The following is a 72,089-nucleotide window of genomic DNA, read 5'->3' on the forward strand; positions in this document are numbered from 1 at the left end:
TTCAAGTGATGATCTTACTTGAACTTGTTTTCGTGTCATGATTCTGCTTCAAGAACTTCGAGCCATCCAAGGATCCATTGAAGCTAGATCCATTTTTCTCTTTTCCAGTAGGTTTATCCAAGGAACTTAAGGTAGTAATGATGTTCATAACATCATTCGATTCATACATATAAAGCTATCTTATTCGAAGGTTTAAACTTGTAATCACTAGAACATAGTTTAGTTAATTCTAAACTTGTTCGCAAACAAAAGTTAATCCTTCTAACTTGACTTTTAAAATCAACTAAACACATGTTCTATATCTATATGATATGCTAACTTAATGATTTAAAACCTGGAAATACGAAAAACACCGTAAAACCGGATTTACGCCGTCGTAGTAACACCGCGGGCTGTCTTGGGTTAGTTAATTAAAAACTATGATAAACTTTAATTTAAAAGTTGTTATTCTGAGAAAATGATTTTTATTATGAACATGAAACTATATCCAAAAATTATGGTTAAACTCAAAGTGGAAGTATGTTTTCTAAAATGGTCATCTAGACGTCGTTCTTTCGACTGAAATGACTACCTTTACAAAAACGACTTGTAACTTATTTTTCCGACTATAAACCTATACTTTTTCTGTTTAGATTCATAAAATAGAGTTCAATATGAAACCATAGCAATTTGATTCACTCAAAACGGATTTAAAATGAAGAAGTTATGGGTAAAACAAGATTGGATAATTTTTCTCATTTTAGCTACGTGAAAATTGGTAACAAATCTATTCCAACCATAACTTAATCAACTTGTATTGTATATTATGTAATCTTGAGATACCATAGACACGTATACAATGTTTCGACCTATCATGTCGACACATCTATATATATTTCGGAACAACCATAGACACTCTATATGTGAATGTTGGAGTTAGCTATACAGGGTTGAGGTTGATTCCAAAATATATATAGTTTGAGTTGTGATCAATACTGAGATACGTATACACTGGGTCGTGGATTGATTCAAGATAATATTTATCGATTTATTTCTGTACATCTAACTGTGGACAACTAGTTGTAGGTTACTAACGAGGACAGCTGACTTAATAAACTTAAAACATCAAAATATATTAAAAGTGTTGTAAATATATTTTGAACATACTTTGATATATATGTATATATTGTTATAGGTTCGTGAATCAACCAGTGGCCAAGTCTTACTTCCCGACGAAGTAAAAATCTGTGAAAGTGAGTTATAGTCCCACTTTTAAAATCTAATATTTTTGGGATGAGAATACATGCAGGTTTTATAAATGATTTACAAAATAGACACAAGTACGTGAAACTACATTCTATGGTTGAATTATCGAAATCGAATATGCCCCTTTTTATTAAGTCTGGTAATCTAAGAATTAGGGAACAGACACCCTAATTGACGCGAATCCTAAAGATAGATCTATTGGGCCTAACAAACCCCATCCAAAGTACCGGATGCTTTAGTACTTCGAAATTTATATCATATCCGAAGGGTGTCCCGGAATGATGGGGATATTCTTATATATGCATCTTGTTATTGTCGGTTACCAGGTGTTCACCATATGAATGATTTTTATCTCTATGTATGGGATGTGTATTGAAATATGAAATCTTGTGGTCTATTGTTACGATTTGATATATATAGGTTAAACCTATAACTCACCAACATTTTTGTTGACGTTTAAAGCATGTTTATTCTCAGGTGAATATTAAGAGCTTCCGCTGTTGCATACTAAAATAAGGACAAGATTTGGAGTCCATGTTTGTATGATATTGTGTAAAAACTGCATTCAAGAAACTGATTTCGATGTAACATATTTGTATTGTAAACCATTATGTAATGGTCGTGTGTAAACAGGATATTTTAGATTATCATTATTTGATAATCTACGTAAAGCTTTTTAAACCTTTATTTATGAAATAAAGGTTATGGTTTGTTTTAAAAATGAATGCAGTCTTTGAAAAACGTCTCATATAGAGGTCAAAACCTCGCAACGAAATCAATTAATATGGAACGTTTTTAATCAATAAGAACGGGACATTTCAGTTGGTATCCGAGCGTTGGTCTTAGAGAACCAGAAAATTTGCATTAGTGTGTCTTATCGAGTTTGTTAGGATGCATTAGTGAGTCTGGACTTCGACCGTGTTTTCTTTAAAAATGATTGCTTAACATTTTTGTTGGAAACTATATATTTTTAACATATGAATATTATGTGATATATTAATCTCTTAACGTGTTTGATATTATGTGATAGATGTCTACCTCTAGAACAAGTCCCATTGACTCACCTAATAATAATGAAGAGTCAAATGTAAATTGGAATGATTTGTGGACTGATTCACAAGTTCCCGAAGAGGAACCGGAAGAAGAGTCGGAACCGGAAGAAGAATCGGAACCGGAAGAAGAATCGGAACCGGATGAAGAAATAGAACCGGTGGGGGAAATAATAAAACGGTTAAGTAAAAGAAAATCCTCAACCAACCGACCAAAGTTAATTATGGTCAATGGTGTTTCCGCCAAGGAAGCAAAATATTGGGAGGATTACCAATTCTCCGATGAATCGGATTCCGATGAGAATTCCGATGATGTTATAGAAATTACCCCAACTGAATTTAAAAAGGCAAAAGAAAATAATAAGGGAAAGGGCATAAAAATAGAGAAATCTAATTCCAACCCCGATGAACTTTATATGTATCGTCAACCCCCGAAATCCTTAAGTTGTAACAATGACCCGGGAACCTCTAAACCACCAGGTTTTTCTAAACCAATGTGGATCACGACGGCTCGTATTAGGGGAACATCATATATCCCTAGAAACTTGGCAAAACGAACCAAAACCGAAGAAGAAGAAACAAGCGAGTCGGAATAAGATAGTTGTATTCGTGTGGTATAATATATGTAATATAGTGTGCTTATGCTTTATGATATATGTAAAAATTGCTTGTATTAATAAGTATTTTTTTTATGAATCTAACTCTTGTCTATTTTACAGTATAAAAACACAAAATGGATAGACAACCCAATATTTTAAGAGACCTACCCGGAGACATGATTGATGAAATCTTGTCTAGAGTCGGTCAGAATTCTTCGGCACAACTATTTAAGGCGAGATCAGTTTGTAAGACATTCGAAGAACGTTCCAAGAATGCCTTGGTTTATAAAAGGCTTTCGTTCGAAAGATGGGGGATATCATATTGGGAAATCCATAAGTTACGATGTGTTTACTTTGACGCATATATTGCGGGGAACCCAAATGCTATTTTACGCAATGGGTTAAGAAATTATTTTGACTCAATATATCTTAATATTGGACTTCGTGATTTAGAAAAAGTGGCTAACATGCAACATAAAGAAGCATGTTATGCTTACGGATTAGTAATGTTCACTTCTCACCAAAGTGAGAACAAGAACATCGGGCTACAACTATTAAACAAAACGTTCCCACAAGTGACGGAGTCAGTAATTGGGGTAAGAAATGAGGTTTTTAGATTGTTACGGGACTGTTGGACATTACGTAACCCTCGTCCCTTTGACGACGTTACAACACGCTGTCTTATCAACGGCCATAACGGTTATGTTCCACAAGACCAAGGATGGGAAGTAATCCTAGTAAAACCAGAATGCATGACTTGTTTCTGGACGTATGAATTACGTGTCTTTATTGCCTTTGCTGAACGACTTGTGTACTAGCTAGAATTATCTTCACAACCATCTTGTATCAAATTTATTGTGTGCTATATTTCATGCTATATGTAAAATAAGCAGTATTGTAAGTTTGTAAAATATCGTGTAAAAGTTTGAACGCGAAATATTATTATAATCAGTTTTTCATATAGAATTGTAGTAGTTGAATTGTATATTAGCTACTAAGTATGAACTTAACGGGTAGGTACTACCCGAATTTAAACTTATAAAACGCTAATATGAAGAAAAAGCTTTTATAAATGAGTTCATATTATGCTACGAAATACTATTAACTACTCTTAATATTCTGTATGATTAACTTGTTCCATTTAACTATTTTGAAGGAAATGGCACCGACTACTCGACACACCGTGAATATGAATGAAGAGGAATTCCGTACTTTTCTAGCTTCAAACATAGCCGTATTACAGGCTGCACAACATACCAACAATAACCTTGGATCTAGCAGTACAGGAAATCGTGTAGGATGCACCTACAAAGAATTCACTGCCTGCAAACCTTTGAAATTTGATGGAACCGAAGGACCGATCGGATTGAAACGGTGGACCGAGAAGGTTGAATCGGTGTTTGCCATAAGTAAGTGTACTGAAGAGGACAAAGTGAAGTACGCTACGCATACCTTCACAGGTTCTGCGTTAACATGGTGGAATACCTATCTAGAGCAAGTGGGACAAGACAATGCGTACGCACTACCGTGGTCAGCATTCAAGCACTTGATGAACGAAAAGTACCGTCCCAGAACCGAGGTCAATAAGCTCAAGACAGAACTTAGAGGGTTACGAACCCAAGGATTTGATATTACCACGTACGAAAGACGATTCACAGAATTGTGCCTATTGTGTCCGGGAGCATTCGAAGATGAGGAAGAGAAGATCGACGCGTTTGTGAAAGGATTACCGGAAAGAATCCAAGAAGATATAAGTTCACACGAGCCCGCCTCCATACAACAGGCATGTAGAATGGCTTACAAACTAGTGAACCAGATTGAAGAAAGAATTAAAGAACAGACTGCTGAAGAGGCCAATGTGAAGCAAGTCAAAAGAAAGTGGGAGGAAAACGGTGATAAGAATCACCAATATAACAACAACAGCAATTATAACAATAATCGCAACAACTATCCTAACAATCGCAATATCAATCGCAACTACAACAAACGGCCCAACAACAACAACAACAACAACAACAACAACAACAACAGCAACCACAACAATCATCTTAACAAAAATAATAACCGCAACAACAACAACAATCAGAAGCAGCTATGCCAAAGGTGTGAAAAGTATCACTCGGGGTTCTGCACCAAATTTTGCAACAAGTGTAAAATAAATGGTCATAGCGCGGCGAAGTGTGATGTCTACGAACCAGGGGTTAACAGAACGAAAGGAACAAATGGTGTCGGAACGAGTAATGGCGGAGCAAGTAGTGTCGGAGCAAGTTATGCCAATGTAGTTTGTTATAAATGTGGAAAACCGGGCCACATTATTAGAAATTGCCCAAACCAGGAGAACACGAATGGACAAGGCCGCGGAAGAGTTTTCAATATTAATGCGGCAGAGGCACAGGAAGACCCGGAGCTTGTTACGGGTACGTTTCTTATTGACAATAAATCTGCTTACGTTTTATTTGATTCGGATGCGGATAGAAGCTATATGAGTAGAGATTTTTGTGCTAAATTAAGTTGTCCATTGACGCCTTTGGATCGTAAATTTTTACTCGAATTAGCAAATGGTAAATTAATTTCAGCAGATAATATATGTCGGAATCGAGAAATTAAACTGGTTAGCGAAACATTTAAGATTGATTTGATACCAGTAGAGTTAGGGAGTTTTGATGTGATAATCGGTATGGACTGGTTGAAAGAAGTGAAAGCAAAGATCGTTTGTTACAAAAATGCAATTCGCATTATACGAGAAAAAGGAAAACCCTTAATGGTGTACGGAGAAAAGGGCAACACGAAGCTACATCTTATTAGTAATTTGAAGGCACAAAAACTAATAAGAAAAGGTTGATATGCTATTCTAGCACACGTCGAGAAAGTACAAACTGAAGAAAAGAGCATCAATGATGTTCCCATTGCAAAAGAATTTCCCGATGTATTTCCGAAAGAATTACCGGGATTACCCCCACATCGATCCGTTGAATTTCAAATAGATCTTGTACCAGGAGCTGCACCAATAGCTCGTGCTCCTTACAGACTCGCACCCAGCGAGATGAAAGAACTACAAAGCCAATTACAAGAACTTTTAGAGCGTGGTTTTATTCGACCAAGCACATCACCGTGGGGAGCTCCAGTTTTGTTTGTCAAGAAGAAAGATGGTACATTCAGGTTGTGTATCGACTACCGAGAGTTGAACAAACTTACCATCAAGAACCGCTACCCACTACCGAGAATCGATGACTTATTTGATCAACTACAAGGCTCGTCTGTTTATTCAAAGATTGACTTACGTTCCGGGTATCATCAAATGCGGGTGAAAGAAGATGATATTCTAAAGACTGCTTTCAGAACACGTTACGGTCATTACGAGTTTATGGTCATGCCGTTTGGTTTAACTAATGCACCAGCTGTGTTCATGGACCTTATGAACCGAGTGTGTGGACCATACCTTAACAAGTTTGTCATTGTTTTCTTTGATGACATACTTATTTACTCAAAGAATGACCAAGAACACGGTGAACATTTGAGAAAGGTGTTAGAAGTATTGAGAAAGGAAGAATTGTACGCTAAGTTTTCAAAGTGTGCATTTTGGTTGAAAGAAGTTCAATTCCTCGGTCACATAGTGAACAAAGAAGGTATTAAGGTGGATCCTGCAAAGATAGAAACTGTTGAAAAGTGGGAAACCCCGAAAACTCCAAAACACATACGCCAGTTTTTAGGACTAGCTGGTTACTACAGAAGGTTCATCCAAGACTTTTCCAGAATAGCAAAACCCTTGACTGCATTAATGCATAAAGGGAAGAAATTTGAATGGAATGATGAACAAGAGAAAGCGTTTCAGTTATTGAAGAAAAAGCTAACTACGGCACCTATATTGTCATTGCCTGAAGGGAATGATGATTTTGTGATTTATTGTGATGCATCAAAGCAAGGTCTCGGTTGTGTATTAATGCAACGAATGAAGGTGATTGCTTATGCGTCTAGACAATTGAAGATTCACGAACAAAATTATACGACGCATTATTTGGAATTAGGCGCGGTTGTTTTTGCATTAAAGACTTGGAGGCACTACTTATATGGGGTCAAAAGTATTATATATACCGACCACAAAAGTCTTCAACACATATTTAATCAGAAACAACTGAATATGAGGCAGCGTAGGTGGATTGAATTATTGAATGATTACGACTTTGAGATTCGTTACCACCCGGGGAAGGCAAATGTGGTAGCCGATGCCTTGAGCAGGAAGGACAGAGAACCCATTCGAGTAAAATCTATGAATATAATGATCCATAATAACATTACTACTCAAATAAAGGAGGCGCAACAAGGAGTTTTAAAAGAGGGAAATTTAAAGGATGAAATACCCAAAGGATCGGAGAAGCATCTTAATATTCGGGAAGACGGAACCCGGTATAGGGCTGAAAGGATTTGGGTACCAAAATTTGGAGATATGAGAGAAATGGTACTTAGAGAAGCTCATAAAACCAGATACTCAATAAATCCTGGAACGGGGAAGATGTACAAGGATCTCAAGAAACATTTTTGGTGGCCGGGTATGAAAGCCGATGTTGCTAAATACGTAGGAGAATGTTTGACGTGTTCTAAGGTCAAAGCTGAGCATCAAAAACCATCAGGTCTACTTCAACAACCCGAAATCCCAGAATGGAAATGGGAAAACATTACCATGGATTTCATCACTAAATTGCCAAGGACTGCAAGTGGTTTTGATACTATTTGGGTAATAGTTGATCGTCTCACCAAATCAGCACACTTCCTGCCAATAAGAGAAGATGACAAGATAGAGAAGTTAGCACGACTGTATTTGAAGGAAGTCGTCTCCAGACATGGAATACCAATCTCTATTATCTCTGATAGGGATGGCAGATTTATTTCAAGATTCTGGCAGACATTACAGCAAGCATTAGGAACTCGTCTAGACATGAGTACTGCCTATCATCCACAAACTGATGGGCAGAGCGAAAGAACGATACAAACGCTTGAAGACATGCTACGAGCATGTGTTATTGATTTCGGAAACAGTTGGGATCGACATCTACCATTAGCAGAATTTTCCTACAACAACAGCTACCATTCAAGCATTGAGATGGCGCCGTTTGAAGCACTTTATGGTAGAAAGTGCAGGTCTCCGATTTGTTGGAGTGAAGTGGGGGATAGACAGATTACGGGTCCGGAGATTATACAAGAAACTACCGAGAAGATCATCCAAATTCAACAACGGTTGAAAACCGCCCAAAGTCGACAAAAGAGCTACGCTGACATTAAAAGAAAAGATATAGAATTTGAAATTGGAGAGATGGTCATGCTTAAAGTTGCACCTTGGAAAGGCGTTGTTCGATTTGGTAAACGAGGGAAATTAAATCCAAGGTATATTGGACCATTCAAGATTATTGATCGTGTCGGACCAGTAGCTTACCGACTAGAGTTACCTCAACAACTCGCGGCTGTACATAACACTTTCCACGTCTCGAATTTAAAGAAATGTTTTGCTAAAGAAGATCTCACTATTCCGTTAGATGAAATCCAAATCAACGAAAAACTTCAATTCATCGAAGAACCCGTCGAAATAATGGATCGTGAGGTTAAAAGACTTAAGCAAAACAAGATACCAATTGTTAAGGTTCGATGGAATGCTCGTAGAGGACCCGAGTTCACCTGGGAGCGTGAAGATCAGATGAAGAAGAAATACCCGCATCTATTTCCAGAAGATTCGTCAACACCTTCAACAGCTTAAAATTTCGGGACGAAATTTATTTAACGGGTAGGTACTGTAGTGACCCGAACTTTTCCATGTTTATATATATTAATTGAGATTGATATTTACATGATTAAATGTTTCCAACATGTTAAGCAATCAAACTTGTTAAGACTTGATTAATTGAAATATGTTTCATATAGACAATTGACCACCCAAGTTGACCGGTGATTCACGAACGTTAAAACTTGTAAAAACTATATGATGACATATATATGGATATATATATATAGTTAACATGATACTATGATAAGTAAACATATCATTAAGTATATTAACAATGAACTACATATGTAAAAACAAGACTACTAACTTAATGATTTTTAAACGAGACATATATGTAACGATTATCGTTGTAAAGACATTTAATGTATATATATCATATTAAGAGATATTCATACATGATAATATCATGATAATATAATAATTTAAAATCTCATTTGATATTATAAACATTGGGTTAACAACATTTAACAAGACCGTTAACCTAAAGGTTTAAAAACAACACTTACATGTAACGACTAACGATGACTTAACGACTCAGTTAAAATGTATATACATGTAGTGTTTTAATATGTATTTATACACTTTTGAAAGACTTCAATACACTTATCAAAATACTTCTACTTAACAAAAATGCTTACAATTACATCCTCGTTCAGTTTCATCAACAATTCTACTCGTATGCACCCGTATTCGTACTCGTACAATACACAGCTTTTAGATGTATGTACTATTGGTATATACACTCCAATGATCAGCTCTTAGCAGCCCATGTGAGTCACCTAACACATGTGGGAACCATCATTTGGCAACTAGCATGAAATATCTCATAAAATTACAAAAATATGAGTAATCATTCATGACTTATTTACATGAAAACAAAATTACATATCCTTTATATCTAATCCATACACCAACGACCAAAAACACCTACAAACACTTTCATTCTTAAATTTTCTTCATCTAATTGATCTCTCTCAAGTTCTATCTTCAAGTTCTAAGTGTTCTTCATATATTCTACAAGTTCTAGTTACATAAAATCAAGAATACTTTCAAGTTTGCTAGCTCACTTCCAATCTTGTAAGGTGATCATCCAACCTCAAGAAATCTTTGTTTCTTACAGTAAGTTATCATTCTAATACAAGTTAATAATCATATTCAAACTTTGGTTCAATTTCTATAACTATAACAATCTTATTTCAAGTGATGATCTTACTTGAACTTGTTTTCGTGTCATGATTCTGCTTCAAGAACTTCGAGCCATCCAAGGATCCATTGAAGCTAGATCCATTTTTCTCTTTTCCAGTAGGTTTATCCAAGGAACTTAAGGTAGTAATGATGTTCATAACATCATTCGATTCATACATATAAAGCTATCTTATTCGAAGGTTTAAACTTGTAATCACTAGAACATAGTTTAGTTAATTCTAAACTTGTTCGCAAACAAAAGTTAATCCTTCTAACTTGACTTTTAAAATCAACTAAACACATGTTCTATATCTATATGATATGCTAACTTAATGATTTAAAACCTGGAAATACGAAAAACACCGTAAAACCGGATTTACGCCGTCGTAGTAACACCGCGGGCTGTTTTGGGTTAGTTAATTAAAAACTATGATAAACTTTAATTTAAAAGTTGTTATTCTGAGAAAATTATTTTTATTATGAACATGAAACTATATCCAAAAATTATGGTTAAACTCAAAGTGGAAGTATGTTTTCTAAAATGGTCATCTAGACGTCGTTCTTTCGACTGAAATGACTACCTTTACAAAAACGACTTGTAACTTATTTTTCCGACTATAAACCTATACTTTTTCTGTTTAGATTCATAAAATAGAGTTCAATATGAAACCATAGCAATTTGATTCACTCAAAACGGATTTAAAATGAAGAAGTTATGGGTAAAACAAGATTGGATAATTTTTCTCATTTTAGCTACGTGAAAATTGGTAACAAATCTATTCCAACCATAACTTAATCAACTTGTATTGTATATTATGTAATCTTGAGATACCATAGACACGTATACAATGTTTCGACCTATCATGTCGACACATCTATATATATTTCGGAACAACCATAGACACTCTATATGTGAATGTTGGAGTTAGCTATACAGGGTTGAGGTTGATTCCAAAATATATATAGTTTGAGTTGTGATCAATACTGAGATACGTATACACTGGGTCGTGGATTGATTCAAGATAATATTTATCGATTTATTTCTGTACATCTAACTGTGGACAACTAGTTGTAGGTTACTAACGAGGACAGCTGACTTAATAAACTTAAAACATCAAAATATATTAAAAGTGTTGTAAATATATTTTGAATATACTTTGATATATATGTATATATTGTTATAGGTTCGTGAATCAACCAGTGGCCAAGTCTTACTTCCCGACGAAGTAAAAATCTGTGAAAGTGAGTTATAGTCCCACTTTTAAAATCTAATATTTTTGGGATGAGAATACATGCAGGTTTTATAAATGATTTACAAAATAGACACAAGTACGTGAAACTACATTCTATGGTTGAATTATCGAAATCGAATATGCCCCTTTTTATTAAGTCTGGTAATCTAAGAATTAGGGAACAGACACCCTAATTGACGCGAATCCTAAAGATAGATCTATTGGGCCTAACAAACCCCATCCAAAGTACCGGATGCTTTAGTACTTCGAAATTTATATCATATCCGAAGGGTGTCCCGGAATGATGGGGATATTCTTATATATGCATCTTGTTATTGTCGGTTACCAGGTGTTCACCATATGAATGATTTTTATCTCTATGTATGGGATGTGTATTGAAATATGAAATCTTGTGGTCTATTGTTACGATTTGATATATATAGGTTAAACCTATAACTCACCAACATTTTTGTTGACGTTTAAAGCATGTTTATTCTCAGGTGAATATTAAGAGCTTCCGCTGTTGCATACTAAAATAAGGACAAGATTTGGAGTCCATGTTTGTATGATATTGTGTAAAAACTGCATTCAAGAAACTGATTTCGATGTAACATATTTGTATTGTAAACCATTATGTAATGGTCGTGTGTAAACATGATATTTTAGATTATCATTATTTGATAATCTACGTAAAGCTTTTTAAACCTTTATTTATGAAATAAAGGTTATGGTTTGTTTTAAAAATGAATGCAGTCTTTGAAAAACGTCTCATATAGAGGTCAAAACCTCGCAACGAAATCAATTAATATGGAACGTTTTTAATCAATAAGAACGGGACATTTCAAAAAAGACCTTCTTTGGTGCGAGAAAAGAAATACCCAGAAACGAATTTAAGTGACCCAAATCCTTCATTGCAAATTCCTTACCAAGAAGAACAAGAAGTGAGTTTCGAAGAGAATCAGTCGATGTTACCAAGATAATGTCATCTACATATAAAAGTAGATAAGTCGTGAGCTCGCCATGCCGATATACAAATAAAGAGTGGTTACATTTACTATGTACAAACCCGATAGTTTCAACAAATTCGGCAAACCGTTAATACCAAGCGTGATGCGCTTGTTGTAATCCATATAAGGAACGTTTCAATAAACAAACATGATTGGGATGCTTTGGATCACGAAATCCCAATGGTTGGTGCATGTAAACAGTTTCGGATAAATTTCCATGTAAAAAGGCGTTCTTAACATCAAGTTGGTGAATCGACCAATTATTAGAAACTGCGATGCTTTATGAATAGTAGCGGGCTTAACAACGGGGCTAAATGTTTCATGACAATCGATCCCTAGTTGTTGAGCCCGGACGTCGCCAACTAGGCGAGCTTTATATCATTCAAACGTACCATTAGAACGTGCTTTGTGCCTAAATATCCACATAGAATGAATAACATGCATGTGTGATTGATGCAAGACAAGGGTCCACGTCTCATTATCCAAAAAGGCCTTGTATTCATTGGTCATGGCACGGTACCAGTTAGGATCGGAAAGAGCAATTTTAGGATTTAATGGGATGGGAGAGATGGTGGTAGTAGTAGTAGTAGTAGACGATAGGTTGAAGGGTGTTTTAGGCTTGACAATGCCTGCTTTACCTCTTGTGGTCATTGGGTGAGTGGAGTGAATAGAAGAAGTATTAGGAGATTGTGTTTGATTATTACTACTAGAAGCTGTTTGATTATTTAAAATTGGACTAGTGTTGGGTGATACAGTAGGCGAGCTAGAATGGTGGGGTTGGTTAACCGTAGATGGGATGGGGCCTGGAGAGTGGTTCTTGGATATGGGTGACTGAGGTGGAGAAGTGGAAGTGTTCGGCCCATATGCGTTTGTTGGGCTAGAAGAGAAGAATGGGCTGGGTTGTGCAAGAACAGTAGAGAAGCGGGAATGTCAACAGAAGGTGAATTTGTATACGAGATTGGTGAGATTTTATTATAGGAAATAGGATGAAGTCCAGTAGATAGAAATCTGTAATCAGATTGATGAGAGTTTGAGGTTGTAAAAGGGAATGTATTTTCGTTAAATATGACATGACTTGAGATTATTATTTTATGTGTGGTCATATCATAACATTTGTATCCCCGATGGTGTTTGGGATATCCTAAAAATACACATGGTTTGGAACGAGGCTCGAGTTTGTTGAGAGTGGAAGATGGTAATAATGGGTAACAAAGGCATTCGAAAATACGAAGTGTGTCGTAGGATGGTGTGCGATGATAGAGAAGTTGAGTGGGTGAATAATTGTTAGAGTGTTTGTTTGGAAGTATGTTCAAAAGATACGTGGCGGTTTCAAGTGCATGAGGCCATAAGTTAGCAGGAACAGATGATTGAGCAAGAATAGTATGCATTATGTTATTTATAGCACGGATCTTGCGCTCAGCTTTATCATTTTGAGAAGAGGTATAAGGACATGAGAAGCGAAAAAGCATGCCATTTTGTGAACATAGTGGAATTGATGGTTATTATATTCGGTTCCATTGTCGCATTGAATTGTTTTCATAATTGTACCAATTGTGTTTGTATCATCTTGTAAAAAGCACTAAAAATGGTGAAGACTTGTGATTTATTTGCAATGGGAATAGTCCATAGAAAATTTGTAAAGTTGTCAAGAAACAATATATAGTATTTATGACCACCACAACTAGTTATCGGAGAAGTCCATAAATCGCTATGAACAATATCAAAAGGTGCAATAGTATTTGTAGAAGATGAGATGTTTGTCAAAAATGCAAGATTGACAAAATGTACGTTTATTACTAGAATTGTAATGAATTCAATTTTTATTCCTAAGAGACATTATGATATTCACGCCCGGATGTCCTAAGCGCTTGTGCCATAAGTCTTGAGAACAAGCTGAAAAAGCAGAGTGATTTGTTGTTGGCAGCAGTGTGGAAGGTGTGAAAGGATAGAGATCACCGGTGCTGTTGCACCGCATTAGAGGGGTTCCCTTCAGAACGTCCTTCAAAGTAAAACCAAACAGATCAAATTCAATAGATAAATTATTGTCAGTAGTTAAGCGACGTACAGATATAAGATTTTTAATTAATGATGGAGAGTGAAGAATGTTTTAAAGATAAAGTGGACGATTGCAATTAGTATGTGAAGTGGAAGAGCCGTAGCCCTAGATAGGAAGCCCGTGACCATTACCGACTATAATACGTGAAGGTAACCTCGTTGGATAATAAAAAGTAAGATTACCTTGTTTACCTGTCATGTGAGATGTAGCTCCGGTATCCATGTACCAATTTTCATCAGGAGGATTTAGCGTCATGGTATGTAAATCCTCTTCAATATCAGTTGGTGCAACAAAGTGAGCATAGTTGTGCTGTGGTCATGGGCGAAGGAGTCTAGGTTGATTGGTGGAGTTATTGGGCCAAGCCCAATTCATTATCGGATATGGGCAGGGTGGAACATCCCAGGTTGGAGTCTGCCATGTATTTGGTCCATAGGTCCACTGAGATGAGTTGTTACCATTAGGGTTGGGATTGTAGCTGTGTTAGTAACTCATTCGGCCACGCCCACTGTTTGCAAATCCATGGCCACGGCCATTGCATCTGTAATTAGTACAACCTCGATTGGAGTTATTTTGATTGAAGAAGTGATTCGGTGCCGCAACTCTTGGTAGTGGTGAAGATGCAGTAGTAACAAGGACGGCATGATTAGGCACAGGCGATTGTTTAGCCGTTCTTGTTTCTTCAAGAATTAACATGGAGCGAGCTTCATAAAAGGTAGGAAGCTTTTTGGCATGAGAGATTAGAGAGGCAACAATATCATAGCTATCGCTCAGTCCTGTGATGAGTTGGAGAACGAGACAATCTTCCTTAACTTTGGGACCAATGTTGCCTAATTGATCGGCAATATGCTTCATCTCTTGACAGTAGGCTGACATTGAGGAGAATGCTTCAAGCTTGGTATTGGCAAATTGATTTGTGAGGTGGACTGCCAGTGAGTTTTGGTTGTCATAAAAAATTCCCTTAAGACGATCCCATGCTTGTTGAGCAGTGGAATATGGAGATAGGATGTTGAGAAGAAGTTCGTTGGTTATGGTGCCATAAATCCATTGAAGAACAATGGCGTCGAGTTTTGCCCAATTTTTGGGAGGTGTTTGAGAAGTGGTTTGTGAGGTTTGCGATGATTGAGAGGAAGAATCAGGAATAATGTGGTCAAGAACATCAAAAGCACGACAGTGTATTTTAAAAAAGCTCAGTCCATGAAGCGTATTGACTGGTAGTGAGTTCAAGAGTGATGGGGATGAAGTTCTTGATATTGCTAACAGTGATGGCAGGGTGTAATTTGTTGGAAGCCATGGATGTGGATCGAAGAAGATTGTAGAAGATGAATTCGTGGAGGGTTTTAAGGAGAGAAAAAGCCTGATACCATGAAAGTGTGTAAATCTGTTGTGTATTTTATTCATCAGACGTGAGTATAGATACAGAGTACATGATTCTTATCTTTGATAATCTACAACTAACCATCCACAATATTAGGAGCTAACTATGATACATATGAAAACGTGATTAACTAATGTATACATATAATAAAACGTGTTGTATTGTAAGTGTACAGTTGAGACTCTATTACTGTTCGTTCCATCTAACTAATGTGCTTGCTATATAAGTAAGGGTTAAAGCCAAAAATAGGCTACAAACTTACACAAATGTACCGATGTCGCCCACAAACCCATTTCCGTCCTACTGTCGCCTACAAACTTTCAAAAAGTGTACCAATGTAAACAAAAACTTTTAAAAAGTGTACCAATGTAAACAAAAATGACTTGCTACCGGTTAAACTGGTTAAAATCAACACGTATCGTTCGTGGATTGGATCTAAATTCTAAAAAAAGAAAGAAAAAAATTTTTATTAGGTCAAAATTAGTATGTAACAGGTCAAAACTATAAAATGTTGATATTAGTACATTTTTGAAAGTTTGTAGGCCACAATAGAACGGAAATAGATTTGTGGACGACATCACCATCGGTACATTTGTGTAAGTTTGTAGGCTATTTTTTACTTTAACCCTATAAGTAATGTAACTAACGGTATAAAATAGCCTTTTGCCTTACAATACTTTGATATCAATTTAAGTTTATTAGTTTCAAAAATATATATGCATATCGTACATATTAAACAAAAACAATTTGTATGGTACGGTTAAGACATCGATATGGGTAACCAATTTTACAACGAAAACTAGAATTGGTCGATCTTTCTCTAATTTTACAACGTATTCACAAATCTATATCTAGTAAATACTTATCGATACAATTTTGTAAGTATAACGAAGTCGCATTCTCATATTATTGAGGCTAACAAAGAATTTAAATGTATATCTTCAAACACCTCAAGTTGTTTTGCTAAATGAATCAAACATTCATTTACTTCACAATATTGAGGGTGTGATTTGTCCCTAACAATGAACTCGTAAACATTTCCATTGACCTCAATTGAACTACAACCGGGTGTCTTGTCTACTCGTTGTGATCTCATCAACTTTCGCACTTCCCTAGCTTTATCAAACATCTTCGCTTCCCAATACATATTCGCTAACAAAACATAGGTCCCACCATCACCCGGGTCCAATTCAAGAAGTTTAAAAGCCGCACGTTCACCCATCTCAACGTTCATATGAACTCTACATGCAAAAAACAACGCTCCCCAAACAATTTCGTCTGGTTTTGTTGGCATACTTTTAATGAGTTCTTCGGCTTCTTCTAGTAATCCCGCCCTACCAAGAAGATCAATCATACAAGAGTAATGTTTATTTTCGAGCAAAACATTAAATCTTGTTGACATTTGAGAAAAAATCTTTCGACCCTCGTTTACTAAACCACTATGACAACAAGCTGATAAGACACCTAGAAATGTAATCTCATCCGGCGTTAATCCAACGTTAACCATCTCCCAGAAGTACAATATGGCCTTATGAGACTTGCCGTGCTTAGCAAGACCGTTAATTATAACGGTCCATGTTAAAGAATTTCGACTAGGCATTTCATCGAACACTTGGAGTGCCTTTTTCATGTTGCCACATTTGGCATACATATCGACTAACGTTGTACCTAAACCAACATTTACATTAAGATTGTGTTTTGTAATGTAATGATGAATCCAGATTCCAAAATCAAGGGCACCGAGTTGTGAACATGCCGACAAACAATAAACCATGGTCACCTCGTCGGGTTTAATCTTCATATCTTGCATTGCATGAAATAAAGCTAACGCATCTTTATAACGTTCGGCTTGAATGTAACCACCAATCATAGCATTACACGAAACCACATTTCTTTCAGGCATTTTATCAAACAGTTTCTTGGCAACATCCATACACCCGTATCTACCATAACCAACCACCATAATGGTCCACGACACAATCGACTTTTTAACCATCTTATCGAATAAATTCCTAGCATTATCCATATCCCCACATTTCATATACATGTCCATTAACGCGTTACCAAGTGGTACCGTTACCTTTACTTGATTTTCTTCTATATATCGATGAAATTCCCTCCCAAAATTCAAGTTTTCGAGTTGAGCACACGACGATACAACTCCTATCATCGTAACTTCGTCCGGCTTTATTCCGTCAGCCAACATACGCTCGTACAGTCTCAACGCCTCACTTGGCTTCCCACTTTTAACATATCCATTGATAATAGAATTCCAAGCTACCAAATCTCTCACAGAACTTTCATCGAACACCTTGTGTGCGTCAACCAATCTCCCACATGATACCAACAAATGAATAACAGCATTATTCACATACAAATCGGAACCAAAACCTAAACAAATTACATGCCCAATTACTGCCAAACCCATCCATGTCAACGACAACTTGCTACAACATTTAAGCAACAAAGGATACGTGTGATTATCGGGACGCAATCCGTTACCCCTTCTTAACATCTCCCTATACAAGAAGACACTTTCTTCTGGTTTTTCGATCTCGCAGTAACCCCTAATCATAACATTCCATGAAAACACATTCGTGTTCCGTAAATTGTTTAGTATCATTTTACAGTAATCAAGATCTCTTGAATCTGAAATTGCACAGAATGCAATTAATCGACTTGCAGCTAATCCATCCGAGATTAATCCTGTAACAATCATTCGTGCCTGAATTTGTTTCAACTGAGTCATTGATTTGCATTTTTCCAATAGTATTAAGAGCGGGTTTGATAGGATGAAAGTGTGAGTTGTATTCCAGTTTTTCGGCTCGTTTTGGTACGGCGAAAGTGATCGTGTTTGGAAGGACAACATATGTATCAGATACGTACGAGGTTTATGAGTACAGCAACGAAACCTCAAGTTAGAAACAATCATCACATATCAAATTATTGGCATACACAACTCGTCTATTCCATGCTGATGTCATCGACACATATCAGAAGCATTTTTCCATTTCTGGTTAAGCCAGCTAAAGGCATTACATCAAACACTTGGTGGGCACATAAGAATTCACACACAACCACCATTTGATTTGTCCATTTCAATATGATCACACATACGCATTGTGAATCATTAGTTTATAGCTTTAATTACATACATGCAATTTAGTTGAGGAGTTCAATCTAAGAATGCTAGCGTTTGTACTCAATTCGATATTTTGCTCGTAATGAAGAGAAAGCTCAATTCATGATCAACAGGTTCATAAAACACAAAGTACAACAGGGTTGCTGGTGCTGTGAGTAAAAAAGGGAAGAATGAAAGTATAATTAGAAAATTTACAGATTTAACGATCTAACTTCTTAAATAATCACAACCAGCCCCTCAATTTATATTCCAACAAACAAATAAGCAATGTTGAAAAAGGCGCGAGACGAAGTCGAGGCGGTCGGGACCTTAAAGGGTCGAGACGGACGTTGACTTATTTTGACTTTTAACATATAAATATATCTACATATATTTTAAAGCCAGAAAAACTTGCGTTGACCGTTTTATACCTATAATTGTTAGTACAGCTAATATAATACAAGAAAGTAACACTACACTATGTCAATTTTGTTTAATTTGACCGACTTTAACCGAAATTTTGACTTTCGACTAACGTTGACCCGACTTTTCCCGCTTTTGACCTGACTTTTGATCATTTACCAATTTATTAGAAAGATTTTTTTACCATATTATGCTGAGACGGATCGAGACGGCCTAGCCACCAAAACGCAACATAACAGACGCATTTGCAAACAAGTAAATAACTATGCAATTATTCAAAACACTATGAGTTGACATTTTATCAAGCAAGGTTAATAATTCGAATTCAAAACTACAATTACATGATTTTTTTACAATAAAAACAAAAATTACACAATACACTTTATTAAAAAAAAAAAAAAACTGATGTTCTTCACATATGCAACTATAATTATCTAGAGTAAACAAATGGCTTCTGATAAGTTTGCAACAACAATGAAGAACAAACAACATGCAAATTAGTTTATAGCTTTAATTACATACATGCAAATTAGTTGTGGAGTTCAAGCAATGAGAATATGCTATCAGCAAATTAACTTATAGCTCTAAAATGCTCATACGTACAGATTGTAACATACTGACCCAAGCGAAAGATAAAGGAGCAAATTTATAAATTTTACCTTTTGAGTTAATATAATAATGCTAGCGTTTGTGCTTAATTGGATATTTGGTTCGTAATGAAGAGGAAGCTCAATTCATGATCAACAGGTTCATAAAACACAAAGTACACCAGGGTTACTGGTGCTGTGAGTAAAATAAAGGAAGAAAGAAATATAATTAGAAAATTTACAGATTTGGCCTTCTAACTTCTTTAAATGATCACAACCAGCCCCTCAACTAATATTCCAACAAACAAATAAGCAAGGTTGAAAAAGACATAGACGAAGTCGAGGCGGTCGGGACCTTAAAGGGTCGAGACGGACGTTGACCTACATTGACTTTTTAACATATAAATATCTACACATATTTTATTTTAAAGCCAGAAAAACTTTCGTTGCCCGTTTTGTACCTATATAATACAACAAGAAAGTAACACTACACTACGTCAATTTTGAATTATTTAACTGACTTTAACCGAAATTTTAACTTTTGACAGGCGTTGACCCGACTTTTCCTGCTTTTGATCCGAAATTTCGTTTACTGACTTATTAGATGCTGAGACGGAACGAGACGAACTAGTCACCAAAACGCGAGATAATGGACGGCTTTTGCAAATAAGTAGATAACTATGCATTGTTCAAAACAGTATGAGTTGACATTTTGACAAGCATGGTTAATAATTCGAATTCAAAACTACAATTACATGATTTTTTTTACAATGTGACACCACAAAGAACAAAAATTACACAATACACTTTATTAAAAAAAAACTGTTGTTCTTAACATATGCAACTATAATTATCTAGAGTAAACAAATGGTTTCTTATAAATTTGCAACAACAATGAAGAACAAACAACACTAACTGAAGAAGCAGCCATACAAGCTCCAGCCAACCACGGCGGCAATCGAACACCGATAAACGGAAACAATATCCCAGCAGCAACAGGCACACCAAGTAAATTATACCCAAGTGCCCAAACATAATTCAAATAAATTCTCGAAATCGTCTTTTTCGACAAATGAATAGCAGTAATCACATCTTCTAAATCACTTTTTATCAAAACTATATCAGCTGCTTCAATTGCTACATCTGTTCCTGCACCAATTGCCATACCAACGTTTGCTGCAACGAGCGCAGGCGAATCGTTGATTCCATCTCCAACCATCGCTACAATCATACCTTTCGATTGTAGTTCTTTTATCTTATCTGCTTTACCTAAAGGTGATTCTTCAGCAAACACGTGTTCGATTTTGAGTTGTGTTGCTATTGAGGTTGCAGTTGACCAGTTATCACCGGTTACCATTATTGTTTTTATGTTCATTGAGTGTAGATATGATATAACACGCGCAGCTTCTGGTTTTACTGGATCGGTTACTGCAACTGCACCAACGATTTTGTTGTCTATTGCGAGTAGTACACATGTGCGGGCTAGTTTTTCGTTATCTGAAAAGTAGGTTTCTACTTCAGGGTTGATGTGGATGTTGAATGATCTCATTAATTTCTTGTTTCCAAATAAGACTGTTTTGGGTCCTAATTTGCATTCAACTCCAGCTCCTGGGTGCACCTCGAAGTCCTTCACCGTTGACCCGTTTGTAGTTGCGATTCTGTGGTTTGGTAGTCGGTTCTTGGCGTGTTCTACAACTGCTTTTGCTATTGGGTGTTCGCTATTCGCCTTAAAAACAAACATGTATAGGATTTGAGAATTTTAGCAACATCAATTAGAAAATTGTGTAGAGTAACATGTCAAGTAAACGGGTTGATATTGTCACATCTAACCACATATTAAGGGGGTGTCTGCGTTTAGAATAAAACTCTTTGATTATTACATTTTGAAATCGTAAATAACTAATAAATTGTGTTTGGCAACATTAAACTCAAAAATCAATTAATTGCGATTTGAGAGACTCAAAACATGAAAATGAAAAAGCAGGTCACCCGCAGCAAAACGTGGTAATCAATTTTCTCTTTACCATCTATTTTTCTCCCTAATTACTTGTTGATTTATCAGATAATTTGATTTACCAAGTACTTAAAAACCTGATTATTTGATTATTGCATTATCAAATAGTGTAATCAAATCCAAACACAATTAATTTATAGCACGTTTTGCTAAAGCTGATAATTTGATTTTGATTATCTAAAATGCATAATCAATTTTCAAAACGCAAATCCAAACACCCCTAAATGAAAACTTAAACTAACCTCTATAGCAATTGCAGTACTACAAAACTCCTCCATTGAAATTCTGGAAAAGAGTACTGCACTAACAACTTCTGGTTTTCCAACAGTTAACGTTCCTGTTTTATCGAACACAACTGTGTTAACCTACAAAAATTCAAATAACGTTAAAATAATACGATACAAAACCAGTAATCTATAAACATTGGTTCACAAAATTATACCTTGTGTGCCTTTTCGAGTGCATTTCCACCCTTAATGAGTACCCCTTGTGACGCACCTTTACCAGTTGCAACCATAACCGCTGTTGGAGTGGCTAGACCTAAAGCACATGGGCATGCTACAACCAAAACCGATATACCAAACTGTAATGCAAGCTCAAATTCATCCATTGCCTTTGGTATCCAGCTTTTAGGATACAATCCGGCTACACCAGGAATGAACCATCCTAACCATGTCACAACAGCAGCCACAACCACCTGAAATTTATAATATTAATACTGTTACATGTGGCAATCTTGATCAAATATTTAAATACATATTAAGCATTCACAAATATACTAAGTACAGCCCGAACCATGCACATTTGGACCACATTAAGAAGTCACAAATATATTTTATACATCTATTTGGTAAAAAGTGATAACTTTAAATTGCTGAACAATCAAGACTAACATAAATATGATCCGAACAACTCACCGCAGGTACAAAGAACTTTGATATCTGATCAGCGAGCTTCTGCACAGGTGCTCGTGCAAGTTGAGCAGCCTCAACTATTTGAACTATTTGTGAAAGTGCTGTTTCTGAACCAACATGAGTTGCCTTTATTAACAAACATCCATTCTCATTCACAGTTCCACCAATAACCTATTAAAAAAAATTCAAGTATCTTTAGCAGCCAATTATAATTGTAATTGTTCTAATTAAATTATAATTAGAATTTAGAATTAGAATAATACTAAAAATAAAATAAAAAATGGGTGTACCCTGTCGTCAACGCTTTTAGCAACGGGTGTGGCTTCCCCTGTAATCATACTTTCATTTACATACCCCTGACCATTAACAACAATACCATCAACAGGAAATTTCGAACCCGGAAAGATCTTTAAAATGTCGTTTCGTTCAATAAGTTGTGTGTTTATTTCTGTTTCTGAAAGAATGGTTCCTTCATCATTAATTGTCAAAAGGCAAGCTGTATCTGGAGCAAGATCAACGAGCTTTGCTAACGCATCGGATGTTTTTCCTTTGGCCATAGATTCTAAATATTTTCCTAAGAGAATAAAAGATACCAACATCGTACTCGTCTCAAAAAAATCTTGGCCTTCGAATTTATCTGAAAGCAATGCTTTTATTACTGTGTATACAGAATAAAAGTATGCTGCATTTGTCCCTAGTGCAACCAAAACATCCATATTGGCAGATCTTCGCTTTAGTGCATGATATGATCCCACATAAAACCTGAATAAGAATTTACAAACGATTAACAGAAAAAAAATAATGAAAAAATGTTTTTTTTTTTTTGCAGCTAATAACACGAAGCCTTGTGTGCTGTTATGAAAGAAAGTGAGATCAATTGTGTAACAATAATAATAATAATAAGGATGTTGCTAAAGGCGGTTGTTAAGACGCTTTAAACGGTTGTACATGCGGTTAGCGGTGGTTACATGAAGGTACAACCATTTAAAGTGCGTTATAGACAGCACTAAGGATTGTCGTTAACACGCTTTAAATAGTTGTACGTAGGGGTTACTTATTAATTTAGTGGTGGCAGTTACATCAAAGTACAACTATTTAAATCGTGTTAACGACAGCCGTAATTAGCAAAATCCCATAAGGATTTTAATAAAAATAATAATTTAACAATAAAAGATGGTGCTTTAAGGATATAAATAGTTCATTACCTTCGACCAATGATGAACTGTACAGGCGTACATAGTACCCATCTCAAAACCATGCCGATAGTAAGCATGTTATGAATTTTATAACCTAACCAATTCCCATAAGGCGGTATCATAGGAAGTGCCATAGAGAAAATAAAAACCGGGATTGAAAACAAACAACTCCAGAAAAACTGATTTCTATATGTTTTAATCTCATGGTTTCGATCAGTATCCCTTTGTTTTTCTGGGACATATAAACTCACTCGAAAATGAGTAGACTCGGTGCAAGAATCTTGAATAAACGATATGATTGATCTTGGACCAGTCAAATCTAGATCATATGTAACAATCACTTTAGCTTCTTTTAAATCTATTTCAACATGATTGACACCATTCATCGACTCTAACGATTGCTTGATTGCAATCATATCTTCAGAAGATATGTTACCTTCTAGTTTTATATGAACTTTGTTTGCATCATTTTCAGATCTCATAAGATCAGCTCCGAAACCAGCATCTTCAACAGCTTTAATGATACGAGTTGTGTTTGTAATATTTGGATCAAAGTTTACTTTTGCTTCTTCGAGAGCTAAACCAACTACCGCCTTTTTTACACCTTCAACCGTTAAAAGAGAGCTTTCGATTGATTCAGAACAATTTGTGCATGACATCCCCTTGATTTTAAGGCGACATACCGCTATGTCTTGCTCTATTAATTCATTTACTTTAAATCCTGCAGCTTCAATCGTTTCTTTGATTGTTTTGGGCTATAAAAACAAAAAGTTGTCATGTAAAAATATATATACACATAATATACACAAAACATCACGTTTGCATAATCAAAAAATTAATAAACAAAACAGACTTTATGTTGTCATAGGACATCAGATAATTAGAATAAAATTTGTTGCAACTAATCGTGAGATAATTTTTTGACCCCCTAAATAGTCACTTTAGTTTGAATATGTTAAAATCTGATAATCACTTCTAAAACAAATCCCAAAACACGCCCAACAATAAGAAGGAATTAAAATACTTAATTGAATTAAAATACTTAATTGTGACTTACGCTGACAAGATTGGATAGATATCTAACTACAGCTTGACCTTGAAATGGTGAAACGATAATGCTCTCGACACCTTTCAATTTCTGAAGGATGGATTCAATGGATATCGAACAGGATTCAAATCCGCCAATTTTAAACGTAACTGTAGAAACACCTTGATCTAATTCAACAACATTAGGTTGTTGCAAAAATGGTATTTTCAGTTCTTCACTTGAATTATCCCCCATTCCTACAGTACAATACAAAATTTGAAAATTTAAAAATCCAACAACCATAACAAATACTACATTTGAAGCTAAATACAACGTTTGATTGCGAAAATGGATTAGCATGGAATCCTAACATTAAGTAATCCTTGTGTATTTGAACTAAAATTGCAAACCCTAACATTTTGCGGAGGGTATAATAGCAATAAATAAATTGATTACTTCGTGTAGCTAAATGAATGTGAAGATGTTTCGAAATCTAAAATCTATATAACTAGAATTACGATAAATTAATCGAAATGATTAAAAACATGCATGGAGAGATTAAGATGCTAAATTAAGGTTTTACCTATTTGCTTTATGTTGATGATTAGGGTTTTTATGCCCAGTAGAGGCAGAATTAGGAATGAGGTTTTGGAATCATGTAAATTATTTTTGAATGAGTATATATAGCCAACCAAATGGTTACTGCAGTCTTCTAAAAAGCCGCCAATTAGTTCCGGGAAACAAATTTAAAATTCTTATTTGTAGTTTATCGTGTCAAACTGTAATCATCATATCGTCATATTGTATTACTCCCTCAGTCACGATTAGGATCTTAGAGTGTCGCAACTCACAATGGTTAAAACGGAGTCGAGATTAATATTGACCAACATTGACATTTTATATATATTTCAAACATAAATAAACATTTCAGACATAAATATGTAAAACTAAAAGTAAATATCTATATTTAGGGGATGTTTAGGTTTGCGTTTTAAAAGTTGATTATGCGTTTATGATACTTATAATAAAATAATCAGCTGTATCAAAACGTGCTATAAATTAATAGTGTTTGAATTTGATTATACTGTTTGGTAAATTTGATTATTCGTTAAATTGACAAGGAAAGTGTAATAATCTGATAATCATGTTTTCCTGCAGTAAGAGTGATTTGTTTTTTCATTTCCAAGTTTTGAGTCTCTCAAATTGCAAATAATTGATTTTTTTGTTTAACTTGCCAAACATTAAAAATTGATTATTTACGATTAGAAAAAGTGATAATCAAATAATCAATTTCTAAACGCAAAGACAAACACCAAATAATATATATGTCTGAAATACATAATAGAAGTCAACACTGGTCAAATCCATCTCGACCCCTTCTCAACCCGTCTTTATCATTTTCGAAGGTTTTTGACTGTTTATTACCATTGTTGACCGTTGTTTTAATGTTGGTCGTTTTTTACTCGTTTTTATATCCGTTGCGACGGTACACAAGTAAATCCGTTGCGACATTATTAATAAATTCTACAAATTCTACAATACACGGAGTCACGGAGTAGTATGTTAATGTACATTTGTGATGAATTTGTAGATGTGGATTAATAATTTCAGATTGAAAAACATGAGGGGTAAAAACTATAAAAATGACAAAGCTTATACGAGTACTACCAAATTTCAACGTTTGATAAATGACAAATCTTCCTAGTTGAATACAATATTTCTTAAACAACATTGTACATAATTTTAAAAATATCAGAAAAAGGGAAGGAAAACTATTAAATTTGAAAGAATTGTTTCTTTTTGGTTTCCATCGGCATGGGATGTATTGGACTATCCTTTATCTTTTATTAAAAATTCCCATCAAAGATGATAACGTTCATTTTGGCCACTTTTTATATGGCTAACTTTTTATCGTACTTTGCTGGTGCATGAATCCCCAGCCGTAGATTGATTCGTTGTTTGATACATTCGGTTATGTAATAATGTTTACTTGTGACTATTGATTACGTTTGTGATTGTGCGTGCTTAATTTGTTAAACAATCAATAAGTTAAACTGCACACACAGTCGACCGAGTATGTCCACACACTCGACCGACTGTGTTACACAGTCGACCGACTGAGAGACACACTCGACCGAGTGTGTCTGATATGTAGTATATATACGGGTTGAGACTTCTTTGTTGAGGTTACTCATCCCATTTACCCTAATCGACAGGTTTTCGTCTCTGCCGAACTCTAACACCAAATACCACCGAAATACTTCGTTTAGGCGTCGATCTAATCTAGTATTTGTCCTAGGTTTGATCTATTCGATCCCGATACGACCCATATCTCGGTTAAACCCAATTCTAGTGTATTCCGCCTCTAGGATTGTTAACCCAATTCTAATTTTTATTGATATATTTGAAAGTTATTCCGTTTATGCTATAAAATGAGTGAATCATGTCAACGTAGTTCAGTTCTGATCCCCGGATCAAAAGATTAAATCAATTTGATATGTCAACTCACACAAATATGTGTTATGCTCCTCGTAGTGTGATTCATGATAAGCTGTATCACTTGTTTTCATGCTAATAACATCATTTATATGCTTACGCTATCGTTTAATGAAATTGATGTTAGAAGGTGAATTATTACAGACCTGTAAGGTTAAATGTTATTTACTATGTCTGTCGTAATACTGTTGATCATGACACGCTAGATCTTGTACAGTTGTTCGCTTTGTATATTTGCATGTGCATACATATCTGAAAAATCAAAAATATTTGCATTCATAAGTTAGTTGCGTGTGCATTTCTGTTTTGTGTATTAAGCTTAGCAACTCAGTTCTCGGAAAGGTTTACTGTGAAAGGAATCATATGTTTTACGTTAAACTTGAAAATAAGTTGTTCGGATCTTAAAGGAACAAAGCGTGTTTGTTTTTATACTGTAGAGATCAGTCCCAGGGGGAGTGGACAGGAAAAGTCAGTGAAGTTAAACGTTAAAGTTTTTAAGTGTTAAAGCTAAAAGACAGTCGGCCGAGTGAGTATACACACACAACCGTGTGACTCTCTCACACGACCGATTGAGTTGGTAAAATAATGTGTTTCGTTTTATAAACACACTTGGCCGAGTATGTATACTCACACGGCCGAGTGAGTGACACACTCGACCGAGTGTGTCTGAGGGTATAAAAAGGTTTGAGTCACGAACGGCTCAGAACACTTGGTGATTTTGAGTCGAATTTTACCTAGATTTTTCGTTATTAAGGAAGGAGGTTTTGATTCAGTATTCTAGATACAACTTTCTCTTGTGATTCCAGCGCCAGTAACGAGGTAATCTAACTCGTTTTCATGTGCCCTAAATCTTTGATTTTATGTTCGATGTGTAAAACTCTAATCGAGTTCTTTTTAGACTTAAACTATTAAAACTGATGATATAAGTGTGTTGATCAGCCTATTTAGAGGCTAATGTGACCAGGAATTGAACCAAAAACAACAGATTTGATCGATTTGAAAAGTTTGGTGAACACAGATATGAACACACTCGACCGAGTGTGTGACACACTCGAACGAGTGAGTTCACACACTCGATCGTGTGTCGACACACACGACCGTGTGTGTATACACACTCGACCGAGTGTATAGAAACCCTAATTGTTGAATTTTGCTGTTTTTGATTATTTTGTTGAATTCATGCCATATTATTCTGAATGTTCTGTATAGTATTGTGTAAGAATATCAGGTGGTTCTTTTGTTGGACAATGAATGTTTGACATTGAGCGTAGGAGAATTCTAGCTAGTAATTGACGCATTCTAGTGGAATAGAAAGTCATTGCGACTCGATTGACCTATGCTCCTTGGGAACAAATTGAGTGTCAGGCATTCCTAGATATTGGAGATTACTTTTGTCCAGTATTGGTGCGTGAATTCTATGCCAATGTGGCATTAGAAGATGGTAAGAAGAAGTTTATTCATTCCACACTGTTTGAGCAACAGTACAAATGGACCATGGAGGAATTTTCAACTTTGTTGAATGTTCCTCACACTGGTGTCAAGATACTGTATCATAGCAAGAACATGAGAAAGATTCCCAACAAGTTCAACCTGTCTGAGCTAATTGCAAAGATATGTAAGCCAGGGAAAGAAGTTAGTTCTGGTAGGATTGAGATTAGTGACGACGAGGTGTTACCTCAACTTGAACTTCACCTAAGGATAATCAAGCAAAATGTCACTTTTAAGAATTATGAAGACAATTTATTGAGCGGTACTGAAGCTCTGCTATTGTATTGCTTACTAGAGGGTATTCAGGTGAATATGGGTCACTTTCCCATTAATGTGATGAAAGATTTTCTTTAGATGGAAGAACCATTTCCCTATGAAGCCTTATTACATAACTTGTTTAAAAAACTTGGCGTGGTATGAGTTTCAGTTTTTATGCTTAGTTTGGTATAATGTGTAATTTGATAAGGCTAGTCTGTTAGCCTTGGAACTATGGTTTGTAATAAACGATAACCTCTGAACGATGTATTTGTGCGTTTCTTAGTTAAGGTGCTTATTATGTTTGTTTATCAACGGATTCATGAAATTAACTTGATACCCCATGATTCATGGTGGTAAACACTTAATATTTGTATTGTTTGAGTTTCGTACAGATTATTTGAGATGTCTCAAGAACAACAACATATAGAAGAGGAAGTAGAAGAACAACAGATCCCGCTATCATCTGAACTACTAGGTCTAATCGGACGAGAAGATACTAATGTGCTCGCTTGTGTTGATGACACCGGAACGGAAGCTCAAAGAGGAGGTTTTGGTCCAATTATCGCATTTCTGAAGCGGTCCAGAATCTTTAAGGCAATTACAGCTGAGTGCACTCCATACTATTCACATCAGAGAAAGTTTTGGGAAGTTGCTAGCATTGTTATTGAGAACAATCGGCAGGTGATTCTAAGCTCAGTCAACAATACCATTGTTCGGATCTCTGCTCAGACTATCAAAGAAGATTTGGGGTTCCCGGATGATGATGATATGCCAACTTCTTTACCAGTTCTGAAGGTAAGAAAGTGTTTGAAGAGATGTGGTTATGCTGGTGATATAACCAAGGCTGTGAAACGTACTAAGCTCCCAAGGTTGTACAGATACTTTACGTACATTCTTCTGAGGTGCTTGAGCCCGATGCAGGGTGGTTTCGATGAGATGACTGCAAAATATAGTTCTATGTTTGTTGCGTTGGTCTTGAATGCTGATTTTAACTTTTCTCAAGTTATATTTGATGGAATGGTTCTGAATGTTAAAAGGAAGGTACATCTGGTGTTTCCGAGGTTTCTTCAGATTATGCTAGAGAAGCAAGTTCAAGGGTTAGTGAAAATTCCTCAGGATGAACTGAAGCAGAATCATTTGAATGATCAGTCCTTCAATAGGTTTTTGCACAATAGGGTTGAGGTTCCGGAGAAGAGGTTGATCGGCCATCTGGCTAATGAAAAGTACGTGTGTCCGAAAGGTTTAAGCTGCCGACATGAAAATAGTACTTCTGGAGATGAGACCGACATTACTATCGAAGGTGAAGAATAGGTAAATCAGCCTCCATCGAAGCACACTGGTCCTCGATTAGTTGATGAAGAGGATGTGACTGCGCTTGATGACAGACAAGTTGATTTGGTTAAAAGAAAGTTAGCTGAAGCTCCTAAGGTGTCAACCAGACAGAGATAGAAGCGTTTGAAGATCTTGGTTAAGGACGGAAGCTCATCCTCCACAACAAAGTCTCAACCGAAGGTTGCTCTGACTGTTCAAGCTACTGGTGATGCTGGCGTTTCTACTCAAGTGCCACCCACTCAACAACAACAAACTCCATCTACTCAATAAGTCCAAACTACTCAGTGTCCTGAAGGTGTTACGGGTGATCTGACAGGAATAGTTAATCGGAGATTGATTCAATTGACTGCTGATTTTGCTAAATTTCAAAAGGCTGTTGATGAAGATAAGCAAAGAAGGGAAACTGAAATTTCTGCGTTGAGGGAGTTAGTTGATCGACAACAGTTGAAAATTGAGGAACTTGAGAAAAATGTGGGAAGTCAGGCTGGAGAAATTTTGACTCTTCAGACTCAAAATCAAGAATTGACTGAGAGGTTAAACGAATGGGAGAAGAAAATAGTAATTAAAGAAGAGGAGGAGGGTCCAGATCCTTTTGGTACCCTAGGTAATGAGGAGGACATGGCAGTTGAGATTGCTAAAGGTTACACTGAGGATAACCCACTGTATGTAACTCCACTTCAAGTTATAACTGTATCTAACTTTTTAGCTATGCGGGATTGACTTAATCATTCTACTATTTATACTGATTTAGAAGAAGGGGAGATCCCTCCAAATCTCACTGAGACTGAACAGGAATTGATGGAGCATCTAGAGCGACAAGCTAAGGAATCTGCTGAAAGGCCTCGACTGAAGCTTCGACTTTAGGGGCTCATATTTTTGATGATGAGTTAAGTGATACAGAAGTTGTTGATGAAAGTGATAATAGTTTTGATGAGGTGATTATTGAGGATGAGCCGACAGAGCCGTATCCACGTTATGAAGGTTTTGCTGATAATGATCTTCCAACTTTTGCTGATTACTTTCAAATGAATGATGAACTTTTGAATAGAAAGTGCAAGGAAAAAGAACAAAAAGAACAGGAAAGTGTGTTGCCAGAAGGGTTTTTGCCGGTGAAAATCAACAAAGAAAAGGTTGAAGTTTTGGAAGAAGAATGGAAGATCTTGATGCGAATTAGGCAGTATGTTATGAAGCCTAAGGTGGAGACGCAGTTTTTGAAGTTTATCGAGCACTGTGAAAGTTTACGTGCTCAGGGAAAGGTAATAGCCCGGGCTTATATAAAAGAGTTTGATATATATGCGATCAAGAAAGAACACGGAGTGGATTATATCAAGTATGCACACGAGTTCAAATCGTTACCATATTTTGAGTTTATACAGGTGGCCAGGCTTAAGATGTTGTATCAGGATTATTATGGAATTCCTAACATTTTGGTTCGTAAGATAAGAAGATCATTTCGGTCACCTAATTTTATAGGCTTTCTACCACAATTTCCAAAGATCTCTTACAGGATGAACAGGAAAACAGGGGTAAGAAGGAAGATAGTAAAATATCAACCTGTGAAGTATATGCGAAAGGTTCCTTTGCGGAAGATGCCGCAGCACTTCAGTCCTCTTTTTCGTTGGTAGTATTACGATGAACGCTCGGAGGAAGCGGTTATTGTGTTAGACAAAGATGGAGGAGATGAAAATGATAGTATAAGGGTTTTGGACCAGTTTGGTTGAGGAACTGCTGTGAGGAAGATATGTTCACCTTATACTACAACCGGATGCTGTATCGTCCAGAAAATCGTGTGCAGGCTGAACAGTACTGCAGAGTTGTGAAACTATGCTATCTGAAGAACTGGGTGACAGATCCGTTTACTGATTGATAACTGAATTGTTTATGTTCTACGGCTAGGTCTTAGGGGAGTTTGTTGGTGCATGAATCCCCAGCCGTAGATTGATTCGTTGTTTGATACATTCGGTTATGTAATAATGTTTACTTGTGACTACTGATTACGTTTGTGATTGTGCGTGCTTAATTTGTTAAACAATCAATAAGTTAAACTGCACACACAGTCGACCAAGTATGTCCACACACTCGACCGACTGTATTACACAGTCGACCGACTGAGAGACACACTCGACCGAGTGTGTCTGATATGCAGTATATATACGGGTTGAGACTTCTTTGTTGAGGTTACTCATCCCATTTACCCTAATCGACAGGTTTTCGTCTCTGCCGAACTCTAACACCAAATACCACCGAAATACTTCGTTTAGGCGTCGATCTAATCTAGTATTGGTCCTAGGTTTGATCTATTCGATCCCGATACGACCCATATCTCGATTTAACCCAATTTTTGTGTATTCCGCCTCTAGGATTGTTAGCAAGCGACCTAAGATCCTTAAATCTTCGTCTACATACTTTTTAACAAATCTGTATCCGATTAGTTAATGTTAACATACAGATCTTTAAGTTATTAATTTATTTTATATTAACACAATTTACCTAAACAACGATTAACATAAATAACGACATTTTGTGATAATCTATAGCTCAAATCACCATGAAATTTCTCCTCTTAACGATACATTAAGATACCGGCCTTGATGTTTTTCTTTTGAAGCTATGAATTGATAGATGCATCGTATGTCTGAATATGTGATGTATGTCCCGAATATCATACGTAATAAATAGTATATGTTTGTGTGTAGAATGTTAAATAGGAAAACGAACAACCGTAGACTGAATAAATACAGTCATTTTAATATTTTGTTATTAAGTCAACCGTAGACTGAAAATTTAAGTTTTACCAGCAATTAAGTTCACACATACTTATATCACTGAAATGTGCACGGAAGCGGCTTTACAGAAAGAACTTAGAGATTTATCTCTTTGCTCTGCCATACCTATTCCTGGTTATTATGATAGGCCTAGAAAGAAGTATGGAATTCGTAAATCTAAAACATACAAAGGAATCGTTTACAGGTGGTGAAGACACATGGGACTAGAACATAGGGAACGAGGTTGGTTATTCGGTGACTTCCACAAGACAGTTGATTGATGAAAGTGTTCTCCCTGCTTCTAATATTTATACTCGATGGGTCAAGGAATTACCGCGGAAGATTAATATCTTTTTGTGGAGAGTTGCTCATGACCGGCTTCCTACTCGTATTAATCTTTCGAGGCGAGGTATTGAAATTAATTAGATTGAATGTATTTTATGTTCACATGGTGTGGAGTCGTTGCAACATATTTTATTCGATTGCGCATTGGCTAACTGTTTATGGCGAAGAGTGAAGATATGGGTGGACATCGATATGCCATGCTTTTCGGAGTGGAACGATTTGATTTCTTGGTTTGATGACTGACAGGCTTCGAGTCAATTGAAGATAAAGTTATACACAATCATCGCATCTTTGATTTGGCGCGTTTGGAGGTTCGGAATAGCGAGTTATTTTAAGCACACAAGATGAAGAAGGATTGTCTTTTTAATTCTATTTGTTTATTTGCTTTTAATTGGCTAAAAAGTAGAGGTAATTCGACTATAAATTGGAACGTTTGGCGTTTGAAGACTTTGTAATTTCCCGGCTTTTCTAGCTCCTCGCTAGGAAGTTTGATTTTTTTTAATAAAGTTTGGTTGTTCCAAAAAAGCCAACAAGCCTAAGAGCACTATAAGTGGTACGTCGTCATTGAAGTTTTCATAGTGGAATGTCCAGATCCCAACCTTCCACAACCCCAAGTCGGCGTTCCACCCGTCGTTTCCAGGGGTGGTACTTAAGGTACTCCGGAGGAGGAGCTCGCTCCATCTGGTTTTTTCAGAAAAAAATTACACTAAAGAAAAAAAAAATTACTAAAAAATAAGATTTTTTTAGTGTTTACCCCTCCGCTCACTAATTTACTCCATTGTAGTTGGGTTCAAGTTCCGCCACTGATCGTTCTCTCACGTTTCGACTCCAGCGTCCATTTTGAGACTTAAAAAATTGACAATTAATTTGTTTCTTAGTCTTCTGACGAATACTTTTGTTTGTAACTTTTTATTATTAAATTATTCTATAATACTATACAACTATATCCTTATATTCCCACAAACTAATTCTTTTTTTAACTACAATATTTTTTTCAAAAACAAACATTCACCCCAAACGAGAAGCTAGGAAGAGAAGGACATTACAACGAGTTACAATGACTTCATGAGCCATGAATCTCAACAAAAATTACATGAACTTCTGCTACTAATCCAATTAAAAGAAACCAATTGAATCGAGTCGAATAATAATTCTTTTCTCGTTGACATATTAGCAAATAAGACGTTGTTACGGTACCTCCAAAGATGCCATAACATGAGTGTGATTATAACATACACAACATCTTTCGATTGCACAAGCAACATCAAACCTTCGAACCAAATTAAGCAAGCTGACCATGAAACGAATATAGGAAACTTTAACTCCAACCATACCTTTACCTTCGTCCACAAAGCGGCAGCCACTGAACGAGAGAATAATACGTGATCTATTGATTCCACCTGATAGTCACATAACAGGCACGCAAGCTATCCTATCAATTTCCATCCCCTGTCTCGAGAGACTAAGCCTAGATAGAAGGCAATCCGGGCTAGTCTCCATATGAAAATATTCACCTTCCTTGGAATTCAGTGTGACCATCTCGTAGGAATCTCTGAAACCGATAAGATCACCTCGTCGATACGAGAATGAGTTGAACTAACCTAAAAAAAACCTTTCAATCCAATGCTTCATTTCCAAGAATTTCGAGTGTCGGACAAGGTCATCTCTCCTACGTGACATATGAAAATATGCACTTTGTAAAATTTCGTAAAGTTTAACATGACATCTTTTCAGACATATGTGACATATCCCAAATTACGTAAGATGGACGTCACTTCTAAAACCGTAATACAACTCGGTACTGTTAGGTTGAAGATGTTAAACGAAATAAAATGAAAAAATAGATGTTGAAGACCTCGCGGATCGCGAGCATGAGCTCGCAAAATGCAAACCTGATGATTTTTCGAAAGATCAATCCCTGGAGGTATTTTCGCGTTTGAAGAATAGTTTAGAGTTTTGAGGAGCTCGCAAAACGCTAGCCTGTTCGTGTTCAGTAAGTTTTTTGTTTTGGAAATGATTCGTTTTTTGCCCTATATATTGTAACCCTATTCTCATTGTATTTGTAACACTGATATCGGCTAAAAAGTCACGTTTTTACCCCCGATATTGGGCTCTAAAATCCATAAAGTTCCAAACTTTATCGCAAAAATAATCACTTTGTCCGTTGATTTTGTAGAATAAGTAATTACGAAGGCGATGCAAAAAGAATCAAGTAAAACGGAGCTAAAACGAAGAATCTAGAGCGAAAACGGTGAAGGACAAGAAATCAAGTTACGATCCAGTGAAACCAGCTGACCAGGCAATCCAAACAGCCTGCCAAACGCCCAGATCAAATGGCCACATTAAACAGCCTGGCCTGGCAAACGGCCCCTGCAAACGGCCTGCCAAACGGCTTGCCAAACGGCCTGCCAGCCGTTTGCAGGCAAAACTCAAGTCTATTTAAAGGGCTCTCTCCATCCATTTCAACACACACTCAATTTACAATTCATTTTATATTTTCAAGTTTTAGTTAGTTTTTAGTAGTAGTTAGCTTAGCTTTTATTTTTCGGAGGATATCCCGGCGAGTCCCTGCAATCTCGGGCAGATTTCTTCAGCCTTTTCAGGTTTTTATCCGAAACGCTTGTCTTTTGTATTAAACATGTATTCTTACCTTTTATATTTAATAATGCATTCCGATATTACCATGTTAGCTTAATTAATCTGTATGTTGCCATGATAGAAGTTTGGGTTAGCGTAGTTATGTTAAATTAGTACGGTTACTGTCATTATGCTATGCTAGCATCTTGAGGATTTGACCAACCTAGGTTGTGATCAGGACTTGTCCACTTATATGAACTTAGCTACTTCATAGGATTAAGACCCCTGGTTATATCGTATCTGAAGATTCTATGAACTCGGTATAGCCGGAGTTCCCGAGAGGCATCTAATGGCTTTTGAGACACGGAACTTAGAAATTGAGACATGAATGACCTAGTATGCCTATTAACTGTTCCAAGGAGACCTCTTAGGAGCTGTTAACATCTAGCTAGTGCCTTAAATGTATGACCTAAACCTATTGCATGTTCTTGTTTGATTGTTGCCCTAGGATTAAGTCTTATCAACTGTTTAGGTATCTGCTAGGTTTCTATCTACTTTACTTTCAGTATATCAACTGTAATGCTGTATAATATTTGATTTGGTTTGATCTCATTAGTATGATGAAATGGTTTTTAGTTTTCATTTAAGGTTTTGTCAACTTAACCCGACGGACTCCTTTCGTTTGTGATCAGTGTTCAATCAACACGGCACGTTGTTATTCAGTTAACTAAACTTATAACGAGGGTTAGGATTAGAACTCAACTCACTAATTAACCTAGTACTTTACTAAGGATCACCTCCAAGGTATGGTTATATTTCAATTATACAACCAAGTAACATACTTTTCACTACTCAACGAGAACTCTGAGAGTCTAGAGATAAGTAGGTCTGTGTAATTGGCTCATCCAACCAGATCTACACCATTTCAATCATAGCCTTAATATCGACATAATTATCTTACCCTAGCCCAAACTAATATCTTGGTCAACATTTCTCTGATCTGCATACTCCGGATATCCTTCCACTTTATTCACTTTTCCGTAATTAGGGCCTTTAGCTTTGTAAGACCCAAATATTTATTGTACATAATGTATTTATGGTGTACGATACGTGTATGAAGTGTACGAAGCATGTACGTGTTGTTTGCTCGAACGTCGAAGGAAACTGGACGTTGTCTGAAGTGACAAGGTGTGTACGTATCTTTTCAACCCCAAATAAAGTTTATGTTAATGTTTCAAAGCCTTACCATTGGAAAGGAAATCTTATTACATTTCCAACGATATTTGATTCATCGAAAACGGAGCTACGGTCAAAAAGTTATGGCCAAAACAAGTTTCTGAAAACTGACCTGCAGGTTGGAGCGGCGCTCCACCTTTTGGAGCGGCGCGCCGATTGCTGCTGATGCAATTTTCAGCCTTTTTAAAAGGCTTAAATGAGGGGTACTTTGGTCTTTTCATTTAGGGTCGGTTTAGGGTCACCAAAACTGATCTAGAACTCCATTGGAGCTCATTTCTCACCCACACAAACACTCTCATCCACATCTAGAGAGAGAGGAAGAGTTCTAGAGTGAGAGAGCTTGAATTGGAGAAGAAGGAGCTTGAATTGATCAAAGTCTCGGGTTTTAAAGTTATTCACCTCGTTCCTAGCTACGTTTTGGTTGTTGTGGTAAGTTCTAACTCCGAATTTCATTGTTTGATTTGATATTCAAAGTTAGGGTTTGAACTTAAATTGTTAAGAAACCCATTTAAACTCATGAAGTGAGTTTAGTGATGCTAGTAATCGGGTTTATTGTTAGTATTGGTGGATTTCGGGTTGGTGAATAAATTGGCCTTGATTAGGACTTGTAATTGGGTTTAATCACTAGGTTTAGTGATTATGGAAGTGTTGAAACACTTTTAGGTGTGTTTGGTTGACTAATTTTGACTAGAGTCAAAATTAGGGTTTGGTGATGATTATGACCCAATTGTCGATTTAATAAGGTTTATAAACTTAAAATGGATTAAGTTGAAGTATAAAACTGGGTTAAAAATGTTTTAGTGTCAAAACTTGTAATTGGTGAGATTTTGACTTTATGGGTCAAAATTAGGGTTTATGGGCGATTTTGAGAACGATAAGTGTTTAACACTTGTGTTCGGGTTTAATTGGCATATTAGGACCATTCTCACTTGTGTTAGTGATAATTGGTTAGTTTGGGCACGGTTTGTGCTTAGAAGTACATTTGGGTCGAAATTGCACTAGTTGTCAATTTGAGTTGATTTGTATATCCACCCTAATTGTGTTACTTGTTATGTGATAAATGGATTAGGTACATTCCATCGGCGATTGCGGATTATTCGGTAGCATTCTTCAAGGCGACAAGGTGAGTGTTAATATCCTATATGCATATGTATGTGTAGGATGGGTGCGGGTCGGGAGAAGGGGTTCTCGCTTGTAGAGATCGCTTCTCGTATAGGTGGAATTGTTGGACTTGTGTATAGGTCCAATTGGCACGGTTGTGCGTTTTGGTTGACCACGTTGGCGAGGTGCACACTTTGTGTGTACGTTATCACAGGGGCGTATGATGTGGACTTATATAACCCCAATGATGAAGGGTTAATATAGTGAGTGGAATAATTATATGTGTAGGTATATAATGTATCTATTTGTTGTAGCATTAAATGCGTAGTGTCGAGGTGTTAAGACACCACGTTTCACGTGATGAGTGAAGGGGGTGAAGCATCGAGGTGTTAAGATGCCACCTAGGGGTGTAGTGTCGAGGTGTTAAGACACCACTCCGTAAAATAATGAGTGAAGCATCGAGGTGTTAAGATGCCACTCGGGGTGAAGTGCCGAGGTGTTAAGGTGCCACCTAGGGGTGTAGTGTCGAGGTGTTAAGACACCACTCCGTAAATTAATGAGTGAAGCATCGAGGTGTTAAGATGCCACTCGGGGTGAAGTGCCGAGGTGTTAAGGTGCCACCCTAGGGGTTAGTGATACGAGGTGTTAAGTACCCTAACGGATGTTATGAACATCGATGACTTGTTTCGCGAAGTCATTCCCTTGCGAAGATTTGGTTAACCATGGTTATTGTGTTGTAAGCGTAAGCAAATTATGTTATTCGATATATATATATATATATATATATATATATATATATATATATATATATATATATATATATATATATATATATATTGTATACATATAATGTTGTATTGTCGTGATGTAGCTAACCCTCCGGGTGTAGCTTATTGGCATTGTTCACATCGTTGTTGGTGAACTTATATTTTGTTGATGTATCTTTAGCTCGTTGCTTAGTGATCTTACGGTATGCTTAGACTAGCTTGCCTTTATGCTTGGATGCTCCGGTTTGCGGTATTTGGTTTTGTGTGGCGTGTCCATTTTATGCATATATATGTATGTAGTATATTCTCACTCACTAAGCGTTAGCTTACCCTCTCGTTGTTTACCTTTTTATAGATTTTCATGGATGCGGTGGCTCGGGTAAGCGTGAGACTAGTGGACTCGCGTAGTTGCTTTAGAAGGCTTGCTTTTGGATTGATTAGGATTGGGTAGCGTATCCCCAATCGCCATGCTCGGCCTTTATTTTGTATTACAAATCATGTGGTTGAAAACTTATATTTTCGTACGAAAGTCGTAAAACGGCCTATGTGGGCCCGGTCTTCGTAAGACTAATTTTATTAATGGAACGTGTTAGTTCTACATATATTAATGTATGGTTAAAAGCGTTTTGTCTAAATACGTCGGGAAGTGGTTAAACATTTTCGCATTTCATGACTTTTTGGACAGGCCACTTTGGCGCGCCGCGCGGCCATATGGCGCGCCGCGCCATATGCTGTTCCAGCAAAAAAAAAAAGTTTTATCCGCGTTATTGGTTGGTTAATGGGTTGGGTTGTTACAAGTGGTATCAGAGCATGGTCTAAGGGATTTAGGTGACTTGAGATAGGTGCCTAGACTTAGACTTTTGTGTGTGCTAAATTTGTTGCGGGACTCGTAGGATTACGGGTCGGAATGGGTTTAGTTAGTGCCTTGTTTGTAAGTGGACTAACGTTTATATTAGTAATGCGGATATTATTAATATACTTTTGTGTTGTGATAATAATTCTCGCGTGTGTTTATATCGCGTAGAATTTTATTTGTGTTTGTTTATATCATCGAGCGAGGCGGTCGTTGTACTAACAAGTTGATACGGCGTGTATGCGTAATAAGGACTTGCAAACCTTATTACGGGTGCAAATCATGTCTAACAAGTGATGTACGACGAGTGTTTAGCAAGATGGGACGGTGTTGTACGTGTGGTCTATACGTTCGTGATCTAATCGTTTGCATCCCTTAGAATGAAAACGGAAGATGGATGCGGAACGAGTGAGCCTATTCACGAAGGGAAGGATGAGTTAACGTTAAAGATTGAGGCCGTGTTTGAACAATATGTCTCGGTTTTCACCGGCAAAGTTAGAGAAGTAATCAAGGAGTTGGTCGAAGGACAAATGACGGAAATGGTCCGAGACCAAGTGACTAAAGTTGTAAAGGAAGAGTTTGAAAAGAGGTTTCTCAAACCTCGAGGTAGCGATGATGAAGATGTACTTGCAAGGTTAGGACTACATGGTGCTCATGTTAAGAGGGCACGAAGTACGCCTGAAGGCGTCGGGAATGTGAAGAAGAAGAGTAAGAAGGGTTACAAGCTCACGTGCTTTAAGTGTGGGGAACGGGGTCATTTGGCACAAGATTATACGGTGGTGCCTTTAGGTTCAATCAGGTGTTTCATTTGCCGAATGGAGGGACACCGGAAGTCAGAGTGTTCCGAATCGCATGACGATCGGGTCAGGAGGTTAGAGCGCGAATACATGATGGGTAGTGGAGCGCGGAAGCCCAACAGCGCTACATCAGGTACTTTTAGTACGAAATTATATGTTGTTCGTTTGTAATAACATACGGTATGTGCGTAAGTCTTAGCTAAACTCTATTCTCCGTTGGAGATAATTCGTAGCAAGCGGGCGGTTTATGTTTATGGCTCTGGTTTGCTCTCAGTAGAGCGTATAAGTGGTGTGTTGTGCCTTGACTCTATGGTGCGAATCCTTGGGCGCTTAGGCATTTTGGTTGGTACCGGGTCGTTAAGCTCGTTCGAGTGAGACCCTTAAGGTCTCAATTGTGTTGTGCATGTTATTGATATGGGTGACGTTCCTAATAGAAGTACTCTATGGTGACTTTGGATTGTCGGTCGAAGGGCATAAGACTTGGTGCAACCAAGTATCCCTTAGTATTTGAGAAATGTTTCTACCAAACCATGGAAATGGGTTTTGGTGTTCGGTCGTTAAGCGCGTGTTCGCTTTTGCGTAGAAGTTAATGAACCATGAGGTTCGTCGGGTGGATTGAAATTCTTGAAATCGAGTGTTGATCTCGATGCATGTTGGTAAAGGAGTCTACGTGACGCGACATTAGGTGCCTTTTCATACCTACTAGCATGGTGTTCGACTCCGATTGTGTTGCGGTTACATTGTACTTAGGGTACCGAAGTGAAACCCTTAGGTTCATGAGTGATCGGGTGAAATTCGACAAAATAAAGCAATTGGATGATTGCGAGTGTATAGTTCGTGTAATTTGTGGTACACTTTTCGTTCTAAGTGTTTGAGGATAGGTTAGGATCCTTGGTATGCTCAAAGTTGGAGCAAGACATGGTGATGGGCCGTGTGAACCCAATTATTGGTAAAGTCTACCTTTGGTAGCATTGTACGGGTGTACGAGATGCGGTTATGGAACGTAATTCCAAGTGGGGGAGTTACACTCCCGCACGCGGAGGTTTTAGTGTGAGATTTCAGACAATGCTTTTGGTAGATCCGAAATTTGTGTCGGGACCTAGATTTGGTCGATTTGTGGTAGAGTACAATTTCGGTTAAATTGTACCTATGATTTAGGATTTGAATTATCACCAAGGTGGTAATGTGGTAAATCTCGTTGAGAGATAATGGACGGGTATGGCGAGCAAGGTAAAATCCCTCGGTTAAGGGATGTGCGTATCGGATCCTCTTTTAGAGATTAATGTTTTGTGCCTATGTTTGATATAGGTGGTTCTTGCTTGATTGTGTGAATGGTTAGTGGTATCCGTTAGGATTCACTATGGCGTAGCAGAGCGCGATGTTACGCTACTCGTCGTTCGAGGCCAAAAGGGCGTTGATTGATGAAGCATGACCTTCGGGGTCCGCTGACTTCATCATGGTATTGGTGATTGATGAAGCATGACCTTCAGGGTCCGCTGACTTCATCATGAGATCGTTGATTGGTGAAGCATGACCTTCGGGGTCCGCTGACTTCATCATGGGTGTAGTGTTATATCGATGAAGCATGACCGTTGACGGGGTCCGCTGACTTCATCCGGTGTTGAGATTTGAGAAGTGGGTCGCGTGTAGTTTTCTGCCAGCCTTCATGTTGTTGGATATGTGATCTATTGGTTGTTTTATACGCCAATGGTGGGGTCGTAAGGACCACGTTGTGTGAACTAACGGTAGTTTTATACGCCGATGGTGGGGTCGTGGGGACCATGTCGTGGGATTAGTGAGGCGATAGCCGTGTTTCGCTCACATGTTGTTACGGGTGTGACAATAGTCGATTTTGTACACCTTAGGTTTAGCGTTGCCATAGTCGTTTTGGGCGCTTTTGGTTTTAGCCGTTGCTTATGATGTTAGGATAGTGGCATATTGGTTGTATTGCGCACTACAAAGGATGTTTAGTGGTAAGTGTAATCCGTAATGATTCATGTGGTTCGATCTTCAAACGTTCGGATCATTGACTTTAGGTTGAGACTTGGTCACTTTTAGCGTTGTCCTTGGTAAAGGTACGCTAAGGAATTGATATCTCGGTACGAGATTGGTTGAGTTTTTCCCGATATGGGGAAAAGAGCAGGTTTTAGTGCTCGGATAGTGGTTTTGATAAATCGCGGGTGACGATTTTGTTGTTAAAGGTGATTCATTGGGAAGAATTGTCTAGGAAAGTTGGGATTGGAACTTAGGATTGAGGGCCGTTGAGTAGTTCCGGATTGGTTAAGTGGAGAAGATCACGAGGACGTGATCGAGTTTAAGTGGGGGAGAGTTGTAAGACCCAAATATTTATTGTACATAAGGTATTTATGGTGTACGATACGTGTATGAAGTGTACGAAGCATGTACGTGTTGTTTGCTCGAACGTCGAAGGAAACTGGACGTTGTCTGAAGTGACAAGGTGTGTACGTATCTTTTCAACCCCAAATAAAGTTTGTGTTGATGTTTCAAAGCCTTACCATTGGAAAGGAAATCTTATTACGTTTCCAACGATATTTGATTCATCGAAAACGGAGCTACGGTCAAAAAGTTATGGCCAAAACAAGTTTCTGAAAACTGACCTGCAGGTTGGAGCGGCGCTCCACCTTTTGGTGCGGCACGCCGATTGCCGCTGATGCAATTTTCAGCCTTTTTAAAAGGCTTAAATGAGGGGTACTTTGGTCTTTTCATTTAGGGTCGGTTTAGGGTCACCAAAACTGATCTAGAACTCCATTGGAGCTCATTTCTCACCCACACAAACACTCTCATCCACATCTAGAGAGAGAGGAAGAGTTCTAGAGTGAGAGAGCTTGAATTGGAGAAGAAGGAGCTTGAATTGATCAAAGTCTCGGGTTTTAAAGTTATTCACCTCGTTCCTAGCTACATTTTGGTTGTTGTGGTAAGTTCTAACTCTGAATTTCATTGTTTGATTTGATATTCAAAGTTAGGGTTTGAACTTAAATTGTTAAGAAACCCATTTAAACTCATGAAGTGAGTTTAGTGATGCTAGTAATCGGGTTTATTGTTAGTGTTGGTGGATTTCGGGTTGTGAACAAATTGGCCTTGATTAGGACTTGTAATTGGGTTTAATCACTAGGTTTAGTGATTATGGAAGTGTTGAAACACTTTTAGGTGTGTTTGGTTGACTAATTTTGACTAGAGTCAAAATTAGGGTTTGGTGATGATTATGACCCAATTGTCGATTTAATAAGGTTTATAAACTTAAAATGGATTAAGTTGAAGTATAAAACCGGGATAAATATGTTTTGGTGTCAAAACTTGTAATTGGTGAGATTTTGACTTTATGGGTCAAAATTAGGGTTTATGGGCGATTTTGAGAACGATAAGTGTTTAACACTTGTGTTCGGGTTTAATTGGCATATTAGGACCATTCTCACTTGTGTTAGTGATAATTGGTTAGTTTGGGCACGGTTTGTGCTTAGAAGTGCATTTGGGTCGAAATTGCACTAGTTGTCAATTTGGGTTGATTTGTATATCCACCCTAATTGTGTTACTTGTTATGTGATAAATGGATTAGGTACATTCCATTGGCGATTGCGGATTATCCGGTAGCATTCTTCAAGGCGACAAAGTGAGTGTTAATATCCTATATGCATATGTATGTGTAGGATGGGTGCGGGTCGGGAGAAGGGGTTCTCGCTTGTAGAGATCGCTTCTCGTATAGGTGGAATTGTTGGACTTGTGTATAGGTCCAATTGGCACGGTTGTGCATTTTGGTTGACCACGTTGGCGAGGTGCACACTTTGTGTGTACGTTATCACATGGGCGTATGATGTGGACTTATATAACCCCAATGACGAAGGGTTAATATAGTGAGTGGAATAATTATATGTGTAGGTATATAATGTATCTATTTGTTGTAGCGTGAAATGCGTAGTGTCGAGGTGTTAAGACACCACGTTTCACGTGACGAGTGAAGCATCGAGGTGTTAAGATGCCACTCGGGGTGAAGCATCGAGGTGTTAAGATGCCACCTAGGGGTGTAGTGTCGAGGTGTTAAGACACCACTCCGTAAAATAATGAGTGAAGCATCGAGGTGTTAAGATGCCACTCTGGGTGAAGTGACGAGGTGTTAAGGTGCCACCTAGGGGTGTAGTGTCGAGGTGTTAAGACACCACTCCGTAAATTAATGAGTGAAGCATCGAGGTGTTAAGATGCCACTCGGGGTGAAGTGCCGAGGTGTTAAGGTGCCACCCTAGGGGTTAGTGATACGAGGTGTTAAGTACCCTAACGGATGTTATGAACATCGATGACTTGTTTCTCGAAGTCATTCCTTTGCGAAGATTTGGTTAACCATCGTTATTGTGTTGTAAGCGTAAGCAAATTATGTTATTCGAGATATATATATATATATATATATATATATATATATATATATATATATATATATATATATATATATATATATATATATATATATATTGTATACATATAATGTTGTATTGTCGTGATGTAGCTAACCCTCCGGGTGTAGTGACCCGAACTTTTCCATGTTTATATATATTAATTGAGATTGATATTTACATGATTAAATGTTTCCAACATGTTAAGCAATCAAACTTGTTAAGACTTGATTAATTGAAATATGTTTCATATAGACAATTGACCACCCAAGTTGACCGGTGATTCACGAACGTTAAAACTTGTAAAAACTATATGATGACATATATATGGATATATATATAGTTAACATGATACTATGATAAGTAAACATATCATTAAGTATATTAACAATGAACTACATATGTAAAAACAAGACTACTAACTTAATGATTTTTAAACGAGACATATATGTAACGATTATCGTTGTAAAGACATTTAATGTATATATATCATATTAAGAGATATTCATACATGATAATATCATGATAATATAATAATTTAAAATCTCATTTGATATTATAAACATTGGGTTAACAACATTTAACAAGACCGTTAACCTAAAGGTTAAAAAACAACACTTACATGTAACGACTAACGATGACTTAACGACTCAGTTAAAATGTATATACATGTAGTGTTTTAATATGTATTTATACACTTTTGAAAGACTTCAATACACTTATCAAAATACTTCTACTTAACAAAAATGCTTACAATTACATCCTCGTTCAGTTTCATCAACAATTCTACTCGTATGCACCCGTATTCGTACTCGTACAATACACAGCTTTTAGATGTATGTACTATTGGTATATACACTCCAATGATCAGCTCTTAGCAGCCCATGTGAGTCACCTAACACATGTGAGAACCATCATTTGGCAACTAGCATGAAATATCTCATAAAATTACAAAAATATGAGTAATCATTCATGACTTATTTACATGAAAACAAAATTACATATCCTTTATATCTAATCCATACACCAACGACCAAAAACACCTACAAACACTTTCATTCTTAAATTTTCTTCATCTAATTGATCTCTCTCAAGTTCTATCTTCAAGTTCTAAGTGTTCTTCATATATTCTACAAGTTCTAGTTACATAAAATCAAGAATACTTTCAAGTTTGCTAGCTCACTTCCAATCTTGTAAGGTGATCATCCAACCTCAAGAAATCTTTGTTTCTTACAGTAAGTTATCATTCTAATACAAGTTAATAATCATATTCAAACTTTGGTTCAATTTCTATAACTATAACAATCTTATTTCAAGTGATGATCTTACTTGAACTTGTTTTCGTGTCATGATTCTGCTTCAAGAACTTCGAGCCATCCAAGGATCCGTTGAAGCTAGATCCATTTTTCTATTTTCCAGTAGGTTTATCCAAGGAACTTAAGGTAGTAATGATGTTCATAACATCATTCGATTCATACATATAAAGCTATCTTATTCGAAGGTTTAAACTTGTAATCACTAGAACATAGTTTAGTTAATTCTAAACTTGTTCGCAAACAAAAGTTAATCCTTCTAACTTGACTTTTAAAATCAATTAAACACATGTTCTATATCTATATGATATGCTAACTTAATGATTTAAAACCTGGAAACACGAAAAACACCGTAAAACCGGATTTACGCCGTCGTAGTAACACCGCGGGCTGTTTTGGGTTAGTTAATTAAAAACTATGATAAACTTTGATTTAAAAGTTGTTATTCTGAGAAAATGATTTTTATTATGAACATGAAACTATATCCAAAAATTATGGTTAAACTCAAAGTGGAAGTATGTTTTCTAAAATGGTCATCTAGACGTCGTTCTTTCGACTGAAATGACTACCTTTACAAAAACGACTTGTAACTTATTTTTCCGACTATAAACCTATACTTTTTCTGTTTAGATTCATAAAATAGAGTTCAATATAAAACCATAGCAATTTGATTCACTCAAAACGGATTTAAAATGAAGAAGTTATGGGTAAAACAAGATTGGATAATTTTTCTCATTTTAGCTACGTGAAAATTGGTAACAAATCTATTCCAACCATAACTTAATCAACTTGTATTGTATATTATGTAATCTTGAGATAACATAGACACGTATACAATGTTTCGACCTATCATGTCGACACATCTATATATATTTCGGAACAACCATAGACACTCTATATGTGAATGTTGGAGTTAGCTATACAGGGTTGAGGTTGATTCCAAAATATATATAGTTTGAGTTGTGATCAATACTGAGATACGTATACACTGGGTCGTGGATTGATTCAAGATAATATTTATAGATTTATTTCTGTACATCTAACTGTGGACAACTAGTTGTAGGTTACTAACGAGGACAGCTGACTTAATAAACTTAAAACATCAAAATATATTAAAAGTGTTGTAAATATATTTTGAACATACTTTGATATATATGTATATATTGTTATAGGTTCATGAATCAACCAGTGGCCAAGTCTTACTTCCCGACGAAGTAAAAATCTGTGAAAGTGAGTTATAGTCCCACTTTTAAAATCTAATATTTTTGGGATGAGAATACATGCAGGTTTTATAAATGATTTACAAAATAGACACAAGTACGTGAAACTACATTCTATGGTTGAATTATCGAAATCGAATATGCCCCTTTTTATTAAGTCTGGTAATCTAAGAATTAGGGAACAGACACCCTAATTGACGCGAATCCTAAAGATAGATCTATTGGGCCTAACAAACCCCATCCAAAGTACCGGATGCTTTAGTACTTCGAAATTTATATCATATCCGAAGGGTGTCCCGGAATGATGGGGATATTCTTATATATGCATCTTGTTATTGTCGGTTACCAGGTGTTCACCATATGAATGATTTTTATCTCTATGTATGGGATGTGTATTGAAATATGAAATCTTGTGGTCTATTGTTACGATTTGATATATATAGGTTAAACCTATAACTCACCAACATTTTTGTTGACGTTTAAAGCATGTTTATTCTCAGGTGAATATTAAGAGCTTCCGCTGTTGCATACTAAAATAAGGACAAGATTTGGAGTCCATGTTTGTATGATATTGTGTAAAAACTGCATTCAAGAAACTGATTTCGATGTAACATATTTGTATTGTAAACCATTATGTAATGGTCGTGTGTAAACAGGATATTTTAGATTATCATTATTTGATAATCTACGTAAAGCTTTTTAAACCTTTATTTATGAAATAAAGGTTATGGTTTGTTTTAAAAATGAATGCAGTCTTTGAAAAACGTCTCATATAGAGGTCAAAACCTCGCAACGAAATCAATTAATATGGAACGTTTTTAATCAATAAGAACGGGACATTTCAGTTGGTATCCGAGCGTTGGTCTTAGAGAACCAGAAAATTTGCATTAGTGTGTCTTATCGAGTTTGTTAGGATGCATTAGTGAGTCTGGACTTCGACCGTGTTTTCTTTAAAAATGATTGCTTAACATTTTTGTTGGAAACTATATATTTTTAACATATGAATATTATGTGATATATTAATCTCTTAACGTGTTTGATATTATGTGATAGATGTCTACCTCTAGAACAAGTCCCATTGACTCACCTAATAATAATGAAGAGTCAAATGTAAATTGGAATGATTTGTGGACTGATTCACAAGTTCCCGAAGAGGAACCGGAAGAAGAGTCGGAACCGGAAGAAGAATCGGAACCGGAAGAAGAATCGGAACCGGATGAAGAAATAGAACCGGTGGGGGAAATAATAAAACGGTTAAGTAAAAGAAAATCCTCAACCAACCGACCAAAGTTAATTATGGTCAATGGTGTTTCCGCCAAGGAAGCAAAATATTGGGAGGATTACCAATTCTCCGATGAATCGGATTCCGATGAGAATTCCGATGATGTTATAGAAATTACCCCAACTGAATTTAAAAAGGCAAAAGAAAATAATAAGGGAAAGGGCATAAAAATAGAGAAATCTAATTCCAACCCCGATGAACTTTATATGTATCGTCAACCCCCGAAGTCCTTAGGTTGTAACAATGACCCGGGAACCTCTAAACCACCAGGTTTTTCTAAACCAATGTGGACAATGACGGCTCGTATTAGGGGAACATCATATATCCCTAGAAACTTGGCAAAACGAACCAAAACCGAACAAGAAGAAACGAGCGAGTCAGAATAAGATAGTTGTATTCGTGTGGTGTAATATATGTAATATAGTGTGCTTATGCTTTATGATATATGTAAAAATTACTTGTATTAATAAGTATTTTTTTTATGAATCTAACTCTTGTCTATTTTACAGTTTAAAAACACAAAATGGATAGACAACCCAATATTTTAAGAGACCTACCCGGAGACATGATTGATGAAATCTTGTCTAGAGTCGGTCAGAATTCCTCGGCACAACTATTTAAGGCGAGATCAGTTTGTAAGACATTCGAAGAACGTTCCAAGAATGTCTTGGTTTATAAGAGACTTTCGTTTGAAAGATGGGGGATATCACATTGGGAAACCCATAAGTTACGATGTGTTTACTTTGACGCATATATTGCGGGGAACCCAAATGCTATTTTACGCAACGGGTTAAGAAATTATTTTGACTCAATATATCCGAATATTGGACTTCGTGATTTAGAAAAAGCGTCTAACATGCAACATAAAGAAGCATGTTATGCTTACGGGTTAGTAATGTTCGCTTCTCACCAAAGTGAGAAAAAGAACATCGGGCTACAGCTATTAAACAAAACGTTCCCACAAGTGACGGAGTCGGTAATTGGGGTAAGAAATGAGGTTTTTAGATTATTACGGGACTGTTGGACATTACGTAACCCTCGTCCCTTTGATGACGTTACAACACGCTGTCTTATCAATGGCCATAACGGTTATGTTGCACAAGACCAAGGATGGGAAGTAGTCCTAGTAAAACCAGAATGCATGACTTGTTTCTGGACGTATGAATTACGTGTCTTTATTGCCTTTGCTGAACGACTTGTGTACTAGCTAGAATTGTCTTCACAACTATCTTGTATCAAAGTTATTGTGTGCTATATTTCATGCTTTATGTAAAATAAGCGGTATTGTAAGTTTGTAAAATATTGTATAAAAGTTTGAACGCGAAATATTATTACAATCAGTTTTTCATATAGAATTGTAGTAGTTGAATTGTATATTAGCTACTAAGTATGAACTTAACGGGTAGGTACTACCCGAATTTAAACTTATAAAACGCTAATATGAAGAAAAAGCTTTTATAAATGAGTTCATATTATGCTACGAAATACTATTAACTACTCTTAATATTCTGTATGATTAACTTGTTCCATTTAACTATTTTGAAGGAAATGGCACCGACTACTCGACACACCGTGAATATGAATGAAGAGGAATTCCGTACTTTTCTAGCTTCAAACATAGCCGCAGTACAGGCTGCGCTACATACCAACAATAACCTTGGATCTAGTAGTACAGGAAATCGTGTAGGATGCACCTACAAAGAATTCACTGCCTGCAAACCTTTGGAATTTGATGGAACCGAAGGACCGATCGGATTGAAACGGTGGACCGAGAAGGTTGAATCGGTGTTTGCCATAAGTAAGTGTACTGAAGAGGACAAAGTGAAGTACGCTACGCATACCTTCACAGGTTCTGCGTTAACATGGTGGAATACCTATCTAGAGCAAGTGGGACAAGATGATGCGTACGCACTACCGTGGTCAGCATTCAAGCACTTGATGAACGAGAAGTACCGTCCCAGAACCGAGGTCAATAAGCTCAAGACAGAACTTAGAGGGTTACGAACCCAAGGATTTGATATTACCACGTACGAAAGACGATTCACAGAATTGTGCCTATTGTGTCCGGGAGCATTCGAAGATGAGGAAGAGAAGATCGACGCGTTTGTGAAAGGATTACCGGAAAGAATCCAAGAAGATATAAGTTCACACGAGCCCGCCTCCATACAACAGGCATGTAGAATGGCTCACAAACTAGTGAACCAGATTGAAGAAAGAATTAAAGAACAGACTGCTGAAGAGGCTAATGTGAAGCAAGTCAAAAGAAAGTGGGAGGAAAACGGTGATAAGAATCACCAATACAACAACAACAGCAATTACAACAATAATCGCAACAATTATCCCAACAATCGCAACATCAATCGCAACTACAACAAACGGCCCAACAACAACAACAACAACAGCAATTACAACAATCATCCCAACAACAATAATAACCGCAACAACAACAACAATCAGAAGCAGCTATGCCAAAGGTGTGAAAAGAATCACTCGGGGTTCTGCACCAAATTTTGCAACAAGTGTAAAAGAAATGGTCATAGCGCGGTGAAGTGTGAGGTCTACAGACCAGGGGTTAATAGAACGAAAGGAACAAATGGTGTCGGAACGAGTAATGGCGGAGCAAGTAGTGTCGGAGCAAGTTATGCCAATGTAGTTTGTTATAAATGTGGAAAACCAGGCCACATTATTAGAAATTGCCCGAACCAGGAGAACACGAATGGACAAGGCCGTGGAAGAGTTTTCAATATTAATGCGGTAGAGGCACAGGAAGACCCGGAGCTTGTTACGGGTACGTTTCTTATTGACAATAAATCTGCTTACGTTTTATTTGATTCGGGTGCGGATAGAAGCTATATGAGTAGAGATTTTTGTGCTAAATTAAGTTGTCCATTGACGCCTTTGGATAGTAAATTTTTACTCGAATTAGCAAATGGTAAATTAATTTCAGCAGATAATATATGTCGGAATCGAGAAATTAAACTGGTTAGCGAAACATTTAAGATTGATTTGATACCAGTAGAGTTAGGGAGTTTTGATGTGATAATCGGTATGGACTGGTTGAAAGAAGTGAAAGCGGAGATCGTTTGTTACAAAAATGCAATTCGCATTATACGAGAAAAAGGAAAACCCTTAATGGTGTACGGAGAAAAGGGCAACACGAAGCTACATCTTATTAGAAATTTGAAGGCACAAAAACTAATAAGAAAAGGTTGCTATGCTGTTCTAGCACACGTCGAGAAAGTACAAACTGAAGAAAAGAGCATCAATGATGTTCCCATTGCAAAAGAATTTCCCGATGTATTTCCGAAAGAATTACCGGGATTACCCCCACATCGATCCGTTGAATTTCAAATAGATCTTGTACCAGGAGCTGCACCAATAGCTCGTGCTCCTTACAGACTCGCACCCAGCGAGATGAAAGAACTGCAAAGCCAATTACAAGAACTTTTAGAGCGTGGTTTCATTCGACCAAGCACATCACCGTGGGGAGCTCCTGTTTTGTTTGTCAAGAAGAAAGATGGTACATTCAGGTTGTGTATCGACTACCGAGAGTTGAACAAACTTACCATCAAGAACCGCTACCCACTACCGAGAATCGACGACTTATTTGATCAACTACAAGGCTCGTCTGTTTATTCAAAGATTGACTTACGTTCCGGGTATCATCAAATGCGGGTGAAAGAAGATGATATTCCAAAGACTGCTTTCAGAACACGTTACGGTCATTACGAGTTTATGGTCATGCCGTTTGGTTTAACTAATGCACCAGCTGTGTTCATGGACCTTATGAACCGAGTGTGTGGACCATACCTTGACAAGTTTGTCATTGTTTTCATTGATGACATACTTATTTACTCAAAGAATGACCAAGAACACGGTGAACATTTGAGAAAGGTGTTAGAAGTATTGAGGAAGGAAGAATTGTACGCTAAGTTTTCAAAGTGTGCATTTTGGTTGGAAGAAGTTCAATTCCTCGGTCACATAGTGAACAAAGAAGGTATTAAGGTGGATCCGGCAAAGATAGAAACTGTTGAAAAGTGGGAAACCCCGAAAACTCCGAAACACATACGCCAGTTTTTAGGACTAGCTGGTTACTACAGAAGGTTCATCCAAGACTTTTCCAGAATAGCAAAACCCTTGACTGCATTAACGCATAAAGGGAAGAAATTTGAATGGAATGATGAACAAGAGAAAGCGTTTCAGTTATTGAAGAAAAAGCTAACTACGGCACCTATATTGTCATTGCCTGAAGGGAATGATGATTTTGTGATTTATTGTGATGCATCAAAGCAAGGTCTCGGTTGTGTATTAATGCAACGAACGAAGGTGATTGCTTATGCGTCTAGACAATTGAAGATTCACGAACAAAATTATACGACGCATGATTTGGAATTAGGCGCGGTTGTTTTTGCATTAAAGACTTGGAGGCACTACTTATATGGGGTCAAAAGTATTATATATACCGACCACAAAAGTCTTCAACACATATTTAATCAGAAACAACTGAATATGAGGCAGCGTAGGTGGATTGAATTATTGAATGATTACGACTTTGAGATTCGTTACCGCCCGGGGAAGGCAAATGTGGTAGCCGATGCCTTGAGCAGGAAGGACAGAGAACCCATTCGAGTAAAATCTATGAATATAATGATTCATAATAACCTTACTACTTAAATAAAGGAGGCGCAACAAGGAGTTTTAAAAGAGGGAAATTTAAAGGATGAAATACCCAAAGGATCGGAGAAGCATCTTAATATTCGGGAAGACGGATCCCGGTATAGGGCTGAAAGGATTTGGGTACCAAAATTTGGAGATATGAGAGAAATGGTACTTAGAGAAGCTCATAAAACCAGATACTCAATACATCCTGGAACGGGGAAGATGTACAAGGATCTCAAGAAACATTTTTGGTGGCCGGGTATGAAAGCCGATGTTGCTAAATACGTAGGAGAATGTTTGACTTGCTCTAAGGTCAAAGCTGAGCATCAAAAACCATCAGGTCTACTTCAACAACCCGAAATCCCAGAATGGAAATGGGAAAACATTACCATGGATTTCATCACTAAATTGCCAAGGACTGCAAGTGGTTTTGATACTATTTGGGTAATAGTTGATCGTCTCACCAAATCAGCACACTTCCTGCCAATAAGAGAAGATGACAAGATGGAGAAGTTAGCACGACTGTATTTGAAGGAAGTCGTCTCCAGACATGGAATACCAATCTCTATTATCTCTGATAGGGATGGCAGATTTATTTCAAGATTCTGGCAGACATTACAGCAAGCATTAGGAACTCGTCTAGACATGAGTACTGCCTATCATCCACAAACTGATGGGCAGAGCGAAAGAACGATACAAACGCTTGAAGACATGCTACGAGCATGTGTTATTGATTTCGGAAACAGTTGGGATCGACATCTACCATTAGCAGAATTTTCCTACAACAACAGCTACCATTCAAGCATTGAGATGGCGCCGTTTGAAGCACTTTATGGTAGAAAGTGCAGGTCTCCGATTTGTTGGAGTGAAGTGGGGGATAGACAGATTACGGGTCCGGAGATTATACAAGAAACTACCGAGAAGATCATCCAAATTCAACAACGGTTGAAAACCGCCCAAAGTCGACAAAAGAGCTACGCTGACATTAAAAGAAAAGATATAGAATTTGAAATTGGAGAGATGGTCATGCTTAAAGTTGCACCTTGGAAAGGCGTTGTTCGATTTGGTAAACGAGGGAAATTAAATCCAAGGTATATTGGACCATTCAAGATTATTGATCGTGTCGGACCAGTAGCTTACCGACTAGAGTTACCTCAACAACTCGCGGCTGTACATAACACTTTCCACGTCTCGAATTTAAAGAAATGTTTTGCTAAAGAAGATCTCACTATTCCGTTAGATGAAATCCAAATCAACGAAAAACTTCAATTCATCGAAGAACCCGTCGAAATAATGGATCGTGAGGTTAAAAGACTTAAGCAAAACAAGATACCAATTGTTAAGGTTCGATGGAATGCTCGTAGAGGACCCGAGTTCACCTGGGAGCGTGAAGATCAGATGAAGAAGAAATACCCGCATCTATTTCCAGAAGATTCGTCAACACCTTCAACAGCTTAAAATTTCGGGACGAAATTTATTTAACGGGTAGGTACTGTAGTGACCCGAACTTTTCCATGTTTATATATATTAATTGAGATTGATATTTACATGATTAAATGTTTCCAACATGTTAAGCAATCAAACTTGTTAAGACTTGATTAATTGAAATATGTTTCATATAGACAATTGACCACCCAAGTTGACCGGTGATTCACGAACGTTAAAACTTGTAAAAACTATATGATGACATATATATGGATATATATATAGTTAACATGATACTATGATAAGTAAACATATCATTAAGTATATTAACAATGAACTACATATGTAAAAACAAGACTACTAACTTAATGATTTTTAAACGAGACATATATGTAACGATTATCGTTGTAAAGACATTTAATGTATATATATCATATTAAGAGATATTCATACATGATAATATCATGATAATATAATAATTTAAAATCTCATTTGATATTATAAACATTGGGTTAACAACATTTAACAAGACCGTTAACCTAAAGGTTTAAAAACAACACTTACATGTAACGACTAACGATGACTTAACGACTCAGTTAAAATGTATATACATGTAGTGTTTTAATATGTATTTATACACTTTTGAAAGACTTCAATACACTTATCAAAATACTTCTACTTAACAAAAATGCTTACAATTACATCCTCGTTCAGTTTCATCAACAATTCTACTCGTATGCACCCGTATTCGTACTCGTACAATACACAGCTTTTAGATGTATGTACTATTGGTATATACACTCCAATGATCAGCTCTTAGCAGCCCATGTGAGTCACCTAACACATGTGGGAACCATCATTTGGCAACTAGCATGAAATATCTCATAAAATTACAAAAATATGAGTAATCATTCATGACTTATTTACATGAAAACAAAATTACATATCCTTTATATCTAATCCATACACCAATGACCAAAAACACCTACAAACACTTTCATTCTTAAATTTTCTTCATCTAATTGATCTCTCTCAAGTTCTATCTTCAAGTTCTAAGTGTTCTTCATATATTCTACAAGTTCTAGTTACATAAAATCAAGAATACTTTCAAGTTTGCTAGCTCACTTCCAATCTTGTAAGGTGATCATCCAACCTCAAGAAATCTTTGTTTCTTACAGTAAGTTATCATTCTAATACAAGTTAATAATCATATTCAAACTTTGGTTCAATTTCTATAACTATAACAATCTTATTTCAAGTGATGATCTTACTTGAACTTGTTTTCGTGTCATGATTCTGCTTCAAGAACTTCGAGCCATCCAAGGATCCGTTGAAGCTAGATCCATTTTTCTCTTTTCCAGTAGGTTTATCCAAGGAACTTAAGGTAGTAATGATGTTCATAACATCATTCGATTCATACATATAAAGCTATCTTATTCGAAGGTTTAAACTTGTAATCACTAGAACATAGTTTAGTTAATTCTAAACTTGTTCTCAAACAAAAGTTAATCCTTCTAACTTGACTTTTAAAATCAACTAAACACATGTTCTATATCTATATGATATGCTAACTTAATGATTTAAAACCTGGAAACACGAAAAACACCGTAAAACCGGATTTACGCCGTCGTAGTAACACCGCGGGCTGTCTTGGGTTAGTTAATTAAAAACTATGATAAACTTTGATTTAAAAGTTGTTATTCTGAGAAAATGATTTTTATTATGAACATGAAACTATATCCAAAAATTATGGTTAAACTCAAAGTGGAAGTATGTTTTCTAAAATGGTCATCTAGACGTCGTTCTTTCGACTGAAATGACTACCTTTACAAAAACGACTTGTAACTTATTTTTCCGACTATAAACCTATACTTTTTCTGTTTAGATTCATAAAATAGAGTTCAATATGAAACCATAGCAATTTGATTCACTCAAAACGGATTTAAAATGAAGAAGTTATGGGTAAAACAAGATTGGATAATTTTTCTCATTTTAGCTACGTGAAAATTGGTAACAAATCTATTCCAACCATAACTTAATCAACTTGTATTGTATATTATGTAATCTTGAGATACCATAGACACGTATACAATGTTTCGACCTATCATGTCGACACATCTATATATATTTCGGAACAACCATAGACACTCTATATGTGAATGTTGGAGTTAGCTATACAGGGTTGAGGTTGATTCCAAAATATATATAGTTTGAGTTGTGATCAATACTGAGATACGTATACACTGGATCGTGGATTGATTCAAGATAATATTTATCGATTTATTTCTGTACATCTAACTGTGGACAACTAGTTGTAGGTTACTAACGAGGACAGCTGACTTAATAAACTTAAAACATCAAAATATATTAAAAGTGTTGTAAATATATTTTGAACATACTTTGATATATATGTATATATTGTTATAGGTTCGTGAATCAACCAGTGGCCAAGTCTTACTTCCCGACGAAGTAAAAATCTGTGAAAGTGAGTTATAGTCCCACTTTTAAAATCTAATATTTTTGGGATGAGAATACATGCAGGTTTTATAAATGATTTACAAAATAGACACAAGTACGTGAAACTACATTCTATGGTTGAATTATCGAAATCGAATATGCCCCTTTTTATTAAGTCTGGTAATCTAAGAATTAGGGAACAGACACCCTAATTGACGCGAATCCTAAAGATAGATCTATTGGGCCTAACAAACCCCATCCAAAGTACCGGATGCTTTAGTACTTCGAAATTTATATCATATCCGAAGGGTGTCCCGGAATGATGGGGATATTCTTATATATGCATCTTGTTATTGTCGGTTACCAGGTGTTCACCATATGAATGATTTTTATCTCTATGTATGGGATGTGTATTGAAATATGAAATCTTGTGGTCTATTGTTACGATTTGATATATATAGGTTAAACCTATAACTCACCAACATTTTTGTTGACGTTTAAAGCATGTTTATTCTCAGGTGAATATTAAGAGCTTCCGCTGTTGCATACTAAAATAAGGACAAGATTTGGAGTCCATGTTTGTATGATATTGTGTAAAAACTGCATTCAAGAAACTGATTTCGATGTAACATATTTGTATTGTAAACCATTATGTAATGGTCGTGTGTAAACAGGATATTTTAGATTATCATTATTTGATAATCTACGTAAAGCTTTTTAAACCTTTATTTATGAAATAAAGGTTATGGTTTGTTTTAAAAATGAATGCAGTCTTTGAAAAACGTCTCATATAGAGGTCAAAACCTCGCAACGAAATCAATTAATATGGAACGTTTTTAATCAATAAGAACGGGACATTTCACCGGGTGTAGCTTATTGGCATTGTTCACATCGTTGTTGGTGAACTTATATTTTGTTGATGTATCTTTAGCTCGTTGCTTAGTGATCTTACGGTATGCTTAGACTAGCTTGCCTTTATGCTTGGATGCTCCGGTATGCGGTATTTGGTTTTGTGTGGCGTGTCCATTTTATGCATGTATATGTATGTAGTATATTCTCACTCACTAAGCGTTAGCTTACCCTCTCGTTGTTTACCTTTTTATAGATTTGCATGGATGCGGTGGCTCGGGTAAGCGTGGGACTAGTGGACTCGAGTAGTTTCTTTAGAAGGCTTGCTTTTGGATTGATTAGGATTGGGTAGCGTATCCCCAATCGCCATGCTCGGCCTTTATTTTGTATTACAAATCATGTGGTTGAAAACTTGTATTTTCGTACGAAAGTCGTAAAACGGACGATGTGGGCCCGTTCTTCGTAAGACTAATTTTATTAATGGAACGTGTTAGTTCTACATATATTAATGTATGGTTAAAAGCGTTTTGTCTAAATACGTCGGGAAGTGGTCAAACATTTTCGCATTTCATGACTTTTTGGACAGGCCACTTTGGCGCGCCGCGCCATATGCTGTTCCAGTAAAAAAAAATTTTATCCGTGTTATTGGTTGGTTAACGGGTTGGGTTGTTACAAGCTTAAACCAACTACTATCCTTTTATCCAGGTAATTTAAATAAAAGACAATTATCCACTTGATCTTCAATTCGTTAAACCATTCAAAAACACGACCCTAGGTTAACTTACACCTTCTACATTAGAAAGTTAAAAGTAAATTTAGGCCCCACAAAATATAAATAAAATAAACCCCTGTCTGCTACCCTGATCAACTGAATCTGACGAGTTGCGGCCTAACGACACCGAATCAATAAAATCGTCCGTTTCGGTCATATCATTATGGAGACAAGTTTTCTGGCTCCGCTGCCGGGGATCGAATATTATGATTGAGAAAGATTTTTTGAAAGGACCCGTTCATATACATTATAAACGATTCACAATAGTTGATTACATTGCGAGGTATTTGACCTCTATATGATACATTTTACAAACATTGCATTCGTTTTTAATAGACAATCTTTCTTTACATCAAAAATTGACAGGCATGCATACCATTTCATAATATCCACTATCCAACTATAAATTGATTTAATAATAATCTTTGATGAACTCAATGACTCGAATGCAACGTTCTTCGAAATATGCTATGAAAGACTCCAAGTAATATCTTTAAAATGAGCAAATGCACAGCGGAAGATTTCTTTAACACCTGAGAATAAACATGCTTTAAAGTGTCAACCAAAAGGTTGGTGAGTTCATTAGTTTATCATAATCATTTATTTCCATCATTTTAATAGACCACAAGAATTTCATTTCCAGTTCTCATAAATATACGTCCCATGCATAGAGACAAAAAATAATCATTCATATGGTGAACACCTGTTAACCGACATTAACTAGATACATATAAGAATATCCCCTATCATTCCGGGATCCTCCTTCGGACATGATATAATTTTGAAGTACTAAAGCATCCGGTACTTTGGATGGGGTTTATTAGGCCCAATAGATCTATCTTTAGGATTCACGTCAATTAGGGTGTCTGTTCCCTAATTCTTAGATTACCAGACTTAATAAAAAGGGGCATATTCGATTTCGATAATTCAACCATATAATGTAGTTTCAATTACTTGTGTCTATTTTGTAAAACATTTATAAAAGTTGCGCATGTATTCTCAGCCCAAAAATATAAAGGGGTAAAAAAGGCAAATGAAACTCACCATACTGTATTTCGTAGTAAAAATACATATAACGTCATTGAACAAGTGCAAGGTTGGCCTCGGATTCACGAACCTAAATTAATTATATATATTTATGTGTTGGTCAATATTTGTCTAACAAATTTGGTCAAGTCATAGTGTACCACAATCCTAATGCTCGAGACTAATATGCAAAAGTCAAAAAAAGTAAATTTGACTCAAAATAATTTCCAAAAATCTATACATGATTAATATATAGTTTAAATATCGTCGTTTTATATTTTTAAATATTTTTAAAAGATTTATTAGAGTAAATAATATAATTTATTTATTAATAAATAAAATTTTATATTATATTTATATAATAAAATATACTTTTATATATATTAAGTAATAAAATTTATAGGGTTCATTTAATATTATAAAGATAATATGATAGGTATTATTAAAATAAGCTATTACACGTAGTAAAATATGTTTGTATCAAATATTTATTTGATAAAATAATATCTATAATGATAGTAAGTAAAAGTTGTATTATTTTGTAATAATAATTATTATTATAAAAATATCAATATTTATAATTACTAAGATGACATTATGATAAAACGATAATTCTAATTATGATAACTTTAATATTTACGATAATTTTTAATATTATCTTTAAAATAATAATTCTATTTAAAATAATAATAATAATAATAATGATATTTTATAGTAACAATGACATTTCTATTAAAATGATAATTTTTGTTAAAATGATAGTTTTAATACAAATGATAATTTTAATAATAATAGTAATGATAAAAATAATAAGAACGATAATTTTATCTAAATCAATATCTTATAATATTTTAATTTCATCATGATACTCTTACCCATTATTTCCTAATCGTTTTGTTTAATTGCTTTTAATCGTCTTTTATATCGTGTTCGTAATAATGATAATAATAGTAATCAAAATAATTAGGTGTTACAAATATTTGTTTTAATTACACTAATATTAATAATAATAGTTACTATAACATTATTAACGATAATACTAATAATTATCTTAATGATAATATAGTAATAATAATATTAACAATAACAATAACCATTTTTAAATAATGATATATATATTAATAATGATAATAATAATAATAATACCAATAATAATAATAATAATAATAATAATAATAATAATAATAATAATAATAATAATAATAATAATAATAATAATAATAATAATTGGATAATAATAATAAAACTAATTATAACTTTAACGATAATAACGATAGTAATAATAAAAAAAAATAACAATTTTTTTTAATGATAAATCCTTTTATTGATAAAGATAATAATAATAATAATAAGATAAAACTAGAACGACGATAATAACGACGATAATAATAATCATTTTTAATAATAATACAAAAATTCGATGGACTATAACTTCAAATCCGTTCATCGAAATCATTCGATATCTAAATGATATCTTAGAATTTCTAATATCAGAGGATGATGAAGAATATTGTCTGTAAGGGTTTAGTGTGAGGAGCAAGGTATTCGTTAATGAATTCAGCAGACACTGAATCATTTGGATTCTTTGAAGGCAGGTTCAGTCTTTGTGATTTGTCCACAGCCTCCTTCATACTTTGCTCAATCCGCTTTCCAGTTCCAAAACTTCTCTATTTCTGAGCTTTGTTAATACACTAATCTTTATCATCAAACTTTTTACTGCTAAGGTCATTTACAGTTTTTGTTGCTTCATCATCATTTCGAGAACTAGTTCGCGGTTCAGAGTGTTTTTCAGAAACTTCACATTCGAAGTATGTAAGCCTTGGAAATAGACGTTATGTATAACTGTTGGCGTCAACATGCTGTGAGATTTCAAAATACTGATTGTTAATTACCAATGATTCGTATGGCAATTCTCGTTACAAGAGGCAGATGAGTAAATGATGAGGTTTCGATAAATATAAAGATTCTTCGGAATGCCCAAGATCAGTGAAGTTGTTGGTAAGTTTATTGCTAATGTGGTGGAAAGGTTCTCCAGTAACAAAAGGGTAATCACATATATCAAAATTATGGTAAGGCTACTCCGAATGAAAAAATCGAAGTTGTCTTGCTGGAGCTGTGATATAATTTGCTACTTTGCAAAGGAATTGCAAGGTTATTTTTGCTAATAAATGCCAAAAGATCTGACACAGATATGTGTTGAATTATGACTTTGGTTTCGAGAGCTTTTTAAGTACATAACTGTGGGTAATATGTGGTTGGATCATCATCTCGATTGCTCATTATTTGTAGTGTCTTCAGAGATTTTCGAAGGGTTTGAACACAGATTGTAATTGTTTGTACACATTTGATGTTCTAACACACTTTTGAAGTCAAAGTATAGCTTTGAAAGATGTAGGAATCTAAAAGTGATGGTACCAGTTATATCTCGAATTGAATTCTGAGATTTTAAAATCAGAATATGTAATTGGGTTTGAAAGAGTATGGTTGTTTTGATTTCTATGAAAGAATGTATATTATTGTGAAAGTAGGAAGTATAATTGATAATTTGCTTAATCTGATTCGAAGAATGTAACATATTAATTGTGAATTTATACATATCTCTCGGGTATTACCTACCCGTTAAAATTTTTTTCACAATTAATACTTTGTACATAAGAATTTTATTACAGTCTTTATGAAAATATATACGTATATATTCTCCTCAGATGTAACATAGATTTTAATGAGTTAATACTAAATTAAACTCATTCGATTTACGGTTGGAACTAGAATTGGATAATTCCTTGAAGGCTTTAGAGGTTACATAAGTATTTCTTCAATAATATTGAAATTATAAATCAATACTTCGTTATTTGTTGAGATGTGATGTTGGTTTTCGTTAAATTCTCGTGAACTTCGCAAAGTACGAATGATGTTATCTGAAAAGTTTCGGTTACATCAATGATGAAGTGTAAAATCAAATATATACTTGATTTATTAGGAATTGGAATTTGTTGAATTGAGACAGAGATTGTAGTTAACGATGGTTAAGTCGCGGGCGAGGGACGTACATTATTACATATTTGTAATATGAATTAACCGAGTAGTTAAGATTCACACACAATAGCTTAGCACGGAAAGATTTATTTTTTATTTCAAAATATATATATATATATATAAAAGATATATATAATTTCTTCAGAGGGAATGAGTTAATTCTTCATAACTTGTTGATACAATATACACGTTATTGATTCGTAATGATGTCCACAGTGATTCTTGAACTGACTGAGTTTGTGATATTATAGGTGTTGTTGATTCTGATGTTGACTGTACTGACGATGCTGGTGACGTTGACGGTACTGTTGATGATGTTGGTAAAACAAGTTTAACTTGTTAATCACACACCATTTTTGTCAGGGTTTCTACTCTTCCTTCTATCATTTTGGTTCGCTTAACTGATTTATGGTTAGGGCTAGATTAGATAATCTCTAAGACTTTAGAGATTATATAATCGCCGCGGAATGTTTCTCCAATGAAGTTATGAATTAATACTTCGTCAGTTATTGTTGTTGGTACTCCTTGGTATCTATGGTGCGTATGACGTTGATGCTAGTGGGACAGATTGTGAAGTTGAGGTTTACAAACGCGGTTGTGGTTGGAGGTGGTAATGGTACTGTTGGCGTTGATGATGGTGGTACTGGTTATGCTGCTGGTGCTGCTGCTGGTGTTTGTAATCTCTGCACCATATTCTCCAAAGCCACTACCCGAGCGCGAAGTTCGTTGACTTCTTCTATTATTCCAGGATGATTGTCGGTCGGAACGAGCGGATAAATAAAATCTAGAATTTGATGTAGTATATAATCGTGACGAGATACCCTAGAAATGAGAGAGAAAATGGTGTCTCGAACAGGTTCGCCGGTAAGTGCTTCAGGTTCTTCGCCAAGAGGGCAATGTGGTGGATGGAAAGGATCGCCTTTTTCTTGTTTCCAATGATTGAGGAGGCTACTAACCCATCTCCAATTCATCCAGAATAGGCGATGACTGATTATTTGATCCATTCCGGTCACACTGCTTTCGGAGCTTGAGTGAGATTCCATTTCGGAATCCGAGTGACTTGAATTGATGACAAATTCCATTTCGTACGATTCGATAAAGGATTTTCGATATAAAATGATTTTTCAGCTATCGGGTGGTATTCTATTTACATAGGATATCTATATATAGAGATCAAAATATTTCATAGATTACGAAGGAATTTGCGGGATATGTCAGGGAAAGTTTAAAGTAACAGATACGATAAGATATGATTTAGCAGATACGCTAAGATATGAATTTTGTCTATACACTACTCATGCAATTAATGTAGCAAGACGTGTCTAGACTAATAATGATAAGCAGGTAATTTCCTATGGATGATAAGCAGATGATTTCCGACTAGAAATGATAAGCAAAACTTTTGACATGCAGACACGGTCGAAGTCCAGACTCACTAATGCATCCTAACGACTTATCAGTTAGACACATTAATGCAGACCTAGTTCGCTAAGACCACCGCTCTGATACCAACTGAAAGGACCCGTTCATATACATTATAAACGATTCACAATAGTTGATTACATTGCGAGGTATTTAACCTCTATATGATACATTTTACAAACATTGCATTCGTTTTTAAAAGACAATCTTTCTTTACATCAAAAATTGACAGGCATGCATACCATTTCATAATATCCACTATCCAACTATAAATTGATTTAATAATAATCTTTGATGAACTCAATGACTCGAATGCAACGTTCTTTGAAATATGCTATGAAAGACTCCAAGTAATATCTTTAAAATGAACAAATGCACAGCGGAAGATTTCTTTAACACCTGAGAATAAACATGCTTTAAAGTGTCAACCAAAAGGTTGGTGAGTTCATTAGTTTATCATAATCATTTATTTCCATCATTTTAATAGACCACAAGAATTTCATTTCCAGTTCTCATAAATATACATCCCATGCATAGAGACAAAAAATAATCATTCATATGGTGAACACCTGATAACCGACATTAACTAGATACATATAAGAATATCCCCTATCATTCCGGGATCCTCCTTCGGACATGATATAATTTCGAAGTACTAAAGCATCTGGTACTTTGGATGGGGTTTGTTAGGCCCAATAGATCTATCTTTAGGATTCGCGTCAATTAGGGTGTCTGTTCCCTAATTCTTAGATTACCAGACTTAATAAAAAGGGGCATATTCGATTTCGATAATTCAACCATATAATGTAGTTTCAATTACTTGTGTCTATTTCGTAAAACATTTATAAAAGTTGCGCATGTATTCTCAGCCCAAAAATATAAAGGGGTAAAAAAGGCAAATGAAACTCACCATACTGTATTTCGTAGTAAAAATACATATAACGTCATTGAACAAGTGCAAGGTTGGCCTCGGATTCACGAACCTAAATTAATTATATATATTTATGTGTTGGTCAATATTTGTCTAACAAATTAGGTCAAGTCATAGTGTACCACAATCCTAATGCTCAAGACTAATATGCAAAAGTCAAAAAAAGTAAATTTGACTCAAAATAATTTCCAAAAATCTATACATGATTAATATATAGTTTAAATATCGCCGTTTTATATTTTTAAATATTTTTAAAAGATTTATTAGAGTAAATAATATAATTTATTTATTAATAAATAAAATTTTATATTATATTTATATAATAAAATATACTTTTATATATATTAAGTAATAAAATTTATAGGGTTCATTTAATATTATAAAGATAATATGATAGGTATTATTAAAGTAAGTTATTACACGTAGTAAAATATGTTTGTATCAAATATTTATTTGATAAAATAATATCTATAATGATAGTAAGTAAAAGTTGTATTATTTTGTAATAATAATTATTATTATAAAAATATCAATATTTATAATTACTAAGATGACATTATGATAAAACGATAATTCTAATTATGATAACTTTAATATTTACGATAATTTTTAATATTATCTTTAAAATAATAATTCTATTTAAAATAATAATAATAATGATATATTATAGTAACAATGACATTTCTATTAAAATGATAATTTTTGTTAAAATGATAGTTTTAATACTAACGATAATTTTAATAATAATAGTAATGATAAAAATAATAAGAACGATAATTTTATCTAAATCAATATCTTATAATATTTTAATTTCATCATGATACTCTTACCCATTATTTCCTAATCGTTTTGTTTAATTGCTTTTAATCGTCTTTTATATCGTGTTCGTAATAATGATAATAATAGTAATCAAAATAATTAGGTGTTACAAATATTTGTTTTAATTACACTAATATTAATAATGATAGTTACTATAACATTATTAACGATAATACTAATAATTATCTTAATGATAATATAGTAATAATAATATTAACAATAACAATAACCATTTTTAAATAATGATATATATATTAATAATGATAATAATAATAATAATAATACCAATAATAATAATAATAATAATAATAATAATAATTGGATAATAATAATAAAACTAATTATAACTTTAACGATAATAACGATAGTAATAATAAAAAAAAATAACAATTTTTTTTAATGATAAATCCTTTTATTGATAAAGATAATAATAATAATAATAAGATAAAACTAGAACGACGATAATAACGACGATAATAATAATCATTTTTAATAATAATACAAAAATTCGATGGACTATAACTTCAAATCCGTTCATCGAAATCATTTGATATCTAAATGAAAAGTTATTAATTTTTTTGCTAGCTTTCCAACGACATGCATATCTTATACCTTATCTCAGTCGCATATATAATTAATTCAGGATTCAACATAACCTAACTAAAGGCAATATCAAAAGTATAAACATGCATAATCCTATATACTCGAGCACTAATCAGGGATACACTATTAGTATGTAAAAGTTAAATTATGAGTACTCACGTATCAATATTGAGATTCAATATTGCAGGAAAGGTACGTAGACGCAACGGAGATGATAAACACTATATTGACCTCACGAGCATACCCATGAACCATACCCATGAACCATACCCAATCACCTCCATAGCTATAACCCATAATTTCCTTAATCCAATCCCACTCGAAAAACAATTTCAAAATCACTCGGACAGCACTCTGACGTAATATTTTATGTATACTAATAATATCTTGAAATAATACGGAGTAAATATATATATGTAAATCGATTGAGAGAGTTTAGAGAAAAATATTTTCAAGTTTCTATGAAATAATGAAACCTATTGAATTCTATTTATAATAGATTTTTGAATTATTAAAGTGAATTATTAAAGTATGAATTATTAAAGTGAATTATTAAAGTATGAATTATTAAAGTGAATTATTAAAGTATGAATTATTAAAGTGAATTATTAAAGTATGAATTATTAAAGTGAATTATTAAAGTATGAATTATTAAAGTGAATTATTAAAGTTAAAGTAAAGTAAAAATAAAGTAAAGGTAAAGTTTAAGTATAGTAAAAGTATAAAACTATGTACGTATAATACGCGTATAAATATATATAATATTAATTTAAATCTTTATATATATTTAATAAAATAAAATATAAATATCGTTATCTTTATCATACTGTTTAAGTAATGAGTTGTCAAAAGTGATTCTAGATATTTATAAAAGTTATATACGTTTTAATAATAAAGTTCTTTTTAAACTGAAAACGTTTTTGTACGTTTGAAACTAAATCAAATAAATATAATAATTTTGTTTTCCAAAACCAAATATATTTTTAAGAATCATTTTGTTTAAAGGTTAAAATAATGGAAATCGTTATATCATAAAATGTTTTAGAAAAGTAGAATCATATATATTCATAATAGGTTTCAAGTTTTTAAATTACAGTTTGTTGGTGAAGCATGGGATAAAGTTCAAAGGTTAATTAAATGTATGAAATCATCTTAATGAAAAATGTCGAGTTACTTAACTTGTCGATATCCAACATCTAAGTTATTTACACTTCACGTTCTTACTTATAAATCAGTTTACCATTTTCCGAATGTTGTCAAAAAGAATAGATTTCTTAAATCACAGTGGACCTCATAACATAGACCCGTAATCATATCATAATGTATTTGATAAGTCAATCATTTGATATTATCTTCTAATTCCATCGATAAACATATTGAAACAAATACGTTCATGTAAAGTATTATACGTTTAATACTTTATTAATATTCTCAAGTTATAATATATATATACATATATATACATATTTATTTATATATAACGGTTCGTGAATCGTCGATATTTGGTCGAGGTTATAATGAATGTATGAACACAATTTAAAATTCTTGAGATTTAACTTAACAAACTTTGCTTATAGTGTCGGAATAATATAAAGATAAAGTTTAAATTTGGTTGGAAATTTTCGGGTTGTCACAGTACCTACCCGTTAAAGAAATTTCGTCCCGAAATTTGAGTGGAAAGGTCATGAATGATAATAAGTATGTTTTCATGATGCATACAGGCTGAAAATTAGAGTTTTATCATCAGCGAATAATTTGGATAAACAATCCGTTTATATGAAGAGTACGAATGAAGCTAACATAGAAGAGTGAAATGAGTAAGTGTAGATTCATCTTATCATTTGACGTAGATATGATTGATTTCCAGATTTCAAGGGATTTGAAGAAAATCTTTGTAATAAGATTTGATTCTCCGGTAACAAAAGGAATTAGGATCCGCTTTAAATGCGATCGTCCATTTTAATTGTTCTGTCGGAGATTTTCTTATAAATTCACCTCCTTCATTTTCTTACAACTCACACCTTCTGTTGATGCATTTTATGCAAGTCCCTAGACATCTACCCACGTCCATTGCAGGTACAACAGTTTACAGGCCACCATGATCGTTCGTTATTATCCTATCCGTGTTTGTATGTGGTTACAGCAACTGCAGGAACGAGATTTGGATGTTTGACTATGTCCGAGTGAAGCCTCACTCGTACGGCTGATAGGCTCATACGCACGGTTGATACTGAGCTAAGTCACAATTACAACCTAAATGAGAAGACACGAGTGAGTGATCACCCGTACGGCTGATGAAGCCAACTCGTATGTGTGATGGATGAATCGTACAGGTGAGTCAACAGCAGGGGTATATAAAGTCTTATGTTCTTCATTTTAGGTTAAGCCTCTCATTTGTTACACACACTCAGATCTGGTGAGCTCCTCCGATTCTCTCTCAACCTAAATCACCCAGGTGGTGAATAATAGCTCTAGGTGTTGATCTAATCACACTTGATTTAGTTATGGTATGACTAAATTAATCCCAAAAAGCTTAACCTATTTACTAGAGGGTTTGATTCACTTATTCCGTCATTGTGTGAGTTAAATCTGTTGATTTCTAAGTTCCTAGTCATGTTTCATTACCTTCTATTCTTTCCCCCTCAACTCATATTTTAAAGTGTTCATCAATATGCTCCATCCAGTTCTGATTCTCGATATACTTATAACTTTCATATCGGTCATTCTTCTTTTTCATCTACCGCCGGAAGAATCTATTTACTTCTACTATACTCTTGGGTTTATAGTGTTTCTAGTTCTTCCGTGTCTTTATATTGCTATATGCATCGATATATATGGTTTATAATTTTTGGTTTGTCGTTGGGCTTTATATCTTCCCTTATATTTCAAAGTCTCTGTTTCTATCTTCTATAATCATTGTCATCCACAGTTAATGCTCTCTTTTATTTGCTGTAATTTATACCCCAATTTCTATTTCGGAGTTTTGTCCATTCGTTTCTTCTTCTTGCTATTAAGCACCGCTTGTAATGGTCCAGAATTCACAGATATGAATTTCGGAATGAACATTGTTAATGTTCTAGGAAGGAAATTGTGATGGCACGATCTTGACTTGTCAAATTACTAGAATACCATGGAAAAGGCCGAATCATCAAGAAATATTTTCTTGATATTTTAGAAGTTAAATAGAATACAAGAGTCGTATAACATGGCACATGATGATATTATGATCTGTGAATCATCACGTTCTATTTAAAAACTCAGCATGAATTACTGTAATATAATCACGTTGATCAAGTGTCATTATATTATACTAATTCATGCTTCAGTTTCTAACACTACTTCAAAAACATTCATATTTTAGACTCAAAGGTTTACAGAGTATAGGAACTAAACAGTTTCCTTTTTGATGTAATACAGATAGCGCAAAGAGATAAATGATTCCAGATAAGAATAGTTATGGAAATATCTTCAGAAATATGGAGGATATTTATAATGAAAGATACGATGATATCTTAGAATTTCTAATATCAGAGGATGATGAAGAATATTGTCTGTAAGGGTTTAGTGTGAGGAGCAAGGTATTCGTTAATGAATTCAGCAGACACTGAATCATTTGGATTCTTTGAAGGCAGGTTCAGTCTTTGTGATTTGTCCACAGCCTCCTTCATACTTTGCTCAATCCGTTTTCCAGTTCCAAAACTTCTCTATTTCTGAGCTTTGTTAATACACTAATCTTTATCATCAAACTTTTTACTGTTAAGGTCATTTACAGTTTTTGTTGCTTCATCATCATTTCGAGAACTAGTTCGCAGTTCAGAGTGTTTTTCAGAAACTTCACATTCGAAGTATGTAAGCCTTGGAAATAGACGTTATGTATAACTGTTGGCGTCAACATGCTGTGAGATTTCAAAATACTGATTGTTAATTCCCAATGATTCGTATGGCAATTCTCGTTACAAGAGGCAGATGAGTAAATGATGAGGTTTCGATAAATATAAAGATTCTTCGGAATGCCCAAGATCAGTGAAGTTGTTGGTAAGTTTATTGCTAATGTGGTGTAAAGGTTCTCCGGTAACAAAAGGGTAATCACATATATCAAAATTATGGTAAGGCTACTCCGAATGAAAAAATCGAAGTTGTCTTACTGGAGCTGTGATATAATTTGCTACTTTGCAAAGGAATTGCAAGGATATTTTTGCTAATAAATGCCAAAAGATCTGACACAGATATGTGTTGAATTATGACTTTGGTTTCGAGAGCTTTTTAAGTACATAACTGTGGGTAATATGTGGTTGGATCATCATCTTGATTGCTCATTATTTGAAGTGTCTTCAGAGATTTTTGAAGGGTTTGAACACAGATTGTAATTGTTTGTATACATTTGATGTTCTAACACACTTTTAAAGTCAAAGTATAGCTTTGAAAGATGTAGGAATCTAAAAGTGATGGTACCAGTTATATCTCGAATTGAATTCTGAGATTTTAAAATCAGAATATGTAATTGGGTTTGAAAGAGTATGGTTGTTTTGATTTCTATGAAAAAATGTATATTATTGTGAAAGTAGGAAGTATAATTGATAATTTGCTTAATCTGATTCGAAGAATGTAACATATTAATTGTGAATTTATACATATCTCTCGGGTATTACCTACCCGTTAAATTTTTTTTCACAATTAATACTTTGTACATAAGAATTTTATTACAGTCTTTATGAAAATATATATGTATATATTCTCCTCAGATGTAACATAGATTTTAATGAGTTAATACTAAATTAAACTCATTCGATTTACGGTTGGAACTAGAATTGGATAATTCCTTGAAGGCTTTAGAGGTTACATAAGTATTTCTTCAATAATATTGAAATTATAAATCAATACTTCGTTATTTGTTGAGATGTGATGTTGGTTTTCGTTAAATTCTCGTGAACTTCGCAAAGTACGAATGATGTTATCTGAAAAGTTTCGGTTACATCAATGATGAAGTGTAAAATCAAATATATACTTGATTTATTAGGAATTGGAATTTGTTGAATTGAGACAGAGATTGTAGTTAA

General features: G+C 35.2%; 3 protein-coding genes across 3 annotated transcripts; all 3 read right to left on the reverse strand.

Annotated features, from left to right (window-relative positions):
* Positions 1-14,626: 14,626 nt before the first annotated feature.
* LOC139893133 (uncharacterized) lies at positions 14,627-15,544 on the reverse strand. Its single transcript, XM_071876283.1, has one exon. The coding sequence runs from the start codon at positions 15,542-15,544 to the stop codon at positions 14,627-14,629; it is 918 nt and encodes a 305-aa protein (XP_071732384.1).
* A 791-nt stretch (positions 15,545-16,335) lies between these two features.
* On the reverse strand, positions 16,336-18,579 carry LOC139867645 (pentatricopeptide repeat-containing protein At2g22410, mitochondrial). Its single transcript, XM_071856013.1, has one exon. The coding sequence runs from the start codon at positions 18,451-18,453 to the stop codon at positions 16,423-16,425; it is 2,031 nt and encodes a 676-aa protein (XP_071712114.1). The 5' UTR covers positions 18,454-18,579; the 3' UTR covers positions 16,336-16,422.
* Positions 18,580-20,480: 1,901 nt separating this feature from the next.
* Positions 20,481-25,430, reverse strand: LOC139867656 (copper-transporting ATPase HMA4-like). The gene is made up of 8 exons (XM_071856022.1): positions 25,387-25,430; positions 24,834-25,060; positions 23,786-24,531; positions 22,871-23,342; positions 22,584-22,751; positions 22,109-22,363; positions 21,909-22,031; positions 20,481-21,378 (listed from the first exon to the last, which is right to left on the reverse strand). The coding sequence occupies exons 2-8, from the start codon at positions 25,056-25,058 to the stop codon at positions 20,503-20,505; spliced, it is 2,865 nt and encodes a 954-aa protein (XP_071712123.1). The 5' UTR covers positions 25,059-25,060; positions 25,387-25,430; the 3' UTR covers positions 20,481-20,502.
* Between the last annotated feature and the right edge of the window lie 46,659 nt (positions 25,431-72,089).

The sequence above is a fragment of the Rutidosis leptorrhynchoides genome, chromosome 1 (genome assembly GCF_046630445.1).
Source record: "Rutidosis leptorrhynchoides isolate AG116_Rl617_1_P2 chromosome 1, CSIRO_AGI_Rlap_v1, whole genome shotgun sequence".
NCBI classification, from domain to species: Eukaryota; Viridiplantae; Streptophyta; class Magnoliopsida; order Asterales; family Asteraceae; genus Rutidosis; species Rutidosis leptorrhynchoides.

Bases quoted from the DNA above. Each gene is read 5' to 3' on its own strand.
- LOC139893133 (XM_071876283.1), bottom strand. From the start codon at position 15,544: ATGAATAAAATACACAACAGATTTACACACTTTCATGGTATCAGGCTT.
- LOC139867645 (XM_071856013.1), bottom strand. From the start codon at position 18,453: ATGATTGTTTCTAACTTGAGGTTTCGTTGCTGTACTCATAAACCTCGT.
- LOC139867656 (XM_071856022.1), bottom strand. From the start codon at position 25,058: ATGGGGGATAATTCAAGTGAAGAACTGAAAATACCATTTTTGCAACAA. The intron at 22,752-22,870 runs GTACACCCATTT...TTTTTTTAATAG, and splicing joins CTAAAAGCGTTGACGACAGG to GTTATTGGTGGAACTGTGAA. The intron at 22,364-22,583 runs GTGAGTTGTTCG...TATAAATTTCAG, and splicing joins CAAAGTTCTTTGTACCTGCG to GTGGTTGTGGCTGCTGTTGT.